At 37.9% G+C, this 59,482-nt stretch overlaps 3 protein-coding genes and 1 pseudogene across 4 annotated transcripts; 2 read left to right on the top strand and 2 right to left on the bottom strand.

The window, feature by feature from the left end:
• Window positions 1-10,342: 10,342 nt before the first annotated feature.
• Window positions 10,343-14,301, top strand: LOC148801902 (protein TIME FOR COFFEE-like). Its single transcript, XM_088896999.1, has 6 exons — window positions 10,343-10,640; window positions 10,724-11,045; window positions 11,147-11,502; window positions 11,608-11,816; window positions 11,915-12,200; window positions 14,047-14,301. The coding sequence occupies exons 3-5, from the start codon at window positions 11,454-11,456 to the stop codon at window positions 12,197-12,199; spliced, it is 543 nt and encodes a 180-aa protein (XP_088753125.1). The 5' UTR covers window positions 10,343-10,640; window positions 10,724-11,045; window positions 11,147-11,453; the 3' UTR covers window position 12,200; window positions 14,047-14,301.
• A 952-nt stretch (window positions 14,302-15,253) lies between these two features.
• LOC104594793 (protamine P1 family protein) lies at window positions 15,254-16,791 on the bottom strand. Its single transcript, XM_010255266.3, has one exon. It carries the CDS (start codon window positions 16,412-16,414, stop codon window positions 15,440-15,442), a length of 975 nt encoding a protein of 324 aa, XP_010253568.1. The 5' UTR covers window positions 16,415-16,791; the 3' UTR covers window positions 15,254-15,439.
• Window positions 16,792-20,463: 3,672 nt separating this feature from the next.
• LOC104594792 (E3 SUMO-protein ligase SIZ1) lies at window positions 20,464-57,706 on the bottom strand. Of its 2 annotated transcripts, XM_010255265.3 has the most exons (18): window positions 57,464-57,706; window positions 57,048-57,150; window positions 54,837-54,917; window positions 49,723-49,765; window positions 46,829-46,907; window positions 46,364-46,526; window positions 43,910-44,040; window positions 43,169-43,237; window positions 42,751-42,838; window positions 42,560-42,635; window positions 30,850-30,923; window positions 30,642-30,749; window positions 27,794-27,955; window positions 24,545-24,649; window positions 24,387-24,467; window positions 23,095-24,292; window positions 20,823-21,252; window positions 20,464-20,698 (listed from the first exon to the last, which is right to left on the bottom strand). In XM_010255265.3, the coding sequence occupies exons 2-17, from the start codon at window positions 57,075-57,077 to the stop codon at window positions 21,107-21,109; spliced, it is 2,634 nt and encodes an 877-aa protein (XP_010253567.1). In that variant the 5' UTR covers window positions 57,078-57,150; window positions 57,464-57,706; the 3' UTR covers window positions 20,464-20,698; window positions 20,823-21,106. The 2 variants fall into 2 exon arrangements, with proteins under 2 accessions (XP_010253567.1, XP_019052840.1); XM_019197295.2 differs by lacking the exon at window positions 54,837-54,917 and having other exon boundaries at window positions 57,464-57,610.
• LOC104594955 (17.8 kDa class I heat shock protein pseudogene) lies at window positions 25,025-27,068 on the top strand (annotated as a pseudogene).
• Window positions 57,707-59,482: the final 1,776 nt, after the last annotated feature.

Genomic DNA, 59,482 nt, shown 5'->3' with positions numbered 1-59,482 from the left:
GTTTGGGCAAACTCACGTTCTATTCATTGGTGGCTGGACGATGGGATATCGCCGTTGAAGTTGCCCAAACACAGATCTACGACCAGAGAGAAAATGAGAGTTTTAGACTTCAGAAAAGGCAAAAAAAAAAGCCTAAAATCAATGGAATACTACAAAAAAAAAACAAAGATAAGAGCAAATTTGACAGGTCCACCAGCCATTTTTTGCTCACCGTTGAATGTCGTCGATGGACCTGCAACAGACACCGTCGCTGCCTGGTATGTTGTAGGGCCTCGAATGGAGGAAGAGGATGATAACCTTGCATTGGGGGTATTTTTAACATTAAAAAACAGGGACATGTTAGTCCCATTCGAATGAAGAAACACTTCTTCAAAAAGTGCCGAAAAAAAGTCACATCCATGTCACTTTTTTAAGAAGTGTTTTTTTAACAAGAAGTACTTCTTCCACACTTTTTTACTAAACACCTATAAGTACTTAAAAACCACTTAACACATGGACATGTCTTAAAAGAAGTAATTGTTGAAAGAAGTACTTTCTAAAAGTGAAATCCTTACTCTCCTCCCCGGAGGTCCTACTTGGCTTATATCTATATCCAAATTTTCTTGCTGTATCTATTTAGTTAGAAAAAAACAAAGGGATAGTTAAGTTAAACCAAATCGAACTCAATTACAGGTCGCTCGATAGTTGTATCAGACCATTGCTCGTCTTTGTTGGATCTCCAAAACTAATGGTCCTCCTAGCACAATGGCCACTATACCATATTTAGCTAATTATCATTTCATTGTTTTATTAGGAATCATTGTTTGTTGTAATATATATTGGATTCTATGTGTTAATGGGTTTTGGTAATATTGAAATCCTACACCGTGTCTTGATTTAGTTGTTATATTGTTCTCTTCTCACATATTTGTTCAAGTTATATTTTATATTTTTTAGTGTTTGATGCCGAGATTCTAAAGGCAATACTCATGTTACAAGCCATGTTGATGGGGATTAATCCCATCATTAACATTGTTAATTTTATCATGTTAATGTTAGCAAGATTATTTGGTGACTCTGTTTTGTTTATTTGGTTGACAGTTTATGTTGAATGATACGATGTTAAAGTATTGAGTTAGTAGTATAGCAAACCTGATTCCATTTCACCAAGACAAAGCACCACAGCCAATTCTATTTCGGTCTCAAAGATACCAAATTTTAATGATTATTTACTGGGATTTCTTGGGAACCAAGGCTGATTGCATAGATTATTTCAACGTCCAGCGTTCATTTATCAATGGTATTCAGTTTTGATGCTCCCTGCTAGACCAGAGAGTGAATCAAAGTTGTCATATGCTTTGATTAATAAAAAACTGAATATTATTTGTAATGACTTTGTATTGTAACTTAAATCTAGTGGGGTACCTAAGCTGAACAGTTCATTTGATTTGGGGTTCAACCTGTTTGTTTTGACTTGAACCTTTTAAGCTCCACTTGAGGGGAGCTGTAATAGTTAGATCTATGCAGATTCCCTAAATCGCTTTGGTTTCTGGTGCTGATAACTAAAGAGAAATGGATTGAGACTTGCTATATTAAACATTGGCAGCCATGGTGAAACTGATTTTTGCTAGATTGGACCACAGTGTTTGCAAATAATTGATTTTCTTGTTCATGTATTGAGATTAGACCTGTTCATGGGCCGGGCTGGGTCGGGCTCGGGCCGGGCTTTTACTCTTCATTAACAGAAATATGTTAGGCCCGAGCCCGAGCCCGGCCCGACCAACGGGCCTACAACATGGGCATGAGCCCGACCCTAATAAAAAGCTCGAAGCCCGAGCTCAGCCCAAAGCCCGACCTAATAAAAAAATTAAAAAATTTTCCTATTCAATAATCAATATAAATCAGAATTTATTTACATTAAAAAATATATATAAATTCAAAATTTATTTATACTAAAAAATATATATATAAAGAAGGGAAAGAGGATTTGGAGAAGAAGAATTCGGTTGGAAAAAGAAGGGAAAGGGGTGAAAAAAAGAGGGGTATTCAATTAGGGTTTTTAGGTTTATTTATAGGTCGGGCCAGGCCGGGCTCAAGCCGGGCTATTTTGGCAAATCCCGAGCCCGGCTCGAATTTATTGCGAGCCGGGCTTTTTGGCCCGAGGTTAAGCTCACGGGCCTATATACCTATTCAAGCCCATCCGGGGGCCGGGCCGGGCTGGCCTGTCGGGTCACCCGGCCCATGAACATGTTTAATTGAGATCTTGTTGGGCCCATTCACTATTGGGCCTAAATTGACTCTATTTTGACTTTTGGACTTGAAGTTGGGTTCTATTTATTAATGTTATAAACCAAACCAATATGAACCAGTTATTTTAATGTCCAAATCAAGATTGGTTTATGCTTGAACCAATGGGTGGTTTGGTTCATTATTAAATCAGTTAGCCATTCAAGGGTGTTTTAAGGACCTAAACCATTGGGTTGAGGAAATGAAACCCAAACATATTTGACAGACTAGAGTTTAATTTATGGTTTTAGTATTGGCACGTGGATAATTTAATTAAACTTGGGCATAACGAAAGCAGCCTGGGTTTGCTTGAATGTGATGTTATTTATATGCCAATATATTTAGTTATTAAACCTTTGGTTGTGTGGGCCCAAAGGCAAACAATCATATGTTTAATGGTGGAATGTATCTTTCTTAAAGTGATGCATACCTAGTTATTGGATTCAGCAATTTGGTTGAATGCTCAAAGGATAGACCTAATTGCAATTTTTGTTTCATGTGACATGTATCCTGATGTATGGTTACTTTTGCAGCTAATTTAGACGTGGCTGATTTGAATTTACTTCCCATCCTAGACGGAGATAGCTTTCATGAATTGGCAATCTTGGTTGTGGGGACCTAGACTTGGCTCTGCAGAAAAAAGAGAAACCTGTAATTTCTAATGAGGGTCTTCTTAAAAGAAGGATTACTTGGAAAGATGGGAGAAATCCACTAAACCAAGAAAAATGATAATTAAGGATTGTATAAATAAGAGTATTATGGGTGCCATTCGTGAGGACACCATGTTCGGGTATCTCTCAGCAATTGAGGAACACTTTGTTGCTTCAGAAAAAAATTCTTTCCTAGACTCCTCTCAACAAACTTGTGAATACAAAGCTTGCTCAATCTAAATCAGTTAGAAAACACATTTTGGAAATGAAATATATAAATGACAAAGCTTAATGGCCTAGCAGTGATAGTCACAAACTTATTACTCATCACCTTAATCCTACTCTCTTTCGACCAAATTTATGTTGTTTAAGGTTTTATACAACACACAAAAACAACCTTGGAGTTTTAATAGGCTCCTAACTATGTGTGTGCAGGAAGAAGAGAGAATAAAGAAACAAATGCTCGAGATGCCAATCTTGTAGCTAGATTCGGCAAGAAGATGTAAGGTCCTACAGGCTACAACAAAAGGTATGGGTTGTAAATCAGTTCAGGGCAAGGTAAAGGCCCACTTATTTTGTAAGAAGAAGAGCAATTTGAGGAGTGACTCTACCCTTGGTTGTCTTTGCAACCCTTGCCTTTTGTTGTAGGACCTTTCTCCTTCTTTTTACTACCTTTAACTACAAGATTGGCAGTCTCAAGCCTTTCTTGTTTTAGTCTCTCTTCTTCCTGTACGCACATGGTTAGGAGCCTATTAAAACTCTGGGGGTTCCTTTTGTGTATTTATGAGACCTTAAATGACCCAAATTTGGCCGACAAAGGGTTTAAGATGAAGGTGATAAGGGATGGGTCTGTGACTGTCACCCATAAGCTATTAGGCTTGTTGCTTATCTTCCATTTTCAAAATGTGTTCTTTAATTGATTCTAGATTGGGTGAGATTCATATTCACAAGTTTGTTGAGAAGAGTATGGGAAAGAATCCTTTCTAAAGTAGCAAAGTTCTCCTCAGTTGTTGCAAGATACTCAGATATAGTGTCTTTCTCATGAATATCACCCCATAATACTCTTATTTATACGGTTGTGAGAGACTTGAGAGGATAACAGCATTCCTTGCACAGCAAGAGCAAATCATCGGCTGAAAATACAACAAGAATTAATTGCTAGAGAGAAGACAAAGAGATCAAACCAGTGAAAATGAAATTAGGAGGCAAGTTTTATTTTATTTTATTTCATTTTGACATCAGCCATGAATACAGGATATGGTGCTACTTAGATCCATATCTGCTTTTGATCATATTATTCTATTAATTCAGACCTATCAAAATTGTATCATTCTTCATGTTCTTATGGTCTCTTAAAAAAATTTCATATGGTCTAGCTGATTATAGAGAACTCATTGTAATTTTTCAAACATATTGTATGATGTTTTTAAAATTTATACATTGGATGCTGGCCTTCTTATACATTTCATGATCCTTGAAACTTCATCTTCATGTCAACCTTAACGTCTTCCTCCTTGTTATGACTGGGTCACTCTACATGTTTGTATGGTATTCCCGCAAATCCTCAAACATAGAAGCTTCTGTCTTTAGCATGCCATGCTGCACTGAATGGTCATTTTTAGCCAAGTGAGGTTTTAAACTTGATTTAATGCCCATGGAAAAATTCTTCATCATTGTTGCCGTTGTTGTTGTTTTTTTCCCGATTGATTGTCAAATAAGGGGAGCTTGTCACCTAAAATAATAGAATATCTCTATCTTAGAAGTAGGTAGAATGGCTGTCATCAGAAATTACATTTCAAGCTTGCATATTTAGTACTTATCCTTAAGAGAAGCAAGTTATTATTTGTATATATAAGTTGCATGCTTCAAAAGGTCTTGTTATGGTTAGGTGATGTTGACATTCAAAAGTACCACCTAATGGAATGAAAAGCAGTCTGCCAACTAGAAGAAGCATGTAGTCTCAGTATCCTAGGGTACAAGGGGATTAATACCATGACAGTACAGGGTGGTGGTGTTAGAAATTCCAGATAGTGGTTGAATTTTGTAAGAGATTGTACCTTATAATATCATAGATATAACATGGATTAGGAGAACAGTGTGGTTCAAATTACAGTCTTGGAGCCTAGATGGGGATAAAAGTTGGTTCATAAAGAGTTCATTCATGGAATTGGTGCTTTGTAGGAATTTTGGTAGGATTTACTTTCTGGAACCTGGAGGATGTGCTATATGGGGAGTCCAGGTTGTGTTGGCATCATATAATGTAAGCATGAAATAAGAATATTATGGTCATGGAGTGTTTTGATAAGTTTGGGTGAAACCATTTGAATCCCTACACTCTTTAAGGGCCGCAAATGGTTTTGAGAAGGATGCATTACTTCTCAAGTTGGTGTATGCCCATGTAGAGGGAGGATAAGGAAGAATGGTGTTTCAATTAGGCAATGCAATTGGTTCCAAAAAGACTTTCTCTGATTTTCCATCCAATGGGGATCTCCTAATCAGATTCTCATGTCCATGTATTGTTTCATGTCCAGGAAAGCCAGATAACAAGTCTAACTGCTCCCTATGAGTTTTCTCAAATAATGGTGGAACTGCATCATTAAACTCTTTGGCCTCAGATAATTCTTCCCATTTGAAACAGAATAAATTCCTGTTAGGTATCTAGGAGCAAATGTGCATTCGAGAATACCATTTTGAGTTTTGATCTGATCACTATAAAGTATGTACTGATCACATTTCTCATAACAAGTTTATGGTGCTTTTTGGTAAAGAATAGATTCCATCTTGTATGAGTACACCTTAATTTATTTGTTGGTAAAGTTGAATTTTGGGAGTGAGTGAAAAAGCAAACTATTCCTAAAATTGAAGTATATGGATGGATTCTAAGATCATCATTGCCATCTGGCTTTGTCTGCTAATAAACTAGAGATTCAAGTAAATGGTTTGGCTCTGTGACTTTATTGGAAGATTCTGAAAATTTCCCTTTTTTATTTATATTTCTCAGGTCACTTAAAGTGAATGGTTCAATTCTATGACCTTATTGGAAAATTTTCTCTTTTATATTGATATTTCTTAGATCTTTTGCATTGAGTAATTATTTGGCTGATGTTTTCTTACTTCACACAGCTGGGGGTGTGCCATAATAATTTATTGTTCATCATTGTTGCAACAGAGCATTGTTGACTGTATGATTGCTTATAGCCAGAGTAATCATGCCACTCTTTTGTAGCAGTCTTAGGTACTAATTATGCATAAGAGGCATTAGTTCAGGCCCTCTATTGCTGGCCTTGAAACCACCAATTTTGTTCTTCCTTGTCTTCTAAATCAGATAGCAATGTTTAGACCCCAATGACAGTTGGAGTCCATGATGACTTCATAAAAGGAGAATACCATGTAAGTGAGAGAATGAAAGAAAACGCCTGGGATAAGGTTCGCATATGACAAACCGATACTGGCTTTGGCTTGGGGATGTAGTTGAAGTCATAATGTCCATGCTGTGAATAGAAGGTTGTAGCTTGTTGGGGATCTGGTACTGAAGAATGATGACGTTTCTGTATAGAAGCTCGTTTGAATTGCATTGCTTTAGCAGATTTGCTAGAATGAAATGATAATGATTAGTTTTGATTGAATGCCCTGTCTGTCTATGTCGGCCCCAAAAGTTGCTTATTATAACCACTCTGGAAACATTTTTTACTAGTAGAGGAGACAACTCAGGGAATTTGCAATTTACCTTCTTGGTTTAATCTCAATCTCAGGCATCTAATATTGAGGTTAAAAACTTTTTTTTTTTTTTGAGAAAAGGTGAAGCTTTCTATTAATAGAAAGAAGGATAAAGGTTGCTGAGGGAGAGGTTGCCTCAACAGCCAATTACATCAAAGCAGAAGCAGTATGTTAGAAAGAAAAGCCTTACATTACAAAGTTGTTATCCCACAAAATACTACTCCAGTGACTAGAGAACAGGCATATAAGTAGACTGAAGCCCACTTGACTAAAGTCCTTTCCACCTTGCACTGCACTTGTGCAGTCGGTGATGACTGGTATTCAAAAGTGTTGCTATTCCTTTCTTTCCAGATGCACCAGCATATAGTGGAAGGTGCTGTGTGCCACAAAATCTTCTCCCTTCTGCTAAAAGCATCCATTTTCCAGGAAGACATTAACGATTCTATGATAGGGGGAGTGACCCAATTGATAGCAAATAGCTTCAAGATGTGACACCATACGCTGTAAGAGAAGATGCACGTTATGAGGAGATGCTGTATGTTTCCCTCCGCCAGATTGCAGAGGTTAAAACTCAAAAAAGCAAAAAAAAAAAGACAGATTGCATAGTGGGGATTAGAGCCGATTCCAGAAACTGGTTTGGGGTTGGATGGCCTTTTTGAAGGCTAGCCGGGCCTAAGGGGGCACCAGAAGAATAGTCAACATCATCTCCTCTTGTATTTTAATTGAGATCAAGTTGTTTCGACCATGAAAACAACTCTTTAATCCTATAGAGCCTTCTGATTATGGTCTACAATGCAAGTCCTCTTCGTTTGCTCCATCTCTTGATAATGATGCATGCACACTTAAAAGTCAAGTGAATGAAGTTGGAATACTTTGATCCAATGATTTGGCTCCCAAATTGATGATACTGCCAAACGCTTATCATTGCATTCCTGATTAACCTGTAATGATGTGTACCTCCCTCCACCTTTAGGTTTGAAAAGACTCAAAGAACATCATAGCCTTAAATCTTGAAGCATTATCACATCTTCTTATTCTGTTGTTGATCACCTCTCAAGATTCATTTGAACTAACCTATACATGATTGGCATTGATATGTTTCTCACCATTTTCTCTTGCAGTTGATTTTGAACAGGGTTCTCATGCTTGGATCAAGGACTTAGACCTTCATTAGCAGACCTATGTTGTCAGATATTGCTGCTCATACAGATGCAACAGCCATTGAAGAGCATATAAGACAACGGATATATTCCTTTTTCCTCAATTCTTTTAAGTTTTGTTTGAAAGCTTTTATCAAACTGATCTAGCTTGATAAGGCGTGTGAATGTTAGCATTAGATACACGACTACAGAAGAGATTTGCCCATTTACAGAATACACTGCAGTATGATTGACATCTTCTTATCTCATCCTTCTCAGCAACTTGTGAAAACCTTTTCTTTTTCCTTTCAGGCATTGGATGCCAAGGTAATTATATTTAAGAAAAAGAGAACAAAGAACTACCGACAAATGAAGGGGGGACTTCCAGGTGGTAATTTAGAGACTATTCCTCCACAATGGATATAATATGCTGTTATTTAGTTGATTTTATGTTCTTACCTTTGGGCTCATCCACATCCTTTTCAGTAACTGACCAAGCTGAGAAACCAAAACAAGTAGCAGCCTAGAAGGATCTCTTCATCCATGAAATTCCATGAACAACATAGTGATGTCCCATTCTTATTTTTTGATCCTGGTCATTGAGTATCCTCTGGTATTCTTGATTTACTTGGGAGTAGACCTGTTCATGGGCCGGGCCGGGCTTTTACTGTGTATTAACAAATTTTTTTAAGGCCCGAGCCCGAGCCCGAGCCTGGGCTCGGGCCCGAAATTTAGCCTATATTATTATTATTATTAATGTTGAAGCAGCTGAATAAAGAGAGAGATAGATTGAAATTATAAAGAAAAGAATAATATATATATATATATTAAATTATAAATATATATTTTAATAAATATTATATTATTTATATATTTTATATAATATATAAAATACATATTATATATTTTATAAAATATATAATACTGAGTTGGTCCGGGCCGAGCTCGGGCCGGGCTTTTTTGACAAATCCCGAGCCCGGCCCGAAACACAGTCGGGCTTACTGTGTTAAGCCCGAGGTCAGGCCCGCGGGCCTAATTATATGACCAAGCCCGGTCGGGGTGCGGGCCGGGCCGAGCCATCAGGCTACCCGGCCCATGAACAGGTCTACTTGGGAGGTATGGAGAAAGAATGAGGCAAAGGGTGCCCATCCAACAAGTTACATGAAAGTAACTTTTCTGGATTAGAAAGATCAGCAGGTTATATTATTAACCTTTTTTATTTACTATATTACCTTTTATTTGCCTTATTTTACCTTGATCTCCTTGCACTTCCACTTTGGAAGCAACCCTAATATGTATAGAGTGTTTCATGTTTTACTTATTTATTTTGGGAATGGATCGCACATACTTTCTACACCTTTTAGGATTTTTTTTTTTTTTTTTGTTTGAATTAGATTGTTTCCAATTAGAAGTTCTTTTGGTCAAGGTCAACCGTGTAGTGAGTTTCAGCAATTGCCAATAGTGGAAGATAGAATCCAATACACTTGGCTCGTTGCCGGTGTAGGTGTTTTCAATCAGGAAAGATTCATTTCCCAACTAATTTTTCCAATTTATATTTGTATTTCCTGCGAGACATGCTCATGGTCATCCATGGACCATGCTTCACTCAACCTGAAAATTATGGATGTGTCACTGAAAAATTAATGGATTAATTGGTATGTAGATTTAGATTAGACGCTGTCTTCATTGAGTCAACTTGTATGCTTAGGATTATCTGTTGTTGGGTTTGATTTTCCAACAGTGTTTTGAGATCAAATCATTATTATCCTAGAAATCGTTCGCAATAATGACTTCATTTCAGGATAGATTTTAAGACTATATGGAGTTCAGATGGTTTCAATGCCTATTCATTGACTAATAACCTAAGATTTTATTGAAAGTATACCATCCAACACGACTCATTCAACGCACTTATAATGAGAGGCTAATACAAAACTAGGTGCTAACTGGTAAGTGATGACGAATATACCTATTCACGGGCTGGGCTGGGCTGGACTGGGCTTTGGGCTCGGCTATGAACATCTTTATAGTTTATACAGTTTTGGGCTCAGGCTTCAGCTGGCGGGCCCATTCAAATTTTAACAAAATCTTAGTTCGAGTCCGGCTCATGAATAGGGCTAAATGTTTCATTTGAGAATCAAAAGGGGAGCAACCTTAGCAAAACAAGACCTTCATTTTGTAATGCTGCTGCATGCTGCCTCCCCCAAGAAGAAACTAAATTCCAAATGCCATCCAACGGGAGTTGACCGACCCTGCGCATCATTATCTTTATTACGGGCCGTTGTATTGTTGTTTGTATATAGGAAATTGGAATAAACAAGGGGGGCTCCCCAATATACAACCTAAACCTACTCTATTATATTTTAGCCATTTGAAGAAATCTTGTGGTCAATCCAGACCGTTCATATGGGACCTTTTTGTTTGGTCGTATCCACATGTCGAATGTTGTGGGCCATGTCACTCATTCCATGGCAACTTGGGGTGTTTTTCAATGTGAATTGTTTTTCTAGATGCCAATTCTAAAAAGATAAAAAGTAAAAAAGGTAAATTATAAAGAACCCCGTACTATGAGGTCTGTGACAAAAACTCCTATTTTACATAAAGACCCCCGTTGTATTATGACCGTAAGACAAAGACCCTTAGTCTTCCGTCCAAATCCGCCGATGCAATATTTTTTAATCCCCATACTACCCTTCTAATAACAAACACTGTTCATCTTCCCCAACCTCATCTCACAGTAGACGAACAACGGCGATAGATGTTCGGCGGTGACGGACTTCCGAACTCCTCACTCGCCTGTTGGTGATGACGATTTCATCCATTCAAAAAACATAGCGTCGGTGACGTGAAATGAAACCAGAGTCCAGAGGTATTCCAAAAATTTGTCTTAATTTCGTTTCTTTCTCATTAGTCTGATCAGAATGGCTCAACAATTCGTGAAATCTGTCAAAGATGGCTTGAAGCTCGCAAAGCGAATATACTTTGGAAACGATCGTTCCGTTTCGTCTCCAAGGCCGGTCGCAATGGAGAAATCTTCCCACACGCTTCTTCCGACTTCTCCGATGTTTTACGCGGTGATCTCTAATCCTGCAATTATTGATAATTCGGATATTCCGAGCTACCAGCCTGAGATTTACATTCTTCTGTATTTGATTTCATGAGAATAAGTGGAAAGAGATGTATAGAAACAGAGAAGCAAGGAGAGGAAGCTTAGCGACGACGAATGGATTGTTGAGAAGGAGACAAAGGAACAGCAGTTTGAGGGATTCGCCTGGTTCGGATTTCGCAGATCCGTCTTTAGTACTGTTTCTCACCAATTTTGTTCATTTTTCCTCTAATCTTGATGTTGTTTTCTTTACTTTGTTGATTTTACAGAGGAAGATGGGTCGATGGAATTGCAAGAAACGGCGAGGTTACGAGATCGAGTAAATAAGAAAGATAGAGATCGGGATCGGTCGAGTCGGAACAAGAGAAGGGGAGATAGATTGATGCATGGGAGTAATCGGGAGGAAGGTGGAGAAGAAAGTACCGAAGAAAGCGTTGACGATGATGAGGAGGATGAGGACGAAGACACCGGTGCGGTTCAGATGCTTCCCCCAAATCCTCCATCGTCCTCTCTGTCGAATCATCATCATCATCGAAAGAGCTTTCCACCTTTGCTAAGGTTGTTAGGGTGGCCTCGATGTGGAAGGTCCCTGATGAGATGTTGGTACCGAGAAAAGCTCGGTCAGGTAGAGAAAGAGACGAGGATGGAACTTACGAGAAGTTTGATGTTCTATTATGTTCTTTCTGTATGGGATATTAACAGGAAATTTTCATATCTTTTGTTTTCGTAGCTTCGGCTAAAAGGTCACTTGAATGTTGGACCTTAAGTGGAGGTGGTAGTGGTAGGGCAGGAGGAGGAGGCGGAGGTGGTGGTGGAGGTGGCTGCGGCGAGCAGTTTCATAGTCAGGCTTCAACTTCACCTACAAGACCAAGTGCGCCAGTACCCTCACCAGCTTTGATCTCGCCTTCTTCTTCCAATGCTTCTATTCGGAAGAAGATGGTTAGTTTTTATTCTTTTTTTTTTTATTTAGTTTTCTTTTGTTGTTTCTATGTCTGTGTCCGGAGATTCATCTATGAAAGTTTGAACTTATGGTGCAGAAACCTATCGGAGCTAAGCACCAGCCTCCAAAGATTATCAAGGCCTCATCTTCTTCAATACAGGAGATTGAGATCGAGGTCGCAGAGGTTCTGTATGGATTGAAAAGGCAATCACATTGCCCAACAAACCAAGAAATTACAGCAAACGCATCACAGAAGGTAGATTCAAAAGAGACCAATGAATCGAGTAACGAGGCCAAGTCAAGAGTTTCTTCTCCGATCTCAGTATCAATTTCGACTGTCGCCGCTGCAACAGTTACTGCCGCTGCTGTTCGTGTATCGTGAGGTGAGGTCGGGGATGATGAACATTTTTTTTCTCCGAAGGGTAATATTGGGATTAAAAAATATTGCAATGACTGATTTGGAAGAAAGGCTAAAGGAAGGGAGTCTTTGTCTCACGGTACAAGGGGGTCTTTGTCACAGATCCCATAGTACAGGGGGGTCTTTGTAATTTATCCAAATAAAAATAAAATAAGATCAACTAGTTTGAAAATAAAAGGGAAAATTCCCGTTTAATACCCTGTATCTTGGGCTTAGTGCCACTTTAATCTCCGAATTTTAAAATGCTACAATTCAGTACCAAAACTTTCAAAACATGTTAATCTAGTACCTGGCGTTAATCAGTTCATTAATCAACTTTTAAGTGACATTTAAAAAGATACAAATACCTTTCGAATGTGATATAAGATCTAACTCTCTTTATCAACCATCCAACCATTGATAAAAAATGAACAGTCCCAAATTGTTGCCTCTTCTATTTAAGAAAGTTGAGGTCATGTCTTAATGGGTATTCAAGAAGAGGCAAGAATTATCAATGTTTGGATGGTTGATAAAGAGAATTAGATGACACTTGAAGGACATTTGTGTCTTTTCAAATACCACTTAACACATGGTTAACGGATCGGTTAACAACATGTACTACTAGATTGACACGCTTTAAAAGTTTGGGTACTGAATTGTTGCATTTTAAAGTTAAGGGACCAAGTGGCACTAGGCCTCAAAGTACAATGTACTAATCGGGAATTTTTCTTTTTTAAAATTGAAACAAATTTTTTAATTCCCGTTTTAAATAATCCTTCATAGTTTAAAGAACAGGGTTATTTAATATAATGCAATACACCACATAATTTTTGTACTGCAAAATTAATTTTTGTTTTGTTTCAATTTTATCATGTCTCCAAAGACACAAGTATTTGCTTTAAAAACATTATTTTGGTCTCAAATACATGTATTGTATTTTCTATTCGAAAGAAAACCAGTTGTTTTTAAATTCAAAACAAAAACACGATTTAGGAAAGTTTGTTTTTGTTTTTATGCTGATATGGCAATTTCAAAAATAAATGAAAACAAAAACATTAATGTCTTAGAACCCTCCCTTATTCACCCAACAAGGTTCTTTGGCCAAAATTAAAAAAAAAAGCTTTCCCATAAATCTGGGATGAGGAAACTAGGAGAGAAATGCAACAACTCTAGATTCTTACTTGGGTAGTTTAGGGAAGCTGACTAAGATCTTAGTCATCTGACTAGCAAAACGACCAGGTCCCAGGTAGAATCCAAAACCCCTTATCTATATGTATTGTTTTGTTATCATTAATTTAGAAACTTATGAAGAAAATATGGGTTAAGAGACTTCAACCTGATCATTTATTTTAAAAACTTAAAAAACTATCCATCTGTCCATTGCATGAAAGTGCATTAATATTTGTAAAGATATATTATATATAATATTTATATGACCTACAAAATATATATGCATATACGATGTCATCACGATTCCACCTTCCGTTTGGTTGTGTTTAAACCTTTGACCCATGAACATTTCTTTCTTTCTTCTTCATTTCTTTTGTTCTATCTATCTATCTATTTATTTGATATTTAACACAACACACTATTCACGGTTCTGTGAAGATGGGTTTTTCCTTTCACCGTTCAACTTCAGTATATCATCAACCTCATTAATGGCCTCCATACAAATCCACATGGTATTGCCCGGTAGGCCAGCCCATTGTCTGGCTATGTGCATTTATGATTTATAAGCTAGCCAACATGGCTGCCACTGGTACTGGCGCTGGCACTGGCAGTTAATTGACCCAAAAAACTCATCATTCTCATCATCTGTTCTCTCTCTGCAGGCTTTGCCCGCTCGGCTCAGTAGACAAATCCATCGACCTACTTCCACTTGATCAGTTGTTTTGGGTGTACAGGATCACATGGGTCTCTCGGTTATGTTCGATCAGTTGTAAATCCCTACCCTTCGTTAAATCCTACCTTTGAATAAAACAAACCCCTAAAATAGTCCTACTGGTCTATTTGAGATTTCAATTTCTGAGGTGGAATTGACGGAAAAAACCCTTAAAATAAATAATCTGCTTGCTCATCATCATTAATGGCAGAAGAATTCTCATGGTAGGATAGGAAAACTCGGTGAACGACCCGCCTCGTCTACACTTAAAACTCAGACTTGGGCGAGTCGACACAACTGAGTTTGGGACATGGCGATTTGGCACTTTCCCACAAAACTAAAGATTTCTAGCAATGGGCCCCAGTCCCCAGTCCCCAGTCCCCACCCGACATTATTCGAATTACGCCCCCCCGTGTCTCCATTTGAATGAGAACCATCCAATTGAAATTGAACCGCGAACTTTCCACTATTCACTGAAGAATTTCCGGACGTTCTGCTTGAGGTCAGAGATATGATATCTACCGGCTCTTGTTGCAGGACCAAGAGAACGTATTCTGAAAGGCGAACATTCGTCATCAGCCAAGGTCAGGGATGGTCAGACTCAGAGAGATGGCATGCATTTTGTGAGAAAGGATGGTTCTGAGAAAGAACAAATCTTCTGTGATTCTTGTTGTTGGGTGTCTTCAAAGCAGAAACACCAAGCTTGAAGCTGTGAATGTGAAGAAGACTTGGGCTAGAAAGAATAGAAAGGTGAGAGAGTTAAGTTAAGCCACTAACAAATGGCAAATAGCAGCTCCTAAATCATTATTAGTATTACAAGGATGTTCCAATGAAATAAATGAACAAATGGACCACTCTCAGTGTGGTAGAAGATCCGGACTCCTCAGTCTCACTCTCTCACTCCAGTGGAGATTTTTTTACAGACACAGACATAGAAATGCACAGTCACATACAAAGTTATATTTCCAATGAAAGAGGTTTACAGGTGTCAAAAGGGAAGTAGAGGAAGCTTGCTTATAAAGAAATAGTTTCTTTGGGTATTGATTAATTAAATCATAAAAAATAGTTGAGGAAGATGAAATATTAAAAAAATTACAGTCTCCCATGAGATTGTAACACAAACAGCTTCATGTTCCATATTTCAGTGTACGACCAACTTTAGCTAAATTCTTATATATTACTGTTGACATAGAGATTCTCTCGTACATATAGAAAGCAAGAAAAAAAAAGAAAACAAATTAAAATTAAATATGGAAAGAGAAGAGTGAGAGAGACAGGGAGAGGAGATGTTCGATTTAGTGACAAAAGCAGAGAAGTAGACAAGATAGAAAATAAAATCAGTTTCAAACTTGCGGTGCAAATCGCTCACCCGGACGCAACCTTCTCTTCTTCCAGAAATGGTTCTCTGGATCGAGCTTCCCCGATCTTCTCGCCGGCTCGGATTTACACCTCGTTAGTATCAGAGGCCGAGCTGGACCTCCTATCGTTTTCGATGTTTCCTCTTCGCTCTTGGTGGTGCTTCTGGTTCTTGCATTACTTGAACTTTCTAACCCTTCTCCAAAACCCAACTTTTCCTCGGTTTCTGGATCCATTCTTGATTCTGCAGCCGAATCTCTGCAAGTGGGCCCTTTGTCTAAATTGGGTTCCTCCTCCTCTTCTCCTTCTTCGGCAGAGGCAGAGCCTCTCAGGCCGTGCTCTGTCTTTTCTTCTGCATTCTCAGCTGCAGAGGGCGAACCCCAGAAGCGACTAGCCAGTGAGGAAGATCGGTACGGATCGGATCTACATCTCATAAGCAGCAAAGCGTTCTTCGGCGGGGAAGAAGAGAGAAATACCTTGGCTTCTTCGTCCTCTTCTTCTGAGTCAGACTCTTCTTCTGTATATTCTGGTTCGGGTTCTCTCCTTGCGGGGTTTTCGACGACTTCGACCTTCTTCCGATAACCTAATTGGATAAACAAAAGCCATCTTCGCCAAACTGAACCAGATGCCCTGGGTTTCGGCTTTTTAGCGGAACGGTTACAAAACAGAGCCTCCCGGATCCACAGGCAGCTGCATTTGGGACTAGTTGCGGCCTTAGTGAAGCCAGCCTTAGCCGCAGCTTGCTTGGATCTTCTGACGCGAACTTGTCCCATGCAAGTGACCTTGGGCGAAGAGGGTTCCTGGGTTTCAACGGCATCGTTCTTCTTTCTGACGAACATGGGGCTGGCTCGAGCCCTCCCTCTACTTCTGTTTCCTCCATTGTTTCTGCCAAACCTCGTCAATGGAGGTGGGAACTTATCTGCTCGACCTGGGCTCGCAATGGGTTTTGAAGAGAGACGCATTTAAAAAATTAAAATGAGAGAAGATCAGGAAGAATACCCAAAGAGCAAGGTTTTCGAATAAAGTTTCTAGCTTTCGGCCCTGCGAATTCGCACTGACAAGCTTAGCATATACGATTCTCTAATCTCATCAGAGATTCAGAGTCACACACGCATAGGATAGGAATAGGAGATAGAAGAGTCTCTCTCTCTCTCTCCTGCTTTCAATATTTGCTTGGCTGCCATTCTGTGACCCTGTAACCATATTGCATATCTGAATTTATCCCCTTTGTTTTGCAGTTTTTGTTTTTGTTTTTTTTTAATCTTTTTTTGGTGTTATTTTTCTTGATTAATTTTTTTTGGGTGTTATTTATTATCTTGCACGGATGGGTGAATCGGGCCGGTCCATCAGTCAGACAGAGTCGCTCTTTGCAGTTTGTCCTGGCTATTTATTTACTTTTCGAAGTCACGCCTCTGTTTGCAACTTTGAATTGTAACAGCTGAATTAGCTGAACTGAATAACTTATTATTTTTTTTCTTCGGTGAATAAATTATTAATGACTGAACGCTGAAGTTGAAATAGGGTTCATTATCATCATGTCTTTTTTTTTTTTTTAAATTGGGTCATTTATTAAAACATCCCCATAGTTTTATGAATTTACTAAAACCTATCTTATAATTTGTATTTTACTAAAACATTACCTATAGTTTGCAATTGATAGTTTTGACCCTAATATCTATTTAAATAAATTTAATCAAAAGAAAGTAAAAATAAAAAATATTACTTTTGTCCTTAATAAAACACAAACAACCACTGTATTTGGTTCTATTTAGTCAATTTTATTTTTTAAATGAAGAAATATTAGGAATGATTTTGGAATAAATAATCATGAGCCCATGCCCTTGAACATTTTTCATTCAGTTTAGGTGATCAAGTTATTATTTTTAGACTGGGATATTTTAATAAAATAAAAATTATAAAATAAATTTAAATAAATCTGTAAAAATATAGGGGATGTTCCAATAAATGACCTTTTTAATTATTTATTAGTTTACTAAAAGACAAAAAATAAATCATTCAGTTCATCCAGTTCAGTAATCCAGTTGTTATTATTTGCCTTCAGGATCGTTTGGGGTCATACCCACTCTCACTAAAGACAAAACAAATAAATCCTCTTCCTTTTACTTCCTTTTATTATGGTGGGCTTGCCTAGGCCATCTCTTATTGTTATTAGCCCAGGCCCCATGTAATTAGTTGATTGACATGATGTCATTGATCAAATGTAAAACCGTGAGATTCAGTGACAGTAAACAGTGAGTATAGATTTTTGATGTAGATGATTAGATTCCGATCAGGTGGTTAATAAGCCCCGTGTTGTAAACGTTGAAACTGGGAGACCAAAAGCGGACCATCCACGTTCCATTCGATTCCAATCTGACGTCACAGCACGTTACCACGTAAGAATTTGCTTTCTAGGTGGACCCCACCAGAAACAAACACGAGGAGTAGGTTACTGACGTGGTTTTTTCAGTACGAGTCCTGTCGTCTGAAAGGAAGAAAAGAACGAGATAAAATGTAGATTGTCATTATCCCAAGAAGGCTAGAATGTATTTGTTCTTTCTGGACAGTCGCTCTGCACAAGTGTCCCAACACTAAACACTAAACCTTTTGCTATATGAAAAAATGGATATGATATCAAACAATGCAATTAGGGCCCGTTTGGTTTGCGGGAGTAGGAGTTTGAATTTGGAATCCGAATGGCCCTTTCTGTTCTAAACCATTTGATTGAGTGGAATCAAAATCCCATTTTCATTCCTAAATGGAATGGTACATTTCCACATTTAAAAAATGGCCAGTGTCTCTCTTTCCCTTGGCTTTCCAACTGATTTCAATTTCGATTTCCATCTGAACGAAATAAATTATAGAACAGACTATTCCAGTTCTGATTCTAAAATTTTTTTATTCTGGTTTTGACTACAAACCAAACGGGGCCTTATATTTTAGTCTATAGAGCTAAGCTTAGAGATCACATCTCCACCCACAAGGGGCCGCTCGAGAGATATTTCCAATACATGACGGGAATATAAACTCAGCTTTGTGGGGCGGCTCTTTGTGGGGCGGAGATATAAACTCAGCTTTAGAATTAATTCATGGGCTGGGCTCGAGTTTAACTTTTGCCAAAATTTGAAAGGACTCGGACTCTATGCAGTGTAATATGTTAATGAGCCGAGCCGGAAGCCCGGCCCGCGTACAGGTACATAGTAGGACAAATGGGACCCAGAGGTTACGAAAGATGGTATAGCACGGTATCTCATTGATCAAGAAAAGAAAAACAAAAAAGTCAAAGCAAAAGTTTGCCATTGCCCATCTTTTTAAGCACAGAAGAAACTTTTATTTTCTAAGCCATCATTCCCATACTTATGGGGAGGTGTGAAGTGTGAACAATATAAATCCAGAGCGACTTTTATTTGAAATTGAAGCTCATTGTGTAGGGCACATCTGCATTAGACACGCAAAGATGGTTTGCCTTTGGCCCCAACATATCACCGAATGTGGTGGGCCCCCTCTTGAGAGTAGACCACATAATAATTAGGGTTTTTTACCAACAAATTAATGATGTTTGAAGAATTGAGAAAATCAGAAACTTTTTGAAATAAATAGCAAAATTAGTGAGGGGGGGGGGGGGGGGACAAAAGAATCAATTTTTTTGACTAACTTGCCCCTCTTGTCTCGCTTTTCTTCTTCTCATTCCTCAACTTTCTGTTGTTCTTCTTGTGAACTCTGAACAAAGGAAGGTTGCTGAGAAAGTACTTTAGCAGCGTTAATAAAATAAAAATAGGAGAGGAATACCCATTATGAGATGCCAGATAAGGAATGCATAGCTTAGTGGATCTGGAAGACTCAAGCTATATAGAGCTGCTGATAAAGAGGATTCCGAAGCGCTATTTGAAGGTATCACCATGGTTGGACTCGTTGGCTGTATATATCTACTGATAAAGAGATAGTGCCATACCTACTTTCTGCCTCACTGATTTCTTCTCATTCTTGGTGTTTCCTTTTAAGATGCAAACGGGTCAGATCGAATTTGAATCAAGGTATATCTCAATCTGATTTGACAGAACAAACACCCAATCCATAATGAAAACCATAATGAACAGAATGGAAAAAACAATAGGCATCAAGCAAAGAACCCAGATTTCCTACTCACTTTTCCTACCCACCCTGAATTACAGCCACACATCTCTCAATTCACGGCGGGTAGAGTGGGTAGGAAAGGTGAGTAGGAAATCTCGTTTGCAAGCGGGCCCGGATCTGCAGTTCACCATGCCATGTAACCAAATCACAAATAAACACATCAGATCAGACAGTGAGTCTCATGCCCACGGGAGTTCACTCGTGATTGGTTTACGTAGGCATTTACGCAGGGTGACAACTGGCAAACTGCAGATCCGCAGTGGAAATAAATGGGGAGGAATGCATAATTTACCCAATTACTTATTACCGGAAATTTGGTGACAAATACAAATCATAAACGCGCTCTGAAGTCTGAACTGACAAGACTCTTCGCGTGAATCTTTCAAAAGGATACTGGATTACTCCTCTTTACCACACCACATGACATTAGCTAGAAACGTGGTAGATGACGATGAGAATTTGGGATTGTCCTATACCGGCCTACAGTATTGATCTCTCAAAAGTCAAATCATTAACACAGGCCCGAGTAAAAATACCAGATATCGATGCTCAACTCGGAGTTCTAACCAAGGGTTTTTGACCAATCCATTTCCATGGGCCGCAGCGCAGACAATTCAATTCCTGGTCCCATTATTAGCATGAACCAAATAAATTCATAGAAAAGTAAATCAACAAGAATATTGCACATCATTAACATGCCCATCATGATGTTAACTCCGTGCATATGGTAAATTAAACTCTGAAAGGCCGCATTGGAGTCAAAAAAAAAAAAAAATCAACGCACGTTGTTAGCCAGTCATCGGGAAATAATAGTTCAAACTTCAAACTTCGTAAGCAAAGGGGTATAAATAACAAAAAAGAGCCAATGCCAAGAATATTTTTGCAAATTGTTTCTATTGATCTCCGCTCAATGAGACGTGAATTTACAGACTGCTGTTTCCATCATCTAGCAAGAATCGAATTACAGGACATTACATACATGTTACAATAGGAGGCGGGGCATACCCCAGTATCTAATGGCTTGCACCTTTGGGATGGTCCCTTGTATGTTCCCTGCTGATAGGGGTCTTTCTCTAAATGTACAATTTACTGCAGATGCAACATCACCGCACCTGCAAAATTCAATATTTGGGGAAGGAAAAGGTATCGAACCCGAGTGATGGGAGAAAAGTTGTTAGTAGTAACAATATTATAACCCTAAAACAAAGGATAAAGAAGTTGAGGCTGATGGCTCACCAGCATAAAATGAATCTTAAGTTCCCAATAGAGTTTCAATGAAGCAGATATCCCTGCATTGACTTTTGCACAGTGATTGGCATTGCACTGCCACCAGTAGTGTGCTCCCTTTCATCACGAGGAAAATGATGTCTTGTTATCTCGACTTTTACACACAGAAGTTGCATTGAAATTCAGGAAGGGAACCAATTATCAAAATCACTTCCAAGTAGTGTATCCATAGGTAGCCACTCCAATTTCATAACAGAAGCAACTTTGATCCCACAGCAAGCACAACACTTCCTCTACTCTGAGTCCAAGTCTATACAGAGGTCTAACCGTGGCCTCACAGATCGTGGCTGGCGAGGATAAGAGAAAGGGCCATCCGATCTTTGCCTATTAGTTGTTGCCCTGTCCGACCTATTGTCTGTCATACTCAAAAGCAAAGAGGCTGTGAAAAGGAAACAAAAGATCATGTTACCCAAAGTAAAAATGCTTCAAAAATTCAAAATGAGAATTACTGAACCCCGTTTCTTTCTGCCACTTTCTCATTGTAAGCGTAGCAGCTGGAGTCCAAGAAACCCAATTAAGGACATGTAAAATAGTGCAAATAACAGTTGGGAGAGAAGAACAGGATGGGCAATAGTGCAACAAGTGTAAGAGCAGATGGGAGAGAAGAAAACAGTGTTTTCAGTTACAATAGATCTTCACCAAGGCTCAGCACTCCCTTGTTGGCACTCGTAGATGAATTAAGCAAAGATTTTTCTTTTTTTTTTCTTTTATTTTTTTGAGATGGATGCTCAAAAATGGTCTTTATTGTTTGCACCAATCATGGATTACATGGTATATATTGTTTGCTGTGGATGCAAATAACAGTTTGGGGAATTCAAGAGGTTTTAAAACAAGTAGGGTATAAACAGCATAAATACTAACATAAATTTAATAACAGTTGGGGAAATTAGCATACAACTATGACTAGAAACAAAAAGATGCCTCAATGCTCTTTTTTGTTAAGTAAAAGATACCTCAATGTCTCCCTTTTTTTTTTATCTTGGTTTGATAATTCATAATAAGAGAAAGAGTGAAGAGGATGTTGCTTATAAAATTATAAAATCAGAACAGGATGGGCAAAATGAAAAGGGGTACGTACATACATATCTCATGTGATAGAAGACAACAGGAAAACTGTCTATTTGGAAAAACAGCCTGGGCTGTTTTCCAGCTTCCTGCACATGGCATGTTACCTACTAATTCAGGCCCTTCGCCTTTTTGGCTAAAAGAAAATTGATTGCAAATATTCTTCTGCCACGTGTCATGCACAGGAGGCTCCTGCCGAGATTGCATTTTCAAAACAGCCCAAGTTTTCCCTGGAGAAAACTTAATAGGAAAACTTTATATAACGCCTTCAAGGCCCACATTGTTATATGGAACAAATTGTTGAGCAGTAGAGAAACATGTCCAAACAATATGGTAGCAGAGATGTAATTGTTTAGATTAATGAGTGGGGAAATAGGAAAAGATGGAACTCGTAAGTTACAAAGATTTTGCCATTCTAGAATGTCCACAGAACTCGTAGATACCTATGTTAAAAAATGTATGAAGTATTTGATTGTTTTCTCGAGTACTAGTGCTTTATTTTATACATCACATGTGATTTCAAATAAAGCATGAACCATGTGTATAAGAATTAATATCGGATTTTTTATAGTATACTTGGTAACATACAATTATGATCACCTTTGTTTTTTTTTTTTTTTTGAAAAAGGTAAGGTAAATGAAATAAATGATTGCCTACAATTATACTTGGTAGTCAATAACTTACAATTATGAATACATTATGTTATCTTAAAATGAAATAAATGAACATCTGTATATATTGACCTTTTCAAGTTAAGGTATCCTTTTTCCTTAACAATGCTAGAACTTATCATAATCTTATGTATCGATTCTTGTAATTTAAAGCCTGCCATGCTTATTCTTGAAACATGATCCTGCTATTGGCTGGCTTGAACCATGAATCATCTCAGAAATAATCCTACATCAGAAGTTCTAGGCACTAAGGTCTAAATTCTGTTAGGTTCCAAACCATGCATTCAAGAACAGCAGGAAACTTAATACATAGCCACTAATTTCTAAGGCTCTGAACCAGTATCTCCTGTCTTTTCAGTCAATGCACAGTTCTGCTATCACAACTGTGTAAAAATGAGAAGTACAACCATCATGTATCCCACAATTGCAACATATTCCAAGCACAGAAGTAATACAAAGCTACAGCATTAGAAAGGGAACATACCGGTGTTTGCTAAAGATTCCATCCTACTGTCCTTGGGTGAAAATTGGTTTGTTGAATTCAATCCATTTGTGGCTACAGACTCACCATGGCCCACACTGCCCCCACCACTACTACCGATCCTGAGAGAAATCCACTCCTCAGTATGAATACCATTTGTCATGTCAGGTTGGTCTCTTAGATCTGACTGGGTTGAAATGCCAGCAGGATGGGTGGGAAGGAAAATTTGAAGAGAGGGATCATCCCCACCAAATGCCAAGGGATTATCAACCAAACCATCATTTATGTCAGCATTGGAATGACAAGCAGAAGGATCTGGAACTTGTGCAGAACCCATAGCCATATCTTGAGCCAAAACATAGCCATTCAATGATGTGGGACAAGAAACAGAGGTGTTCTGAACATCGACCAAGTTATTCGCAACATCTGTCTCTGTACCAAATAGTTGAAAACCAGGGCCAACCTGAGTACCAGATTGAAGCTGCCATAGAGACATCCCATAGTCATCACCATTTCCATTAAAGAGACCCAGGCATGAAGGCCCCCTTTGATCTTCTTGGTATGAATTTGGAACTCCATTAGGGGCAACAGAAAAAGGAATTCCACTGGTATCAGCTTGACCATTCTGATAGACATTTTCAGTGGAACGCAAAATATCCTCTTCTTCTGAATCACTGAGAACAATAACATTTGCATCCACTGAAGGAGCAGAAGATATTCTATTACCAACTCGATATGGGTCGAAATTCAGAGACATTGAATCAAGCTCATTGCCATTGTTGGTAGAGAAGTCAAAGTGCCCACCGCCATCCTGGTTGACACTTGGATCTTCATCTTTACAACTTCCAGTGCCACTGCTGCTTGTTGGAATTACCTTTTGACAGTGCTTTTCACACTTATCTTGTAAGCGATTCCCAGAAGAGGGGCTCCGCGCATCCTCTGTTTTGCTAACTTCCCAATTCCCATTGCTGTTCCTTCTTATACCGAGTTTCAAACTAGTATGTCCCTCTGAAATGCCTTCCTGTTTTATCTGTTTTGAGATTTCCATGTTTTCTTTTGGTTCACTAACAGAAGTGGGACACAGGGAGCCATCAGGGAAGTGCCATTGTGCAAGATCTCTACGTTCAATTTCGTTCTTTGCACGCCAAGAGCCATCTGGCTTCACATCAATCTCATTTACATCTTCTCCACAACTCCGCAACTACACAATCAAATTAAAACAACTCAAAAATATGATATATAGACATCATGATCATTTATAAAATACAATTGAAGTGGTCAAGAGTGAGTACTACCATAGTTGTAATGCGATTGAAATATGGATCAATGATGATATTCTCCAATGAGTAATTCTTTAGGCAAATGGGACATTGCCACTGCAGTAGATGTAAAGACATTATTCAAAAGCATTCAAGCAAAAGAAACAAATTATGCAACATGACCAATTGCTTGCCTTCCTAGAACGTTGGTTAAGTTCCACAAAAGTTTCCAGGTCAAAACAGCCCATATGAGCACAAGGTTTAAACCGGCCAGCAATCTTCATTCTTGACCCACTCATCTGCCATTCAAACAGAAACGTACATAACACATTTAAGTACCAACAGATTTTAAGAACTAATGCTTATTTCTGAATGAAAATTATTAAATATATGAAATTTATTCAATATCTTGTTCTGTCATTAGATATAATGAACATAGAAGTACGTGGCTAACAAATCAGTAGTTACTGGCTTATACTCAGTAATGAAACAATTAATTTCCATCAAAAAGAGTATTGCCTCAAATTGATAGCAGCTACGTTGGTTGTCTATTTTCTGTATAAACTTTAACATCTTTGTAAAAAGGTAAGATACTACAAAAGAAAAAACCGCTTTTGTTTATGGTTCTTAGTATAGCATTAAGATGTATGAAAAATTTAGGTTTTGTAAGGCTCATGGTCAGCAGGGCCCATTGCTTGGTGCAACAACCAAAAAGGGCAATCAACATTACCAATAAAATTGAGTCCAAAAAGGCCAACACTGATAAACAGTCTGGATTGGCCATCCTCTCAAGGTCATTGGGTACTGATGGTACTGACAGCCATGTAGCATGGAACCTTGAGATGATCATTTATGGGATTAATGCTCAAAATCTGGTCAGCCAGATCCTATGGTGATTGTGCATAGAAACAGTGTGGACCTACTTTTCTTTGCATTTCGTAAGAACTCAAAATTCATCTTGAAGGAAATTATGTCATTTGGCACTTGAGTACTGCTTATTCAAATGAAACCTAATGATAGCTTCAAGCTGATATCCTTTCTCTAATAGGTTCTAAATCTAGCTTATACTTATGACTGGTGACAGATTTCTTATGCAGATTTGATCTACCATGAATCTTGATTCAACCACGATCACACCCATGGTGGTGCACAAAATCCTGATTGTAAAACAATTAACTGCATACTTTTATGCAGATTTGATCTCTTGAAGCAGATCCTCAGCAAACTTGATTTCAACTGAGCACACCTTCCTCCATACTTCATCTACGTTTTGCCTCTTAATGTGTGTGACCTCTTAGGTTCAGTGCTATTAGCCAATGGCAAATGATGCCAAACTCATTCAGCATCCCAGATGGAACTACTTCCGGCTGAATTGAATTAAAACTCTTTAATTCTCCCTTGAATGTGAATAATCAATCATTATTCACAGGAGTTCCACAAACCATGAGTAACTGGAATTTCTTACTAGTGGTAATGAAAAATCGTGGATTTGGTGATAGATGGTGCAAATGGATCATGAGATGTGTTAGGATTTGCAATTGTTCAATTTTGGTGAATGGAATAGTTGCACACCACTTTCCAGCCCTGAGAGGTTTAAGACAAGGAGATCCCCCATATCTTTTCCTATTCACTTTAATTGCCAACTAGCCAGTTGGCACCTTGCAGTCAAGTGGTGGTTTGGTAAAATAGGAAATCAAGTCCCTCAGATATAATATTAGACAACCCAAGGTATTGCCATCAAGGTTTTTTCTTTTTTCTTTTTTTTTTTTAGGGAAAATTCCCTATAGGTACCCTGTACTTTGGCTCGAGTGCCAATTTAGTACCCAAACTTTTGAAATGCAACAATCTAGTACCTACTGTTAGTGGACCATCAGTTATGTATATCACGTGACCTCATGTGCAATTTAAGACATTTGAAAATGTCAAAATTACCCTTGAAAATAAAAGACACTGTTCATCATCTTCTTTCTCAAGAAAATGAAACAGCCCAAGCTCTCAACAGTCCAAACCATCATTTCATGACGAAAACCCAAGCACAAATTGACAACAGCACAAATTTGGTGGGTCTACTGTTTCTACTCTGAAAGCCACACTGTCTATCATTCCTAGCATCTTCGGCGGACAACGAAGCAACATCTTCAACCCATTTTCTCTGGATATTTGGGACCGTTTCGAGGGCTTCCCTTTCAGCACAACCATCAGCTCTGCGCCCGATTTAGCTCGGGAAACCTCTGCCTTCGTCAATGCCCACATCAATTGGAAGGAAACCCCAAAAGCACATGTATTCAAGGCTGAACTTCCTGGGCTAAAGAAGGAAGAAGTGAAGGTGGAAGTAGAGGAGGGAAGGGTCCTGCAGATAAGTGGGGAGAGGAGCAGGGAGAACGAAGAAAAGAGCAACAAATGGCACTGGGTGGAGAGGAGCGGTGGCAAGTTCTTGAGGCGATTCAGATTGCTAGAAAACACAAAGTTGGATCGGGTGAAGGCATCCATTGAGAACAGAGTGCTGACTGTAACACTCCCCAAGCAGGAGGAAAAGAAATCTGAGGTGAAGGCCATTGAAATCTCTGGTTAAAGCATTTCAGAAGCACAAAATGATGGAGTTGGTTATCGGTTGAGAGTCTGTGTTTGTTGTGTGCTTTGTCTATGTTTGGGGCTTTCCTGTGTCGTCCCTCCCATCTATGGTCTGTAAAGAATTTTCATTTGTATGTGGGACGAATGAAAGTATGTAGAAAAAAGTGATTTTGAGCAATGAAACAGAGATTTGGATTGTGATTTTCAATCCACTTTTCTATTAACGGAGGACCCCCGGTTTTCCCTTCGAAGATTGATGAATGCTGAGATGCGATTAAGTTGAAGGGCATTTGTTACACAGTTGTTGCTTTGTCAACCAGTAATGGAACACCTGGGATTACCTATTAACAGATGGTTGATAAAGAAAATTAGATAACACTTGAAGGGCATTTGTGTCTTTTCCCATGACACTGAACAGTTGGTTAACAGCAGGTACTAGATTGTCGCATTTCAAAGTTCGGGTACTAAATTGGCACTCGGCCTAAAGTATAGGGTACCTATCGGGAATTTCCCCCTTTTTTTTATTTTGATTGATTGTATTCTCATCATTGTTCAACAGCTTGTCCAGGTGGGTTCCCAGATCTACCAAACAAATCATTAGATGCTATTGCATGGGAAGGGGATGTAAAACAAAAAAAGAAAAAAACCTGCAAAGGGGCACCATACCTTGGGGTATGGTTAGGACTACTGTGTATTTTTCTTAATGCTTGTATTTGGTTAGTAAAGTGATGTTGTGTTTCCCTCAGTTCACCTTTATGGACGTTTCAATTTTCATGAATTATGCATAAATTCCTTCTGATTATAAGTCCTGCCATGCACATAATTTATGTACATTTTACATTAATTATGAATATGTATGTATGCATACTTACTGGGCAGCGGAGATTCACAGTAATAGAATCTGCAACAACTTCAATGTCACTGTCACTGTCTGCATTTTCAGTAGCATTTCCACCACCAACACAGCGGCAGACACGTGCAAGAGCATCTTCAAAACGCTCACCATCTGTTTCTTTTGGAATCATGTTCAGGACCTAAGTGGCAAGTTTATGTACACATTCAAGATACATGTAACAAATTTAACAACAGATAATTGTATATAATGAGATGAAGCCTCAAGCAAAAGGTAGCAAAGGATGCTCAGAAGAAATAAACAATATGCTGGCATTGGCACTTGCTCTACGAGGTGAAAAAGAAAAGCAATCACTGTATGATACTGACAAGCAAAAAATGAACTAATGGAAAGCACAAAGCTCATGTTCCAATTTGTATTCCAGTCATGGGGTTGCACTTTGTTAATTAAATGCCATCATTTCATAGTGTTCAGGATTACTGATAAGAAATAGAATCTTTAATTCATTTCATCAGACTTGAGGACTAAAAGGAATCAGTTACTAACTTCAGTCAGAGAAATCACAAAAGATGTATATTTTTTTGATGAATGAATCACAAAAAATATATTTAAACAATAAGAAATACACAAAAGGCTTATTTGTTGCAGTTGAAATAGAATACTTGTGCAGTGCACCTCATGAACCCAGCCTTAAAATTGATCATTAATACATGATGCACTTCATTGTTAATTGAACTTACAAGGCTAAAACCTTTGTGTTAATAACATGATGCTCTAAAGTCCAACCACTTGAGCTATATCTTTGCCGATTTATTGCTTTTGGAATTAAGATTTGCATTTTTATTAGGGGTGATCATTTTCAGCCTGGCCCAGCCTGCACACACATTATTTATACATATTTATATATGTTATTTTATTTTATATTTTATATTTTATATTAAGTAAAGTACAAAATAAATTTGATACAAATTTTATAATATAATATAAAATATTAAAATATTAAAAATACATAAAAAATAATCCTGGAACCTGGGCCATGATTAGGCCTAGGCTATGCCCTTAGCACAGGTGCTAAGCCCAGCCCAGCCCATGATCACCCCTATTTTCTATGCATTAAGCTTGGTTTCTATCATTTTAAATTTTTTATGGACATGGTTCCTCCTGCACTTCAAGTTCTAGGAACCCCTTACAATTTAGTTATGCTTCTTGTTTTAAAATACTATTATAGATGGAGATGCTTTAAGCTTGGTTTTAAAATGCCTACACATTTCCGAAGATTTCCATTGATAATGACATGAAATATTATTCAAACATATCTTAAAATATTCCATAGTATTTTAAAATCTTATATATTGTTATAACAAGAACTCCATTCTAAATTAAATGAAGGCAGTGCTTTCAATTTAAATGTACGTAGACATCAAAATCATTTACCTTGATATGATCCTGTTCCCATCAAATCCATTAGTTTTCTGGTTTTTTTATATGTAACAAGACACTTTATTAGGCAATAAAAAGATTGAATAAACCACAAAGAATGAGAAGGATTTTACTAATAGAATTAGAGCAGTATGGGCAAAATGGGGGGCAGGGATTCCAATGTCTTTTTTGATAAGTAAATACAACTTCAGTTAAAAGGAAAATTCTATAAAACAGTAGTAAGGCCAGCTATGTTGTCAGAAGCAAAGTTGGAATAGCTCCAATAGGTGAAAAATGAAGTCATCCAAAAAAATCAATGTAGCAGAAATGTAAATGCTTTGATGGATGAGTGATAAAACTAAGAAGAAAAGGGTAAAAAATGAAGTCCTACAAAGGAACCTAGGAATAGCTCCAATAGGTGATAAACTGAGAGAAAGTAGACTAAGATGGCTTAGTTACATGCATAGAAGACCATACAACACCATAGTCTTGAAGGCACCAAGGCGACGCTCAGCAACAAGGGAGTGCATTGTTGCCTAGTTGCTTAGGCGTCGCCTAGGTGATGGATTTTTTTAAGCAAAAAAATATATCCTAGGGTAGTTCCCTAGACTCCATAATCACATTTCCTGAATAATTATCCATAATTTTCATAAGAAAAGTATAAACTTCACATTAAAGTATAGAAAATCAACATATTCATAAGAAAAAGAAGAAAGAAAAGAAAATTCAAAAAATATGGGAGCTGAACCCCTATTTTGTTATAGGAAAAGATGAAAATAGAGCATTTAGCAATGTTTGTGTTGATTAAACCCTAACAAATAAGAAAATAATAAAAGGGAAATTAGTATATAACAAACAAAATGAATATTTTACTTTAATAATGTCTATGTTATAGCTATAATCTAAAAAAACTAAGAACATGGAAGTATTTTATAACACAATGTAAAAAACTACTTCGCGATTAGGCAACACTAGCCTCCAAGGGCACCTTGTCACCTTGACAACAATGTACAGCACCCATTAGAAGAAATGATTTGTTACAAGTTGATGGGGCTAGAAGAGCTAGAGCATACCAAAAAAAGGACTTGAGTGGTATTACGAAATGATTTAAACACCCATAATTTAATGATGGTGAAACAAGGTTCATGTATGTGACCTCAAAAAAGGGCTTGTGTAAGAATTTCATTTGACTATTAATAGCTATCCAAAATTGTCAAATTTTTATTTAAAATATACTAAGAGAGGAATCATTTTGAATAAAGAAAATCTTCATGTTAGATTTCATTACATGGTTTATTAGGAAAGCAAATAAAGAACCAAACTAGCAAAATCTGGTCCCATATATACATGCATACACAATTTGGCACTGAAAATAAAACTTACAATAGAGAGGGAAAAAAGGGGAACAGAACAAAAAAAAAAAAAAAAGAACGAAAAATTAAGAATACCTGTTGAATTGTGCGACGCTTTACAATTCTGACCCCCAGACAAAAAATGCGAGCATCACATCCTGATAAAGAAATCTTATTTAACCCTTCCCTGGTAAAAGTTTTGATCTGACAACAAAGCAAAGAATTTGAGAACCTAATACAAGAGATAGCTTTGCAACTGGAATATTGGCACACAATTAGAAAATAATGGTAAATATATACTCACAGTTGGGCCATCATCACGACCATTAGCTCCAAGCAATTGTGAGACAGGCCTATTAGTTGTTCGAACTGGCATACCTGCAGGCCAAATTTTTCATTAGAGATGAAAAAACAGAATACAGGAACATTAAAGAGATAAAGAGGAGGTGAACAGAAACAAGATTATAATAAACACCCTACAGTAGGGTGTTGACAGTTGTACATTATATCTCTTTAATGAAGTTACTGTTTCCAATAAAAAAAGATTATGATAAGCATATCATTTTTCATTAGTGCAAATGCAATTAAACAAGGCAAAATAATAAGAACCACAAAGTGGAGATGGAACAATAGCTTCCTATTGGAGGCTGAGAGCCGGGGATCAACCTTGGGTCCAGTACATACAAATAGGAAGAGAAGTCAAGCAACATACAAGGGCCAAAAGAACCAAAAAGAAAACAAAATGGAGGCTCCAGAGGTCCAAAGAGCTACACTCACTTGTCAATAAGAAAACAGACAAATCACACACAACAATGGAACAAGGAAAAAAGAGATGGAGAAAGAATCAGGTTTTGGTAGGATGACTGGTGCGGGATAGGATAGTTGAGTGATCTACGTCCAAGGCTGTATAGGTTGTCTGAGCCTTAAGTATCTATAAGTCAATGTTACGAACGAAGGGGTGAACAGCTGATTGGTGCCCAAAGTTCAGAAGGCTGCTGCTGGATAGAGAAGTTGATGAATGCATAACATTGTTGGAGAAACTAGAGGGGTGTAAAAATCTCAGTTCAGTCAAAGGATGGATTGAGGTGGAAAGAGTGTTCAAATGGGAAATTTTCTGTGAAGTCCTGCTACATGGCTCTTAGCAGAGATAAATCAGATTCAAATCAATCAAATGGATGGTATATGAGAAAATCTGGTTCCACCTAGCGATGAAGCTTTTGCTTGGCTTGTGAACATGGACAGAATATTGACTGTGGACCATTTGAAATCTAGGGGCTATGACTAACATGCATTTTCTTTGCAAAGAGCAGGAGAAAAATGCTAGTTATCTGTTATTCTCATACAAGATTACTGGTTTTTATGTGGAGATTGTTTACCGTTTGCAATATGTTGGAACATATGGAAGGAAAGAAATAGAAGAATTTTTCAAGACAAATTTTGGGGTCAAGTTGCTGATATCATCAGAATTTAGTCAAGTTGCTGGGATTTCAACATTGTAACTTGGAAATTTATTTTGAATTGTATTCTAGTAGTTTTTATGATGTTTGTATGCAGGTGATGCTTTGTCACCAGTTAGACTGTATTTTATCTTCTTTTCTTTAATGAAATTTTATTTTACATAAAAAAAAAAGAAAAAAGGGAACTAAGGTGGCTAAACAAACAATAGAGTGCAGGAACTAAGATGGCTATCATAGGATGCCATATAGCAACATGCAATGCAAACTCCTACCAAACCCCAATAGAATGCAGGAAAACGAGAAGCATGGATGAACTAAACCTCTAGAACCAAAAAGGCAACCAAAAGAAATCAGGAAGATAAAATACCATCACTACCAAAGATAACCTGCCTCCATCTCAAAAAGCCTACTTTTCCCTTTACTGTGCATAGGGAAGTTTTTCTTTTTCATTTTCTTTTCCAAGGAGGGCCAGCGGATGCTTTGGAGAGCTCCCACAACATCCATCACTGTTGTTCCTTGACCAAACCAAATACCACCTTTGAGTTCACTCACTCTATTTTTATACATATAAATTATAAAATGACACATAATATATCATATATAATATTTAGTATTTATATAAATTATAACATACATTTTATACATATATTATATGTCATATATATTAATAATAATGTATGTAGTGACATAGGCCTAAATCCAGCCTGGCCCGACCCATGATCACCCATGTTTTCAGCTCTTGCAGGATCCCCATACCAACTAGACCCTAGTGTATAGCAAACATGGCCTCATGCTCAATTTAAAACACTTCACCTGTGACAAAATGTCCAGGAATAATCAGGCTACAGCCATCATAATTTCTTCTTGAAGATAAATAAAGGAGAAAATTTATTAGAAAACAACCAGCAGATAATACAGCAGGTGACAAAGCATCACCCAAAACCCAACACAACCAACCCAACCCAACTTCCAGAGAAGCCCTAAAACAAAATGAAAAAACCTGCCACAAACAGACCCGAATCAAAGCCAGAACCCCTACCAATAGCTTATCTCCCCTCTTTCCAAAAACCAAACAATCAGGCACCCAAACCAAAACCCTTGCCAACAGCAGAAACTCACACCCTTTTATTTATGCCAACTCCAAAAGATCACCCCTTAGTCTAGGAAAAATCTTTGAGACTCACATTTTGGTTTTCATTTTAGTGCTTAAACCTCTTCACTGCATTAGGATGAGTCATGTTCTTCTTCCTCTCCTTCCCCCCCCTCCCATTATCGTTCTCCGCCCCAAAGGCAGAACTGCAAGCCTCAGAAGATGGAAAATCCATCCCAAGCCTCAAAGAAACTCCATCCATCCCATTCGTCCGAGCTCTATCCCTGGTTCAACCTCCTGGTTTTTACTCCCTTCGCCTGGTTCAACTGTAATAAATATCTGTTGCGACTTTATTGCCTATGGTCCCCAACTTTCATTTGAAAAGGCACCCATCTTTACACTCTCTGCGAAAGTTTTATCTCCCCATCTTCACTTGTTCAACCTGTTTCATCTTCCCTAAGACCTCAACCCTTCACAGTTTTACCTTTCTCCAATCTCTCTCCTCCACATGTTCTCCCTTCCTGTTTTATTCCAGCAATCCTAAGTCTCACAGCATGGAAATCATTAAGATTAAAAGCAACAAGAACTCTCCCCAACGTCTGTACCAATCTCTCAAAAGTGCTTTCGTTCCGAAGGTTGAAAGGAAGCCCCACCAGATGAAGATCAAAGGCTCAAAGCTTCTATCCAAGAAAGCTTTTTGGTTGTAGGACTAATGCCACACCTCCACCCTCACCAGACCATCTACCGTTTCCAACCTCTCCACAGTCTTCCTAACATTGAAAGGCTTGAGACTGATAGAATCCAAAAGCTTAAATATATCCACAAGTGCTTCCAAAATTCTCACCCAATCTTTAATAACTTGGATTGCTGTTAAAACAAGATTTTTTTGCCAAGGCCTCTTTCTCCATTACAACCAAAAACTTCTGGTTTCTAAATGAATAGGATGCAGAAAACGTAGGAAATCTTCTTCTAGTTTTGCCCAAGCATCTTCCTCTCCTACTAATTTAATTTTTCAATGAATGATAATAAATTTATTAAATCAGAAGCAAATTTAGAGTGAGTTCATACAACATCCCAGCGAGAGGCACAAGCTGCAGCCCCTCCTTGAACCTTACAAGTAAACTAGGAAAGAAAAACAAGAATCACAACTGAGCCCAAAATAATTCTTCCCTATTTACCCCTTGCTTAGCTAACACATCTGACAAAGTATTTGCTGATCTCCCCACCCACTGTATAGTGACCAACATATTCCTTGTCAACCAACTAAATTTCTTCATTTCATTCTTGTAACGCCACATAGTCTCTTCAGGATTTTTCAACCAACCCACCACCACTTTGGAATCCCCCTCGATTATTAGGTGTTGTACCCCCAGCTGGTTTGCAAATTGCACCCCTTGTACAGCAGCTAAAAGTTTTGCCCTGATGGAGTCCCCAATTCCCAAGGGACCTGAGTAGAGCAACAAAATCTCTCCCTTCTCATTTCTCAAAGAACCCCCCATTCCAGATAATCCTAGATTACCCATGCTACTTCCATCAAAGTTCAACTTTAGTGAGCCTTCGAATGGAGGAGACCAACTTGTAATTGATTTGTCCTTTAGAAATGAACACCTCGCTACTGCTGACCAATTTCTCCAAAGGTCATTAAAGGAGAATTGATGAAAGATTTCCAAGGTCTTCAGCCAAGGTATTGCCCTATTTAACACAGTCTTTCAAATCCTGACTGCTCCTTTCCTTTTCTTGAAAAATTCTAATATTCCTTTCTTCCCAAAGAGTCCAAATCAAGGCAGCACAAGCACATCTCCACATAATTCTCCCTATTGTTATAGGCCAATAAAAGGTAGAATGGTTGAAAAGCATGTGAACTTCAGCTAGTAGACTCCAACTACCACCAAACAACGTAAGTAGCCAAGCGCAAAGGTCTGTAGAAAAGGGACAAGATATTGATAGGTGGTAACAGTCCTCACCGTGAGCTCTACAGAGGATACACCAATTAGGAGAAATACAAAGGAAGGTCTTCTCTTTTGTAGGTTATCCAGAGTGTTTACTTTCCCATGGAATACTTCCCAACAAAACGCCATTATTTTTGGGGGAACTGGCCTACACCAAATTTCTTTTGACAGAAAGGGTTGGTGAGTAGAAGGTTGAGAGATGGACTTGAAGAAAGAAACACAAGTGAAGGTTCCATTGGGTCTAGGAGTCCAAACCCTCTTATCGGACTTGGAGGGATCCAAACAAACCTGATTAAGACAACCAAGCAAAACCTTGATACACCAGCATCCCATCCATTCTCTGACCTCCCATGAATGCTTCCCACCACCTCATGCCACAATCTCTCTCTTTCCAATGGCCATCGCCACAACCATTTCCCTAACAGAGCTTGATTTTTTCTAGTTACCCTCCCAAGTCCCAAACCCCCATCTTCTTTACTTCTGCACACAATTTCCCAATTAACCAAGTGATCCTTTTTTTCTTGTCCCGGCTCCCATAAGAAATCTCTCATCAACTTCTCCAGTTTCCTAGCTTCCCTACTTGGTATCCTAAAAACAGACAAAAATTAAGTAGGTAAATTAGCCAAGGTAGCTCTGATTAGGGTAATTCTCCCTCCTAAAGAGATATAATTCCTCTTCCATGAGGCTAATCTTTTCTCAAACTTTTCTATCACTGGGGTCCAAAATCTACTCTCCCTAGGATTTGCCCCTAAAGGAAGCCCTAAATAAGACAAAGGCCAAGCAGAGGTGGAACACTCAAGACACTCCGCAATAGCCTCGACCTCCCCTACCTCCAAATTTATACCGCTATGCAGCTCTTTTCCAAATTTATACTCAAATTAGAAATACTTTCAAATCCTTTGATTAGCTCCTTTAGGTTTGCTACCTTTTCGCTAAAACCTCCCACACAAAAAATCATTAGGTCATCTGCAAACTGAAGGTGGGTGATGGGGACTTAGTGTCTCCCTATTCTCCAACCCCTAATGGCATCTTCACTGTCAGCCTTAGTAATGATCCTACTAATCACATCAGCTACTAAGGTAAAAAGGAAGGGTGAGAGTGGATCCCCTTGCCTGACACCCCTGCAAGCTGGAAAAAGTCCCTCACCGTACCATTTACCAGAATAGAGTAGTGACAAGTACTGATACACCCAAAAATCCAATTACACCACTTGTCCCCAAATCCACAGTTTTGCATAACCTCTAATAGAAACTTCCAGTCCACCAAATCATAGGCCTTTTCAAGATCCAATTTACAAATGAAACCTTTGTTACTAGACCTTTTCATTTCCTCCACACATTCATTCGCAATTAAGATTTGATCTATTATTTGCCGCCCTTGAATGAAAGCCCCCTGGGTTTCACTAATGATAGATGGGAGGACTGTTTTGATCCTCAACGAGAGCACTTTAGCCAGAACTTTATAGATGCTTGTCACAAAACTAATAGGCCTATAATCTTTTGGGTGGTTGGCATCATTCTTCTTAGGTATCAAGGCCAAAAAGGTAGCATTAATTCCAGGGCTTATAGTGTGATTGTCTGCAAATTCCTTAAAGACTTCAACTAAATCATCTTTCAACACCTCCCAACAGTCTTGATAAAAACCCATTGTAAAGCCATCTGGACCTGGAGCTTTGGGTCTATCCATTAGAAAGACGGCTTTCTTAATCTCTTATTCCTTGAAATCCCTTTCCAGCCATCTTGCCACTCCGTCATCAATTATGGGCCAATCCACCCCTTCCACGACTGCTCTCTCACTCAAAGGTCTTCTATAAATCGATTTGAAGTGGTCCACAAATTTTCTGGCTATGTCATCCTGGTTGGTAATCACCTCCTCTCCTATCTCTAGCTTGGTCAGAGGATTCTTTCTTCGTCTCCCATTTGCAAAATCATGGAAGAATCTAGTGTTCTCGTCGCCTTCCGTAATCCACTTGTGTCTAGATTTTCGTCTCCAACTGATTTCTTCCCTCAGTAACACCTCTTCCAAATCCTTTTTCAATGGTCTCCTTAACACTTTGTCCTCCTCGGTCAGCCCATTTTGAGATTCCTTTACATCCAAGTTCTCTATTCGAGAGATTAGGCACAATTTTTGCTCCTCAATTCTACCAAAATGATCTCTATTCCACTCTTTTGTTTTGGCTCTCAACCTTTTTAATTTCTTATGAAACTTGATCCCCTTCCATCTTACCCGCCTCTCCTCCTCACCCCACCATTCCTTCACTTTTTTCACAAAATCTGGATGGGTAAGCCACATATTTTCGAATCTAAAAGGTTTGGGTCCTATAGGAAAAAACTCAGTACCTATCTGGATAGGACAGTGATTGGAGGTGACCCTGGGTAACGCTTTAGCAACCAAGTTTTTCAAACTATTCTCCCAGGCAAGGTTAAATAAGAACATGTCCAACTTCGAACACAAAGGGGTTTCCTGAAGGTTGGACCAAGTGTAACTGGATTGCTCATGCTCGTTGTAATTAAATTTCCTCATGCTTGTTGTAATTACTTGTTGGGGATTACTGGTTTCATCAAAGAATCTAATGACATTAAAATCCCCGCCCAGGCACCAAGGGCCATCCCATAGCCCCTTCATTGCATATAGTTCCTCCCACATCTCATTCCTCTCTCTATAGGAATTAGGGCCATAAACATTGGTTAAGACCCACACACTCATTCTCTACATTCTTACACTTAATGGAAACTGAGAATCTGCCTATCAATTCTTCCACTACTTCTATCACATCCTCCCTCCACAGTGTTACGATCCCCCCCGAGGCTCCCCAAGAAGGAGACGAGCTCCAACCTAAACCTCTAGACCTCCAAAAACTCCTCACTCATCTCCCATCTAATTCCATCATTTTGGATTCTTGTAACAACACAATATCAGGTTTTTCCCTTCGGAGTAGGTCTTTGATCACCCTTCTCTTTCTTGCACTCCCTAACCCTCTTACATTCTAGCTAATAATTTTCATCGAGACAAAATAGCAAAAAACCCATGAAAAGGCCATAATCTCCTCATTTTAGGACAAAATAGCACTCCCTAAATCCCCCTCAATGTCTGAAATTAGCCTTTCCACTTCAGATCTTTTTTTCTTCTTTGTTCTTTTCCCCCCCCCCCCCTTCCTAATACAACAATCATCCTTTTTCTTTTCTCCATCCTTTTCAGCCAATGTCTGAGGAAGAATTTTACCCTGCTCACACTTGTTTTGGCTACAACATCTTTCTAAGAATCCTTCCTTTTTTTTTAGTTCCTCCATCATTGTACAGATCGACTCCCAAATTCTAACTGCCTCCCCCTTACTACTTCCTTCCAACACCCCTCTCTCCTCCTTCCACTATCACCCTCTCTCTTGCATCATAATCTCCTGGATGGGAAGCTGGAATATCTGTTACAGGCATAGCAAACAAGTCAGTACCTAAAAAAGAATTGACACCCATACCTGGTAGGACGGGGGTAGGACTAGAATCACTAGAATTGAATTGCTGACAGGCGACAAATGGTTTTAAGGCCTTTCCCCTTTTTGGACAAGGTTGTGAAGTAGACATAGAGAAAGAATTACTTACTGACGATCTACCCACTTGGAAAACCTTTCTCTGTGTTTCTGACACTGAAATACCCACATTCATCCTCACGGCCGATTCTTGTCCCTCTCCACCAACATCCTGTAATTCATTAGATTCAGAGTCAACTCCCTCGACGAAGGGAAGAGGAGTTTTCACAGCTTTAGAACCATTTTCTTCACCATTTCTAGTCTTCCCGCCACCTGCCTCTTCAGTCTCTTCCTCTAAAAACAACAGCTCTGTATGCAAACTTTCTATTTCAAGTAAATCATTGTTGCCTTCCGGAGACAGACTTCCCAAACTTAACGTTTCGTCTCTATCAGAATCGCCATTGTTGTTTTGTTCACTCAACCAATCTTCAAACCCTGTTCTGTTCAAATCACTAGGCTTCAGGTATCTCGGGTTGCGCCTATCTGGTGAGAGACGGTTCGCCATGTTGGATGGGACCCACTGTAGAGAGCCTCGAGACTAAGAGTCTTGAGATTTTGCGCATGAACTGTTCGAACGAAAGGAGGGACTCGGGGTAGAAGAAGATAGACGCTTAATTTCATCTATTAGCTCATCCCTCCTCCCAGTCACGTGCTTACTTAAAGGGTCCCTTGGCCCATCTGTCTTGTAATGGGCCTTGGGCTCAAGACTTGTAATATTAGAACCCAGATTTAAAGTCTTTACTTGAGTTGCCTTCTCCGGCCCACTAGAAAATGGATCGACTCGACTGGGCCCATTTTCTAAGTCTTTTCGTCCCACGTGACTTCTTAAAAAATCACGCCCCCCTGTTTTAATGGTCGAGCCAGCAACCCTCCCTGTATGAGGTTACTGGTTCAGCCCTCTCCCTTTCGACACTAGTAAAATTTTGTCTGTTTCCCCTGACACCACCTGCGCAAAAGATCTGCCATTTGTCAAATCCTTTTCTTGCTTTCTATAGGTTTGACCTTCCATCTGCCCCAAAGCTTTTTGGCTTCCCAGAATTTGTTGGCCCTTTTTAGTGAAACATTCCTTCCCATTTGAATTAACCAATCTCACAAGTCCACGTAATGCTTCTTCTTCCTCCTTCTCCCCTCCTACCATATGAGCCTCCTTCCACAGCCCTTCTTCACTGGAGGAAGCTAGCCACACAGAGACAAAACTCCCCTTTGTTCGTACCTCTACCTTTCGTGGAATGTCTTCTGGCTTCACACCACTTAGCAGGATTGCTACTGAATAAATATCGCCCCAGAAAGCTCCTTTCAAGATTCCTCCACACAATACAGCTATAGACTCGGCTATTTCTTGTTTCCATAGATGAAATGGCAAGCCTATTACACGCACCACCACACCATCTTCGACAAAAAAATCCTTGGAGTTGGATGTTGGAGTCCATTTAAAGACTGTGAATGATCCAAAATCAGCCTGAACATTGATAGCTGATATTTCCAATTCAATCTCTATTGGATCTAGGAGGGCTTTACAGTTATCGAAGGGGGTTACTATGAAGACACTCTTCAACTTCAACCTGGTTGCCAATAAGTCAGCTACCCTCCTCCAATCATTAACCTTTTCCTTGGCTTGTATCACAAACTCACTATCCCACTCTTCTCTCTCTAGACCTCCCACCATTCTGCAATGGCCTTTTGTTTTTGCCATGACCACTGGACCTTGTTCTACCCTGCTGTTGCTGAGATATGCCTTCTCCTCCCTTATGGAGGCTTTTTTATCATTTGCTACTCTTTGAGCTAAAAACTCTTTGAACAACCAGTCAACTTCCCCCCAACCTTGGTTCTGTTTTCCTGCTGGTAGACACACCAGTTGCTTTCGTCCCTTACCAAAAAATTCAGCCAAAACTATGAAGAAGCCTTTTCTATTCCTCTTACATTCAACAACATATCTTCTCTTTTCTAATGTACTAAAATCCTGCCAGTTTATCTGCTTACCTTTTGAACAGGCTCCAGCTATGAACTCTCTTAGCCACTCGATCACTTCTAATCCTTCCAACAATATTGTACCCTTTTTCGCTTCCCTTACCTTCAGGCTTACCTTCCCCCTGATTCTCATTTTTTCAAACAGGAAATTTTTTGCTTCTATCTTCAAGGATCTCCTCCACTGACCTGCCTGCACAAACTCCATTTCTCTCCTTCCAGCAATATCCGTATATGATCTTTTTCCTTCAGATCCTTTCTTCACTTCTTTCTGGCCAACATTGCTACAACAGATCCCAACAGATAACCTGTTATCCATACTTTCAAATCCCCAACAACAGTAACTGTGTCTTGGGCAAATTCCACTGCAATCTAAAATCGAGAGGTACAATGAAGTTCCTTCTGGATGAAGTTGAGGTCCAAACTGAGATGTTGTAGGAAGGATTCAGGCATGGTAATGGTACCATGGAAAGCAACAACATATCTTGGACAACCCTATGTTGAGTGGCCACCCTACTAATTTAATTTTTGCCGAATCTTTTTTTTTATGAATGAATTTTTGCCGAATCTTTTATCTGCACCTTCTCCTTCACTTGTTTAAGTTCCGCTGTTTTTTCTAGAAACTGTTATAAAGCATCTGCTACCAACTTCCATACATAGCACCTTCTACCTTCCAGGATACATATCATTCGCCTTTTGCCCACACCAAAGTATTCCTCTAACGTTACGGATTTTCCTAATCTATTTTCCTTTTTTTTTGCAGAGTGTCTGTTATTTTCTGCCTCAATGGTGGCTTTCCAGTTGGTTTGTCTCTCTGAATGAATGGCTCCATCTAGAAATCCTTGGAACCAAAGGATTGATTTCCCTTTCATCAATACCGTTGCCTTCAAAATTTTGATTTTGAAATTATCTCCTCCATCGAGCAACCTGCATGAACTTCTCCATCGAAACATTCCCCTTTGATAAATACAACAATCCTACATAATAATTTAGTAACATTCAATTTGCATTTGGTGGATACCAATGTATTGAAGCTACATACTTTGCCATTGATAAAGATGCTACCCACTGCCATATTGTAGGGATACCATCATGGAAAAAGACACAAATTTATTCAAAGTTTTTATCCAATGCACTACTTTCAAGTTTCAATACGATGTTTTCAATGATTGATCCCTTGCATCATGCCTCCCCATTGAATATCTTTGTACACCTCTGGATGATGAGATCATCAGCTTCTTCAAATTTTACACCTTTCAAATAAACAACACAAAATAAAACCTTGAATGAAGACAACATTGGGAGCTGAAGATGGCTTATGAAAACAAAATTTTCAAGACCAAAGGAGTGGAAAAAAGAAAAGAGACTGAAATGTACATTAGAAAAAAAAATGTCTTCACAGGATATGAAATTAACATGTGCAGTATGAAACTGAGCTTTCATACTTCACTAGTACATTGTTACAAAGTACCTAAAGTCTAGTAATTGAACAGATAACCCATCCATCTATGGATATGAAACATAGAGCCTTTGGATATAGTAAGGCTCTGTTTGGATAAGCTTTTGCTCTTGAGCTTTAGCCTATGGAAAACAAAATTAAGCCAAAAAGTGTTTTGAATGTTTGGTAAGAGTTATTTATGGATGAGAAGAACATAAGCATCTGGCATCATCCTGTGCACTAAAGTCTCAAACCCAAGTTAACAACCAAATAAAACAGACATCTAGACCAAATTGACAAGGACGATTATGTTGATAATAAACTGCTAAGTAATTTCAAACATTTGCAAGTCTATATTAAATTCACTTCAGTGGATCAAGGAAAGAAAACACAAGTGAAACATATGATTCACATAAACTAGTTGTATGAATGTATTTAACAAAATTGCATTTTTGAGCCAAACATACCTTTTTTTTGATAGACTGAAACAAAAAAAAAAAAACAAGAACTTTCAAAATATAATAAATGATTTCTCCATGTATACAGGAATATCATCAATTAGTGCTGCAGACAATTAACAAAATATCCATACCATTGACCTGTAGATCTGCATATTGGGGCCACTGCATTCTAAATGGAACCTTATCATTAAGAAGCATACACCAAGCCTGAATGTACAAAATGCCATTACATACAAGTCACCATCTTCAATAGTATTCAGTGTATAACTGTAATTTCTCATATTTTGAAGGATATGTAAATATTGATATGTAGGAAACTAACCTGCACATCATGGTCTGATTTCAGTAACATATCTCTGTCTGCTCTTGTCAGTTGAAACGATCTTTCCACATTCTGTACTGGGTTTGTGCTGCAATATATTCCAAAGAAAGAATGAACTTCCAAAACTCATTGATCAATTAATGTCACTTGTAACGATTTTCTCTCCAACAAAGTTGTTCTTGATTTAAAGGGGAGAAATCGTTTACTCCAGCCCCTTATTTTTTGAAGTTATTTCTACCAACAAGTTTAATAATGAAAACAAACACAAGGATTGAAAAAAGAACCAAGAAAATATTTTCCTTTCTGGGATTCTCCAATGAAATAAATGGAACTGAAATAAAGAACTCGAAATTTACTATCAGGCCAATGACAATGAGCAAATAAAAAGGTGGAAGTAAATGCAACGTTATGTGCTTACCCATCAGGTGGTATACTTGTAGCAGATAACTTCACAGGAAATAGTGGGTGAGCCAATGTGACCCAAAAACTGCATATGACAAGAGATGTTAGCGCACAGGAACAAAATCTATCCTAAAATAAGAAACATGACGATAAATATATACTAAAAACTGAAAGGAGAGTCAAATATATACTTCACCATTAAACAAAACTAACTAATAATCAAAACAAAATCTGGAATGACTGTAAAATTCCGAGGTATCAGAACTTGAGCTACATAATCTTCTAGATTTCAGTTGAGGTTGTCACCAGCATGTGAAGCCTTGGTTTCAAAAATTAACCCGTAAACCTGCTTAACACACTATCATGGAGAACTTTCTTGGAAACATGTAGTATTTGGGTTGCAAAAATGAAAACTGATCACAGTCAGGATCATTTTGCATTGAATGCATCATAGGAGGAATATTAGAAAACACCACATATCAAAAACCACATAGCACATTAAGAGGTAATCCCAAGTAGATTTTTTTTGTTGGAAGATAAGGTAAGGAATCACATTAAACATGAGAAAAACTCCATACAAATATAAGCCATGTACAGTCAGAAGCCATACATGCGGAAGATCCCCAAGAAGACATATTTTATGAATGGTCAAGAAGCAAAAGTTGACTATCAAATACAGAGGACACAAATATTGTCTTAACATTTATAAAATAAATGGTGTTGGTTCACAAAAACCCAAAAAGGGGGTGGCACATACGGATCTGCTCGATTGAGTCGACAGATTTCACAATAAAATTGAGATGGAACTGTTGGACCACCCTCCATTGGTTTCTCCGGAATAATGACACAAGCAATGTGTTGCCAAACATTGCATCGTTTGTCTTCACACTGCAACAACAAAAACATAAAACACATATATTTTAGTTAACAGAGTTCCATGTGAACAATAAGAAGAGGCACACATAACACACCTTTATAGAAGTTAAAATACAAGTGTCTATATTAAATATCCAATGCAACCTATAGCATATAAGGACACCACGCTGATACATTGAAGGTAAGAGAATCAAGTAAAACATACTTCAATGGATCATCATTTCTGAGTGAATAGAATTTATGGACTCTTTTATTTAATATCACTAAAAATAGAATTATGGAATATCCTTAGGCAAGAAGGAAATGAAGATCTAAACAACTACAAGAAATCAAATACAAAAGCAAAAACAAAAAAAAGTGAGAGTACCAAACTGCTATAAACAATCCTTTGATAGAAGAATAAACTTTCTCAACTCAATTCAACAAAGCCTTGTCCTGCTGACAAAAGTAACAAACAAAGCCTTGTCCCAATGATATGGAGTTGCCTAAAGTAAATCATAAATTTTGAGTTTCAACTCAATTCAACAATCCTTTGACAAAAGAATAAACTTTCTCAACTCAATTCAACTGAAACTGAAGTGCACACACACCCAATTCTCCTGAATCTGCAACTTGGTCCTGATCTAACCCTCAGCACCTTCCATACTAACAAAAAACCTAGGGTTAACCTCACACAAATCATCACTGATCACTCCTTCATGCAAGTCCAATGGTCTCTCAATATCATCCTTTTGACATCATATACTGGGTTCACCTTTCTCAGCATCCACCCTATAAGCCACCCTCCAACTTCAAGTCAAGCCAGCACCATTACCATCTGCCGCTGCAGGATTTCTGTTGATGCACACTGAAGACAACTATTCAAAAAATTTTGATCACCTGAGTCAGACTCTTCTCAACTGATGAACTACCCCCCAATCAATCCTTAATGACTCCTCTATTGATGCACACTGAAGTCAACCTTATTCCCATCCCTAGATCAAACAATCAATCCTTAATGCATGACTCATTCATAACATTACAAACTGCATTATAAGTGTTGACAATTAAGAGCAAGAGGTGGAAAATATAATAGAATCTGTTAAGATAGGGGTGGCTCATTTGGTCTTGACAAAGGAAGAGTGGAACTATTGCTGGTTTTGCTCACATGAGACAAACAGCCAATACAATTTTTGGCAGTTCTGAAAACAAGAATTGTAAAACCAAATGTTGATAGATGCTGTTATGGTAATCCAAGACAAGCAGGAATAGGGGATGTGAGAACAAACAAAACTGGAACTATGTTAATAAGCTTCCAAGGTCCAGTTGGAGTCAGCAACTCTTGAGGGCCAATAGCACATTCTCCTCCAAGTAATAAGGCTGCAACTTTACTCCAACTTGATTGTGCAAGGAGATTATCAGGTGGTGATATCATAGTTCCTCTAGACATACTGCCCCTGGCTCTGGTTAGAGAGGCAATGCACTAATAGCCTAGGGAACTCTTTGGCAGGAGCAGGGATTACAATTTAAAAGAAGTCAGTTGGTTTGATAGTTCATACTTGGGTCATTTTGAACTATCCCAATCAATCTTGGGCTGTTAAATTGTGCTAGTTTTCATCCCCTACACAAGGAAATGAAAGTATGATTTTATATCCCAACAACAATTAATAACTGTAACTAAAAAAAGAAAAAAAAAAGACAGGGTTGACACTTATACACTGCTAAGCAAGTCTAATTGTCATGATTTCACTGCTAAAAATAGACAAACCATGTATGAAGGATTACATAAGTTAATTGCCAATAGATATACACTTTGTTCTTTTTGACCACCCAGATCATAGATGAACTGGGAGAAATTTATGGACTTGAAAGAAACAAAATAGTTAAGACTATAACCCACTTAAGGACTTGTTATTATTAGACAAAACTACCATAGGCCACAAGTGATTGAAGAAGATCACTTCATGGTTCCAGAAACAGAGGAAATCAGGAAAGGCCCATTGAGATTGGCAAATCAACAGTTACGTCAACCTTTATGTTTTAAACAGTTTTAGTATAGAAAACCACTATTATATATAATCCAAGTAATGCAATTAATTTAATCATTCCTTGTACATTATGTAGGTTATAATTAAAATTTCTCAGGACCTACAACTTTGCAAGCAATATAGAGTTTGTCATTCATAAAAAAAAAAAAAAAAATATTGAATGATAACAAAATGTCACTGTTTCATGAAGAGATAAATTCAATATTTGCAGTTGACCTCAAGTCGTACGTACAAGGACAGACAATCTAAAAGATACAAAATACCAAATGTTTTCTACCACAACAGCCTCTAGGAAAGCATAACCCAACCTGAATCATTGACTCAGTAGCCAATGAACTTCCACAGGGACAGCGAATCTTCAAATCCATCTGAAAAGAATCATCAACTTCTTCTTTAAGCTTCACATTACTAATATCAGAGCCACTCTGTCCCTTTGATGCTAAATCAGTTGCCCCAGGAACCTGCATTTTTCTGGGAGCAAAATAGAATTTATGAACTTCAAAGTAGCAAGAAGGGAAAATTCTTGAAACTGAATAAGAGAACATGGAATGAAGGGAGAATTCTTGAAACTGAATGAAATTAATCGAAATAAGAGATTTTCTAAGACAAATCAAACAAAAAACCACAGAAAACAAAAGACGTTTCCAAAAAGGAGAAATGGAGACGATCACATAACAGAGTTGAACAAATACAATACAATAAACCAGTAATGATAATTCATATCCAGACAAACAGAACATTACAAAAAAAACAAAGAGATAATAGAGGATCACCTGTAAATATCATCAATAATTTTAGCAACTCCTTCCTTCCCAATAGAATTCTTCCTTGCCCAACCATGCACCTTGGAAACTGCAAAAAACAAAGGCAAGAAAACACGTGAGGGTGACATCCTACACATAGAAACCAACTTAACCCAAAAAGCTATTCCAGCATGATTACAAAATAAGGTGGGTCAGAGGGAGATATACGAAACTTCACCTCATTGTGAAGAAAATATAAATGCAAATATGCACATAGATTGGAAAAAATCATAAAGGACATTTCATTGCTGGGTAGGAAGAGAAATGCTAGTAAATTATGAGTTCATAATAATTTACATGATATTGTTTCACATGATACTTAACCCAAAACTAAACACTTTCACATGATACTCTTCCTCTTCTGACACAAGAGCATCCTACCTACTCCACAAAAAATCAAGCATACCCTCTAGAAACATCCATAAAATCACAAATAATCTCAGAAAAAAACTCCCAAAAGACACAGGCCAAAAAGCAATAAAAAACTCTTTACAAGGATATATAAGTCGCTTCTGTCTTTATCTTAATGCATGTTGTCAAAATCTTATGATTTATTATAAATTCATCATTTGAATCATGAACACCAAGGGCTTTGATTCAAATCTTATGTTCGAATCCTTTTTTACAAAAATCTTACAGTAATTCAAATCAGTTCAATTAAGAATTAGTTCTCTACTTTGTCGTTTTGTCTTATTCATATTTACTTTTCTCAATGGTGACTTGTTTTAAAGACCATATTTGAAATCGACTTATTTGCATTATGTAAGACCATTTATTAGTTTTAATTTCCACCATATGTTCAATAAAGAGCCATTGTTATGAATTATTTGACTTTCAAGTCAGACTTGATTACATCATCTTAGACTTCTATTGTATAAGTGGTAAATTCTATTGTTTTAGGTACATATATGATAGGTATGCATTAAAAATAGGGTAGAATCATCATTCTATGTATATTTAGCCTTTAAGTATACATATATATATATAGATAGATAGATATCAATGATTTAAAAGGCGCGACTGAGGCGAGGCGCACGCTTGGTGCGCCTAGGCGTGCGCCTTTTTTAAAATTTTGCACTTTTTGCTTTTTTTTTGGGTTTCTAGCAGATAAGGGCAACTTTTTGCCCTGAATATCAATAAAAAATAATATTTTTATAAAATAACTAAAATAAGGTAATTTTTTTTGAAAAATATCAAGGAAGGGTAATGATACTGTTCATTGTCTTCCTCTTCCTCTGTGATTGTTTTTAATAGGTGGTTGGATAGTACACCCTGCCAGGTGTGAAGCTAGTGCATGATAAACCGGTGACACGCCAGGATACAATGACGAAGCTAGTGCAATACAAGCCAGGATGTGACGGCGATTAGAGTGACAAGCTAGTGCAGCTGCGATACAAGCCAGGATGCCCAGAATTTTCTGTCGTCATTCCTATTCCCCAATTGTTAACGCCAGCATTTCCTTTGTTGATTGGCTAGGATGCGACGGCGAAGCTAGTGCATGATAAATCAGCAACACGTCGGGACGCTGAAAGGGTGGTTGGTGCGAAGCTCCGGGATAATTCTAATGTGAGCACTCATCCTGGGGGCGTGGCAGCAGCTGTTACAAAGGCCGCCAGACTTGCTCACTAAGATGGGCGGATAAGAGAAGGAAGAGGAATGAAAGGAACAATGGATTCGCCCATGTCAGTAGATATTATTCCTCTTCCATCTCTTATCCGTGCAAAACATAAAATGGATTCACTGAGGCTTCAAATCCAGTGTATTCGGATTATTTTATAAAAATATTATCTTTTGTTGATATTCAAGGCAAAAAGTTGCCCTTATCTGCTAGAAACCCTTTTTTTTAGTCTAACTCCCTATTTGCTAATGGTGTTCATTCATTCATTTCAATAAAATATCTTTTTAAAAGGCGACGAAAGTTATAAAATCATTATTTTTTATGTGAGAAATAAGAATTTCAGACCCTAACATAGACTTCTTCGGGCTTGCCTCGAGGGGCGTGCTACAAAGGCGACTCATAGAATCAAGAATGCAATATGCTTTACATCACATTAGCTACTTGAAGCAATGCAATTAAGGAAAAAAAGAGATTGTAGGTTTTACATGCTTAAAAATGCTTTATATGTTTGCTTTTATTTTTAAATTTTCATTTGAATACGCTTTACATGTTATGTTTATGTATTTTAATTTTAATACGCTTTAATTTTAGATAATAGGCATTTTATAATTTAAGTTTATATTTTTTTATTAACACTATGTTTATGTATTTTTTGCTTTTTTTTGCATTAACACTATCTATCTATCTATGTATCTATCTATTTGACAAGTTCGTAAAAAATAAATAGTGCTTCAATTTATGATACAATTATGATTTTCAGAACTTTGTATGGCACCCGTCAGAGCCATCTCCAATCAAAACATCATGATCTTTGCAACCATAGGCAACTCCCAATCACCACATCAACTCCCAAAGAAATAAAAGTGAGACACAACAATCTTTGACATCCAAACAACATCCACAACAAAGATGAATTCAAACATATACCATAAAAAAGTACACAGACCACAATGTTCAAGTGAACTAAACCATGTGATACAAAGCACCAAGAAACAAAAACACCATACACAATAGTGAATTTAGTTTAATGTGTAGTTAATAAAACAGCAGCAATATAACATGTAGTTGGTTTTTCCATAACATAATATAATGCTGAGCACTCTCTTATCATTAACAACAATGAAAGAGATTTTATTTATGTACAAAAAAGACTGGATACTCCAGCCATGTGAAAAGTTACATGTATGATAAGGAAGCTGCATGTCAACCACCCAAATTGGAAGGATTATAGTGTAAATAAGCCTACCTTGGTCATCAGATAGCATAGCCAAAATTCTGTCCATGAGATCCTGCATAACATAACATAAAATGGGAAACATTGGTTGAAAAGTATTTCTTTAGGTGAGAAAATAGACACAACTAGACAATCAAAACGGTGTTGAATAATGAAAAATAAAACATCCGTTTTATGAAGGACTTTAAAACAAAAACCCCTTAGGAAAAAAAAAAAAGAAGAAAGAATCGTATGGTATGCAAAATGGATAGCTCGAATACAATTAAGTAATATCAAATTACAAAGAACAAATCAGTACCAAGGGTTCAAAAAATCTTTGAAGCACAATATAAACAATGTGGAGCCACTGTTTTGTTCAAAAAGTAATCTTTTGTGTGTTCCACTTGTCTAAAATGCATATAAAGTTGTTTTTGTGCTTTAGGCATTGCTTACTAGATTTTTAATCAGCTTTGTTGTAAGATTCATGGATCAAATCATGAGATTCAAACAATCAAGACGTTTTCTCATAATAAGATAAAACGTTGTAGTTTTCAGGCCATAAAGAATCAAAGCTCCAAGTAGGCCTGTCAACGATACCCGTAAACCCATGACCCAATCCAATAATCTCGGATTCTGATCAGGTAAATGTCATATCGGATTGGATTCGGATTGCAGAAGTATAATCCGATTAAAAATCGGATCAAACTCGGATTCACCCCCATCCAATCCGATAAAAATCGAACTCTAATATATTTATAAATATAAAAGTGTTCTATATATTTTATATTATATACTTTTATACATTAATTGAATAGATAAAATTTCTTAGGGGTAAATGAGGAAATTTGTTCCTCAAACCCCCAGTTGGTTAGCCCTCACTCAACACTCCAACAGTCGACATATTCTTCTCACTTCTCTCTTGTCGTTGCCCAACTCACCTTGCCATTTGCCAAGTTGCTAGCGTTGTCTCCTCTCTCAACTCTCAATCTCTACAACAACCAAGTTGTCGTCACCGTTCTTTCTCGTCGCCGTCGTTCTTTTCTCGCCTAGGTTTTCTTCTTGACCATAGAGCTCCCATGTACCATTTTCTTCTTGACGATAGGCTTTCATTTGTTATGAATAAATTATAGATTATTTCAAAATCTTTGAAATAAAAATTTAAATTTTACAGATTACAGAATTGTTTCAAAACTTTTTGAGTAAATATTATAGATTTTGCTTTAATGATATTATATTCAACAATTGTGACCATTCAACTGCTGAAATAGGTAGCTTCAGTCGAAGTCGGATAAAAATCCGATCGGATTCCGTGCACAACATAATCCGATCAGATTTCGGATCGGAGTCGGATGCAACCAACAGCATGTAAAATCGAACTCGGATTTAGATGAATCTGATCCAAGTCCGATCCGATGACAGCTAGTTCCAAGGCAGCAGAATACTACCCACATTACTGACCATATCCAAAACACCAAGTATATAGGAGATGCATTTTATTACTTCTTCTCATTTTATGTATATGAAAAATTGAAAAGTCCATTACAATTATATTTTTTGGATGTATACTTGATATCAAAATAAGAATTAAAAAAGAGACCGGAGCTTTCACTCAGCAACCCAAACATTATATAAAGTCCATTACAATTCTGCCCAAAAAAGTTCCCTGTAGACCCCTTGCTTTGGTAAGGCATCATCCAACCCGTTTGCCATCCTCTTCACCCATCATCTGAAAGCAGCTTCCACCTCTGCAGCCAATTTTCTTATCTCCCTTATAGTTTGCCTGAACATCCAGGCACACAAATTATTGCAGTCCATCCACGAGATAACTAGATTTGAGCCTCCTTTCACCTTCACCAGTTTCATTTCAAACTGTTTGGCTATTTTCAACCCTTATAAGAGAGACAACACCTCAGCATTTAATGAGTCCCCATATCCAATCAGTCCAGAGCACAAAGCTATGACAATACCATTACCATTTCTGAAGACTCCCCCATCTTGAGGGGGTTCCCACCTACAACCAAAGAGGGAGCAAAAACACCAACAAACACAAGTCACAAAAGGATTAGTAAATGGGGGATAGTCTCACCACTTGCTTTGCATAAGATACACACATGAGGCGGAAATCACTCATTGGGCCTTCTTTTGAGCACATCGCAGGTGATCTTACCAAGAGATACTTCCAACAGAAATCCCTTATTTTAGGTAGGACCGGTGTACTACAAATTTCTTTCACAAGTAACCATTAGGGGAGGCAATCCAAATACAACTATCAGCTGAAAGTGAGTCCAAAAAACACCAAGTTGAGCAAGGTTAACAAATCAGCCATAGAGTGAACACTCCCAATCCCCAAGACCCCCTTTGAAACCAAAGTCCCAAAACAAACCAGAAGTGGTGAGAGAGCAGAATTTAGAAATAGGCTATTTATGATATTAGGAAAGGGTATACAACAAAGAAAACCACACAATTAAAGGAGAGTTACCCAACCATAGGACCTCCCAAAAGGAGTCAATTCTCACAAGCAGCATCATATCTAATTAAGCTCAAAGAAGCAGGAAGGGTCACCTGCATGGATTTCCAAGAGGACTAAGAAGACATAAGAGTTGGCTGTTGACCCATTTGGCTTCAGGTCAGAAAATCAGGTTTTGGGAGAACATTTGGGTTGGGGATTCCCCCCTATCTGTGGTTTTCCCTTCCCTCCTTGCTCCTTCCACTTCAAGGGAACACCTATCAGTGACTTCATCAGTTCAGAAAATCAGGTTTTGGGAGAACATTTGGGTTGGAGATTCCCCCCTATCTGTGGTTTTCCCTTCCCTCCTTGCTCTTTCCACTTCAAGGGAACACCTATCAGTGACTTCATCAGTTCATCATCTTCATTTTCTAACTTGAATTGGAATTTGGGTTTTACTAGAAATTTGAGAGAATCTGGAATCTCTAATGCCTCTGCTTTGATTAACTTGCTAAGTTCAGTGGTTTTGGGGGACAGCAATGATTTAAAAGGCGCGCCTAGGCACACAGGCAAGGTGCATTTTGGGGTATGCACCTCGCCCAGGTCCTGGGTGCACCCCTTTCAAAAGGCATACGCCTGGTGCACCTAGGCATGCGCCTCTTTGAAAATTTGCGCTTTTTGCTTTTTTTAGCCTAATGGCTGGGCCAGGGGCTCCGCCCCCTAACATGGACTTGTTCGGGCTTGCCTCGAGGAGTATGGTACAAGGGCGACTCATAAAATCAAGAATGCAATATGTTTTACATCACATTAGCTACTTGAAGGTTGAAGCAATGCAATTAAGGGAAAAAGAAAAAGAGATTGTGGGTTTTACATGCTTGAAAATGCTTTTATTTTTTAATTTTCATTTGAATACGCTTTACATGATGTTTATATATTTTAATTTTAGATAATAGGTTTTTAAAACATTTATTTTAAATTTTAAGTTTATATTTTTTATTAACATTATGTTTAATGTTTTTTTGCATTTTTTTAATTTTTTGGCATTTTTTGAATTTTCTGACTTTTTTTTAATTTTTATCTTTTTTTTTGTAATTTTGCACCTTGCGCTTTTAAAACACTGGGGGACGGTGGTTCAGACTCTAGAGTTTGGTCTCTCAACCAATCAGGTTCCTTCTCTTGCAAATCGTTTATGAATTCCCTTGTTGCTACCTCCTCCTCTCCTTCTTTCCCTATCAAGGAGGTCTGGTCACTGGTGTCAGCCCATCCTCCAAAAGTTAGTGCCTTCTGTTGGGAAGTGTTACATGGCTCCATTAACACTTGTGATTTGCTTCAAAAAAAAAAGACCAAATTGATGCTTGTCCCCAAACTGGTGTTCCTTGTGTAAGGTACACAGTGAGACTGCCTTTCATCTTTTAATTTCATGTCCTTTTGATAACTACATTTGGGAGTGGTTTTCCTATCTGTTTGGTTGCAGCTGGACTCCTCATGTTAATCTGGATGGATTCTATAGTTCTCATATTTTCAGGTGCTCTAAAAGAAGAGGAAGATTTATGGGAAGGTGCACTAGAGCAAAAGTGGTTTGGACAATTTGGGAAGAAATAAATTTAAAGATTTTTTACGACAAGGAAAGAAGCAAAGAAACATTGATTGAAGTGATATCTCTAAGTGTGGCACATTGGGTGAAAACATTGAGGTTGTTTGCTGACTTTAAGACAAGACTTCTTCAGATCTTGGGGAACAATTGCTAACACTGCTTCTAGAAAATCTACAACAAATGAGGTCTGGTCCCCTCCAGCGGCTGGATGGGAGAAATTAAACTTTGATTGTAGCTGTATGGGAAACCCTGGAGAGAATGGAAATATTTTAGCCATATACTCAGGTCCCATTCAGCATGGTGATGTGGTGAGATCAGAACTTATGGCAGCAATGTATGGTGTTGAAGAAGCCAAAGAAATGGGGATTAGCAGACTGATTATTGAAGGGGACTCAAAGATTTTTGTAAACTGGCTGAAAAAGGGGAAAGGAGGGATGTGGAAGGTAAGAAATGAACTCAGGCGCTTCAAGTAGATATCTAAAGACATTTGATCCAAGTTAGATGGGTTAGGAGATCAGCTAACAATATGGCTGATGGACTAGCTAAACAAGGGATTCAAAGACAATCTATATTCTGGCTGGTTTGTAATTAGTGGTTTTCTTCTCTCAGGCTCATCCTTTGCCCACAACTTCTTGTTGTATATACTTTTTGAATCTAATCAATTAATAAATTCTGTGTTGCTGATCCAACAAAAAAAAAACAGGCTTCAGGCCCAGTCAACTACATGGTGCCTACTATCCTTCACGTGTAAATAATTATCATAAATGAACTTTCTTTTGAACATGGTAACTGGTAAAAAAATGATATGCTTGCCTCAACTTATGAATTAGGGATTGAAAAACTGCAGTGTATAATCACATTGAGTCATCCTGTTTATAGGCAATATTAGCCTTCTAGATCTTTCAGCATCATCCATCATTTTCATTTTTCACATTCACTAAAAGAAATTCTTCAACAACTACAGACATGTTCTTTTGCATTCATCCAAGCGAACAAGACTAAATGACAAAATACATCGCATTGAAGAAAAGAACCCAAAAGTTCTTCAAACTGATCCCAATAAACATGTATGAAATAGAAAAAATATAAGTATTCCCAACATCATACCTGCTTCTTCCCTTGTTTTGCAAGACCTAGCTGAGTGAGAACATCCTTAAGTTCTTTTATCCGGAAATATGCCAATTTGTCCTGGAATGCAAGTGCAATATACAAATAGCATACAAAAAACTAAAATAATAATAATAATAAATAACATATGATGTATTATGTACTGTGGTCTCAAATAGGTGTGGTGTGTTCCAGATTGTTGGCCCCCACTCTACTAAAATATTGAGATTTGAAATGAACTAATTTTTTAGTCATATTGTACTAAATCAATGTTATATCGAGGTAATAAAGCGTGGAGTGTTCTGGAACACAAGAAATAACTGTGTTCAAAATTTGTCAATATTTTGTGTTCCCAAACCATGAATTGCTGGTTCCCAAACACACTACACTCTAAAAGAATGTGTGTTCACTGTGGACTGTGGCACGTTCTAGAACCAATTGAAAAACAAAATAACTGGTATACAGGCAAAGTAATTTTGCTATTATCTCGAAGAAACAACCAAGGAAGATCCAGCATATGAATTCGCCACTTAAGCCAACCAAGACAAGAAAGTGTGGTGTGTTCTGGAACACAAGAAATAACTGTGTTCAAAAATTGACAATGTTTTGTATTCCAAAACCATGAATTGCTGGTTCGCAAACACACTACACTATAAAAGAATATATGTTCAGTATGGTGTGTTCTAGAACCAACTGAAACACAAAATAACTGGAATACAGGCAAAGCACGTGTGCAATTATCTCAAAGAAACAACCAAGGAGGAGCCAACTAATGATTTGGCAACTTAAGCAAACCAACGAGACAAGAATAAGAATTGTTTAAGAAGAAAATAAGTTGCCACAGACTTATCAAAAAACAGTTGCCTCAGTAAAACATTTTTAATGTAATCTAAGAATTTGCTTTTCATGCTTTCTTTTCTCCTTTAATAACAAAATTTCAAATCTTCTATGAATGTTTTGGTTTAAATTATGGCCTGATAAGATGTCTCATACCACATTTCGAACTTAATAGTTTAGACAGGATAAAGGAACACTAGCTGGTGAACTTAAAAGTAGGGTGCTACCCCGCTTTTTTCAAGAAGCAGTCCACCAACAATAGACAATGTAAATAATGGCAGAAAAAAACTAGATCTCCTAAACTTGACACTATGCACTAAGTTGTATACTTAACAAATGAGAATTCATCAAAATTCACAGGGGTGCTTTTGATTGATCAGACTCTAAAAAGTTAGTGGAAGATCTCACTTTTGAGTCTCACTTCTAAGAGTCTTACCAATCAAAACCACCCCATGAATTTTGATGAATTCTCATTGATTAGAATACAATTTAGCACAGTGTTAAGTTTAGGAGATCTGGATTTGGCAGAAAAATCTAACCAATGCTAAAAGTTATGTGAGAGGGTTATAGCTCCACAACTTTAGCCATGCAACAATTTTGGTTCTGAAGAAAATAAGGTTTCAACTGGATTTTTAAGCCTCTTCATTTTTTTACCAGTAACTCATAAAAGGATTTTATTAATTTTAAAAGAAAGCCGAGAAACAAAGCATTGTCGAACATACAGAAGCCACCAAATGTCTAAACCCCCCCAAACATATTACATCTGAGCCCAAAACATACTCTGTCTCTGAACCCCTTGCTTAGCTAGACCATCTCTGCCACTGCCAGACTATCGGTAGATCTTCTAATCCAATTAAGCTGAATAGACCCCTAGAGAGCCATTTGTTACTTCCAAGGACAAGAATTGCATAAATGACTTTTAAAAATGTTCACTTTCCAAGTTGGCATCCCCTTTAAATATCACACGTCCAATCAGCAAATCTTATTCCATCATGTTGATACCTAAAACTCATATTAGCTCGCTTGTGGAACATTCTCAGGAGAAAGTAATAATTATTACAGAAATAAAAAGAAGATGAAATATTGTTAAGTTATAATTATTAATGAAAATTCAAACATTACAATTAGTTCTTAGCTCCAGTGGGTGTTTATGTCGTTTGACCAATGCAAATAACCCAAGCGAATTTATGTAACTCGTAGCACTCTGAGTTACCACCAACACATGAATTCACTGAGCAAGTGAGCAGTTGGACTGTTTGATAGTTACAATTATTAACTTGTCCCAATGAATTAACACAGCCACAGCAAGCCGATTCCTATAATCAGAACCTACCATGATTTATGATCAATCGAAACATGAAAAATGTGAAATACCTTGCAACTACACACCAAATCCATCTCCATGAGTACGAAGCACTGGAACCCGCCAACCAGCGCAGAACGCCAGAACAAAATAATTCCTGCCGTAGCTAATGAACTGAAATAACAAACGCCTCAGCAATCAAACACCAGAAAAATCAACTGACTTCATCCCAAAGACCGATTTGAACAAAAATTACCAAGAAACAGAAGATAAAAAATGAAGCAAAACCATGAATTAACCAAATTACAAACCAATATCAATAAACCATCAGATACGAAGACCATAAGCAAGTATTAATCGAATCAAAATAAATAAACACGACAACACGAAACATCGAAATGAAAACCCTAGAAGCAAAAAGGCAACAAACCAATAACTCCAAACCCTAGACAATTCTGAGGAAGGGTGAAGGGATCCCAGTACTTACTGAATCAGGAACGACAGATAAGATCGATTGAAGAGTGACTGAGCAAAAAGGGAATGGATGTTTTCCGACGATAAATTGATCAATTCGACATTCGACTGCTCTACCCTCTCACGCCGACTTCTCCCATCGCTCGCATTTTTTTGACCGAGCCGTAGCCGGAGCCAACCCCACCCCTTCCAATTACAATGAGGCGGACGTGTAGCAGATTATGCATTTCAGTTTTGGTCTCCAAACACGTCCGCCTTTCAGTGTTTGTTCGTAGAACGCAATCTTTCCTTCCCTTTTTCCTACTGAGCAATGATTCAATATGTGCTCATCTATCGATAAAATCAAAAGCATCCTACGTGTTAATTTGTTGGCTTAGTCCTCAAAATCCTAAATATATTTTTTCTTCCTTCCAATAAGCAATAGACACGTGTAAAGCAACAAAATAGAGCATTCATCAGATAACTAGTGAGAAATTTTTTTGACATGACACGTTAACATGGATTGGGGCAAATGAATAATTGCACACAATTTCTTTTCACCGAAAAGGCAAACAGGGACTGAATGGGTTGACGTATCATGCGGAAGGCACAGTGGAATTAGGTGGGACCATTATGCGACGAATGGTCGAGATTGCCTACATCTATCACTAAAGAGTGGGTCCAGACCCTCAGGGAACTCCAGCCCTAGGCGCCCACCAACAAAACACCTTTCCCAGATAGAGTCGACCAGCACCGAGCTTTACCTTCTCTCTTTTTTTATTGAGCAACAGCCTAGCATACGACCTGGTTTGACACAACAGTTGTCAAACCTGTCCGGATCACCTGCCAACAAAATTCATTCCAAAAATTTACCAACATAATTTCACACCGCACATCTCATATATGACTACACCTATTGGTCGGACTTTGCATATGTATCAATAGAATATACTTAGGCCTAAGCCTGAGCCCGGTTTAACTATCGGACCTAAGTTTTGAGTCCGAGCCTGGTCCTCGTATAAAACCCAAAACCCAAGCTCAAGCTCAAACTCGAGCTCAGTCAGAATTTTGAAAACAGAATTTTTTTTATTCAATAAAAAATGTTTTATTTATATTAAAAACTTTTAAAACTCAAAAATAATAAACATCTCACTATTACTTGAAAAAAAAAGAGAAGAATAACAAAGAAAAAAATATTATATACATTTTTTATTAAATAAAATATATTTTTATTATTTAATATATTATATCAAATCGGACTCGGACTCGGGCTCGGGCCAAACTTTTTTGACAAAACCCAAGCCCAACCCAAAAAGAAGTTTGCCCCGATGCTTTAGGCCCAAGCCCGACTTAATAATGGACCGGGCCAGGCCAACTCGTCAGGCTATCTGGCCCATGAACAGGTTTATATATGACGGGTTACTTTTTTTGTGGTGGGTCCCAGTTTAATAGTAAAATGAGCCGTGTTAGATGAAGTTAGTAGGGGTTGGAATGTTTATTATTGGCAGAAATTCCCAATTCCATTAACAATTGTCGCCTATTGTGGAATTAGCCACACAATTGATTGGCCTGTCCTCCCATCGGTCCCACCTGTAAGAGTAAGAGGCTGTTTGTTTTCACAAACATGATCAGATGATTTTGGACCGTCTGATTGTCGCCACTCCACATATAAATGAAGAGGGTTTTTACTGTTCAGACCATCTCATAAGTCCTAGCTCTACCGTGTGGTGAGGTAGATGTCAGCTTGCAATTGATGCCAATTCACGTATAATTTTAAATTATTATAGATCCGCAGTTCAAATCATAATTCTGAAGCGGAGTACAATCTAAAAATCACTAAATGAAAAGAGTTCGATTATGAGTTCTTTTCTGTAAAATATGCTTACCCTGAAGTGGGGCCCACATGATGGTGGGTCCTCCATACGCAGGTCAAGATTCATTGCGTCTTGTATCAGCCCTTGTTTTGTCGGTAGCATCTTTCCTCGCATATCACTAAGGGTATAAAAATGACACAAAACGACAAAATCGTTTCCAATTTTTTTCTCGCTTTCTT

Source organism: Nelumbo nucifera, chromosome 2 (assembly GCF_055504915.1).
Source record: "Nelumbo nucifera cultivar China Antique chromosome 2, China Antique-T2T, whole genome shotgun sequence".
Lineage (NCBI taxonomy): Eukaryota > Viridiplantae > Streptophyta > Magnoliopsida > Proteales > Nelumbonaceae > Nelumbo > Nelumbo nucifera.
The sequence above is the reverse complement of the archived record's forward strand: the minus strand, read 5'-3'. Positions and strand labels throughout refer to the sequence as shown.

Bases quoted from the DNA above. Each gene is read 5' to 3' on its own strand.
- LOC148801902 (XM_088896999.1), top strand. From the start codon at position 11,454: ATGTGGAAGGTCCCTGATGAGATGTTGGTACCGAGAAAAGCTCGGTCA. The intron at 11,503-11,607 runs GTAGAGAAAGAG...TTGTTTTCGTAG, and splicing joins ACCGAGAAAAGCTCGGTCAG to CTTCGGCTAAAAGGTCACTT. The intron at 11,817-11,914 runs GTTAGTTTTTAT...CTTATGGTGCAG, and splicing joins CTTCTATTCGGAAGAAGATG to AAACCTATCGGAGCTAAGCA.
- LOC104594793 (XM_010255266.3), bottom strand. From the start codon at position 16,414: ATGCGTCTCTCTTCAAAACCCATTGCGAGCCCAGGTCGAGCAGATAAG.
- LOC104594792 (XM_010255265.3), bottom strand. From the start codon at position 57,077: ATGGAGATGGATTTGGTGTGTAGTTGCAAG. The intron at 44,041-46,363 runs GTTGGGTTATGC...TTGTTGTTGCAG, and splicing joins CTACTGAGTCAATGATTCAG to TGTGAAGACAAACGATGCAA. The intron at 30,750-30,849 runs GTGAGTATATAT...CTTTGTTGTCAG, and splicing joins GTCGTGATGATGGCCCAACT to ATCAAAACTTTTACCAGGGA.